Consider the following 72,089-nt stretch of genomic DNA (forward strand, 5'->3'; position numbering starts at 1 on the left):
CAAAATTGACCCTGTCTGCTTTGACTGTTCTTTCTTTCCTACCTCCCTCTCTCCTTTCTCTTTCTTTCCTCCCTTCCTTCTTTCCTCTGTCCTTTCCTTCCTTCCTCCCTTCATATTTTCCTTTCTCCCTCCCTCCTACCTTCCTTCTTTCCTCCCTCCCTCCCTCCCTCCTTCCTTCCTTCATTCCTCCATCCTTCCTCCCTCCTTCCTTCTTTCCTCTGTCCTTCTTTCCTTCCTCTTTTCCTTTCTCCCTCCCTCCCTCCTTCCTTTTTTTCCTCCCTCCCTGCCTACCTCCCTCCCTCCTTCCTTCCTTTTTTCCTCCCTCCCTCCTACCTTCCTTCCTTCCTTTCCTCCTTTCCTACCTTCCTTCTATCCTTCCTCCCTTCCTTCCTTCTTCCTCCCTTCCATCCTTCCTTCCTCCCTCCCTTCTTTCCTTCCTTCCTTCCTTTCCTTTCCTTCTTCCTCCCTTCCTTCCTCCCTCCCTTCCTCCCTTCTTCCTCCCTTCCTTCCTTGACTCGAGGACAACAGGAGGGTAAACTTACTTATCTTTTTTATCTTGACACCTGCAGCTAATAAAACATTGCACATGTTGTGGTTAACTATGAACTGAACTACCGGAGGAGTGAACACAGACTTCTCTTCATCCAATTCACACAAACCAATGATGCAATTATCACTTTCACGCGCCGATGATGAGGACAATCTGCCAACTGTGTGAGAAAGAAAAGAGGGGAAAAAAAGCAACCATGCAGTGACTCCAGTGGCTCCATTATGAAGTCTTCACTGGTTGCTGGTGTAAAGTCCATCTGACTAACAGCCTCAACAGGATGTCTACATGTAAATGACGCCTCTTATCAGCTAACATGTTGCGCAACACCGACACAGAGGATAAACTGTACTGTAAGTGTGAGAGAGAGAGAGAGAGAGAGAGACGAGGAAGAGCAGCATTTCCAAAAGTACATCTAATTATATGCAATTAGAAAGACATGATGTTTTTTTTAAAATAAGCAGACAAACAGCTCTTCTCCTTTTAACAACACCTAATCTGATGAGTAATGGCACAAACTCAACATTTCATCTGCAGAAATGGACGTTTAAACCACATTTTTGAGGCAGTCACCGCTCATATTTTCTGCATCATCACTGTTTGATGCGTCAGCGAAATGCAGCCGACGAAAGAGAAAACTCCAGTTTGATATGAAAAGTGGATTTTACATTGTTAAAGATTCATATTTATGTATTTATGACTATAGCTACGACTTTAATTTAAGATGTCTCTACGCACATTCTTTCTATTTTCTTATTATTTGCTGCATCCATGCACAAATGGAAAATACAATACTATGTTTTACATGATATATAACCACTTTCATACATTTCAATTATGCTTTGGATGCTAAATAATGCACATTTTAACTTGTATGTGATATGCAAAACTAAATATGCATGACTCAGCATCAACGTTCACCATAAAAAACAAACTTTATAGATGGTAAATTATAGCTTATAGTAATATGTGACTCTCTAGGCTACAACAGTAACATGCTGCTCTAACACTGATGCTTCACTATTAATAATCTAATGATGTCATAATAATAATATATCAGTCAGAGGACCAAACCACTACTTTTACTGTAATACTGCATACTACATCTCTCATAATACTGCAGTACTTTTACTGCAATACTTTAACTACATCAGTCATAATACTGCAGTACTTTTACTGTAATACTGCATACTACATCACTCATAATACTGCAGTACTTTCACTGTAATACTGCATACTACATCACTCATAATACTGCAGTACTTTTACTGTAATACTGCATACTACATCGCTCACAATACTGCAGTACTTTTACTGTAATACTGCATACTACATCTCTCATAATACTGCAGTACTTTTACTGTAATACTGCATACTACATCACTCATAATACTGCAGTACTTTTACTGTAATACTGCATACTACATCACTCATAATACTGCAGTACTTTTACTGCAATACTTTAACTACATCAGTCATAATACTGCAGTACTTTTACTGTAATACTGCATACTACATCACTCATAATACTGCAGTACTTCCACTGTAATACTGCATACTACATCGCTCATAATACTGCAGTACTTTTACTGTAATACTGCATACTACATCGCTCATAATACTGCAGTACTTTTACTGTAATACTGCATACTACATCACTCACAATACTGCAGTACTTTTACTGTAATACTGCATACTACATCGCTCATAATACTGCAGTACTTTTACTGTAATACTGCATACTACATCACTCACAATACTGCAGTACTTTTACTGTAATACTGCATACTACATCGCTCATAATACTGCAGTACTTTTACTGTGATACTGCATACTACATCACTCATAATACTGCAGTACTTTTACTGTAATACTGCATACTACATCACTCATAATACTGCAGTACTTTGACTGTAATACTGCATACTACATCGCTCATAATACTGCAGTACTTTTACTGTAATACTGCATACTACATCACTCATAATACTGCAGTACTTTTACTGCAATACTTGTGTGCATTTACTGTAATACTTTAACTACATCAAGCTCATAATCCTGCAGTACTTTTGCTGCAATACTTGTGTACTTTTAATACTTGTGCACATTACATGTACTGTAATACAACTCACAATACTACATAATACTTTTACTTAAGTAGGGGTTTTTCATGCAGGACTTTTATTTGTAATGGAGTATTTTTAAATAACTTAGGTAAAGGATCTGAAAACGTCTTCCACCAATGGAAATACTACTCAAGTAAAGTACAAGTACCTCAAAATTCCTACTTGTGTACTTAGTTACATTGCACCACTGGTATATAACCCCAATCTGAAGGCAACAGCTCCTTAAAATGTCTCTTCCCACCACCTCCACACATCCCCCCTTTATGCAACCATCACTTCTTACTCACCGGCGATGTCCCACAGCTGCAGCCTCACCACCGTCGTTTGATCCCAGTTGATGACTTTGAGGGCGAAGTCCACTCCGATAGTGGCCCGGTAGTGCTGGGAGAACACCTGGTGGACGCATCTCTTTATGATGGACGTTTTCCCGACTCCCAGGTCGCCGATCACCAACACTTTCAGCAAGCGCTCGTGCTGCATGACTGCTCCGTTTGAGAGCACACACACACACGCGCGCGCGTTAAACGGATGGCACAGTGAGGTCTCCAATTAGGGAGTTGCGCGTGAAAAAGAGACGATTGCAAAATGTGAAGGGTTTGGCCATTGAGAGGAACACAGATAGATCTGTTCTCGTGTATGTATGTATGCAAACACGTGAAACACCGACTATAAATGACACTTAACACTAAATAAACTATCCGTAAAAAGCGAGTTTTACCAAAATGCGCACATCCGATGAGCACTTGCAACAACACTGACTCTAAGTGCAACTGTGATGTAATCTGGATTTAAAACAAAGTCGCTATAAACTCACAGTTGAGTCCCGCAGATAGAAAACCACAAGAGGAGTCTGTTAAAGTGTCCCGGTGTCATCCTCACTCTACGCCGAAATTGCGATTATCTGTTTGTTTGTTTGTTGTCGTCGCAAAGTTTAAAAAAAAAAAAAAAAAAAAAAAAAAAAAAAAAAAAGAAGAACTTGCTTGGATGTTAAAACGCTGTCGTGGCCAAGTCAAGGAAGTGTGATAATGTGTTTAGCCTGCGGTGTGTGTGCGCGTCTCCTCCACCGGTTGGTCCGCTGACATTATGTCCTCAGAGAAGAGCTCAAAAACACACTGAGACTGAGAGATGATGAAAAAGCCTCTCAGCTGTTTGTGCTGCAGGACCACACCCCCTCCTGTGTGTGTGTGTGTGTGTGTGTGTGTGTGTGTGTGCGCGTGTGTGTGCATGTTTATCAGGTTCAGTTTGGGATAAGGGTTTGGTTTACGCATTTAGTTGAGATGATTAGAAAAAGGAGAATTTCTGCCAAAGAGTGTCCTCACAAGGATATAAAAACAAACTTGTGTGTATGTGTGTGCGTGTGTAATTGGAATAGGCTACTTTTGGGGACACAGTTTACACTAAGGAAGGGTTAATGTCCAACTGGGCAAAAGCTGATTTTTTAGGCCATTGTTTAAGGTTATAGTTATGTTAAAGTATTGGTGTTGCTATAGTTATGCAAGTAAAGTACTAATATTTCAATGTTATTCTACTTTACACTCAATAATAAACAATATCTGCTATTATTAAAGCAACCAGCATTGCTTTAATTGCCACAGTCTACAAGTTAGTCAAATTAATTTCTACAAGGAGAATGAGTTAAGTTGCAATAATGGAGCCACAAAGACAATTTACCCCCAACAACCTGCACAATTTCCTGATTTCAACCTAAAACAGAAAGTTTCACACATTCTGATTGAGCCACAACAATATACTCACTTCTCTGCTGAGACTCAAACACGTCATTTTCTTTATATGTGCATTATTTTTCCTTTAAAATACCAACTCACATTCTCTAATCTTAATTTTACCCATAAAAGCTTATTGAGGACAGGAGAAAATGTCCTCATGTCCTTATCTTTGGTACAATATCAACACACACACACATACAAACGCATGAGTTCATGCTGTATGTGTACAAAACTACATTTCCCAGCAGCGTGTCCACTTCCGTGTCTGCGCACTTGCATTCCGGCGCAGTGAGTGTGCAGCTTCCCTCTTGTTGCGCTTGTCTCCAAAATAAAAAAATATCCAACACAAAATATATTTACATGTATTTTTAAAAAGTCATACTATTTTTCTTGAGTGTCTGTGCTACTCCATTGTAATTTTTATATTAGTTTATATAGTAGTTATTAATTTATCTACTATCCCTACATGATTATAGTTCTCTGGATATTGTATGCAGTCGTCTCGTCCTCTTAAAATTAAACATGTGTATTATATTTGTGTGTCACCATCCATATTTTCTTTAGATATTTACTTCCTCAGCCTCCCATTACACTGTGATATTTCTTCATCACGTCTATAAAACGCAGGGCTATTCAAGCTTTACTACCACAGGCTGCTTGTTTTCCCACTCAGCGTTGCGCCTCTACACGGTCCTTTACGGTAGTGGTACTGATGCGGGATGAGTCAGGCTATATGATGCTGCTGCTACCCGCTGCCATTTCATCAGCAACGAAAACCTACAAACACACACTAAACACACAAATGATACGGTGGGATTCCCCTCTGCTGCCCTCATAACAACCTCTCGGCATCGAAACAGTGCAGAGAGGCTTGTTCGTGGTTTATTCGTGGCTCCTGGGTGAAAGCGCAAGATCCTGTTTTTTCTCTTCTTCTTCTTCTTCTTTGCACCTGCTGTCTGTTTCTCTATCAGCTCTCGGGCCTGACATTAGTAAAAGGAAATCAGCCCTGACTCCAGGGCCCTGCGCCAGCCTCTGTCATCGGGCTGTGAGAGAAACATCGACCTCCAACACGGAGGTTTAATTCTCGCTGTTTCGGTCATTACGCTGCGTCTTTACGGATCCATCCAGCCACGCTCGTCGGTGCCATGGAGCCAACATCAGCCTGGTCCTGAACAACGCAAACAACTATTCTGACTGGAAATAAGGCTTGCACTTCACTCTTGCTCCAAGTATGTCTTTTTAAGCATTACTCTTTACTGTCTTTATGTTTTCTGTTCTGCTATTAATCAGCTGAAAACCCTGTAAGTGAACACACAGGCCTAGTTTCTGTCATGTGTGGTCTAATAATAGCCTGTGTTGAAAACAATCTCTGCTAAAAAAAGACGTGTTTTATAGATAGGCCTACACACTCAGGCTGAAGTCAATCCTAGTTGACTCTATAATAGCTCATAAAAGACGCTTTACAGTTCACATGTGACCCGAAAAGTCGCAAATATATTTTAAAAAAATCAACGTAATACGTGTTGGAAAGTCTTCACAACAGCTGGAGTCGCTTTTTAGGAATGTTGATTAATTTTTTATATCTAATAGATTACACCATATGTCTTATAATAACCTCAGAATAGTAGGCTACAACCATAATGCGCAAAATCACCACTAACAGCTTCTGTAAAGGTGATGTGTAAGAGGTCGCCACGTGATTATCTCAAGATTTAGCCGATATATATATTTGGTTTTTTTTTTTTAATCTGACATGTTTCTGAGGCACATTCGCATCTGTAAATGTTGGTTATGTGATATGTCGTGTTCCGTGGTGGACCTCAAAATTGCATCCGGTGTGAGCCCTCGGTGTGAGGCTGCTATTCACCGGGGATTCAGCCACTAATGTTTGCATACCGACCGAGCTACGCAACCCGACTCTACAGAGACACGGAGGGGGTTGATGGGAGGCTGAGTCTCTGGCTCTCTGCCCGCCTGATGGCCTGGTCAGGGATGGCTGTGAGCTGTAGCAATAGCACAGGCCTACTGAAGAATAGAAAGTCCTTCTTTCGTTTGTATTCCTAAAATAACTGAATTTAAGGCCCATTTCCTCTTTTTCTTTGCATCAGATGATCACCTTCTTATAGCTTAAAGTTGGTCTACTTATCATGCATGTAAATTTAGCCTCAGTGTTAATATGAGTTTGAACCTGCTGAGTGATGTACCTGCAGATCCCAGAGGTGCTTTATTAGGCTAATTATTACAAGTTTTTGCGACTTTGTCAGTCAATTTGTTCCTGATGACTTTATATCATTTATAATCATTAAGTGCTTTTTTTAAAAATACCAATGTATTGAGGTTCAGGTCATTTTGAAAGCTTTGTGGAAAGATTGGAAAAGTAGCCTATACATTTTCATTTTACACAATATGCAGGTAAACTGAAACTGTAATAATCATTTTTCCAGATGACATTAATTAAATAATGTTTTTGAGAAGAAGCAAGTTAACATTTTGCTATGATGGTTGTTTCTAATATAGTAGTTTATTCTTAGGGTCGCCAGTCAATACTCCTTGTATGTTAAATATGTTCGTAGGATGAGAGTTAAATGATTTTTTAAAGAGTTATCTCAACACACGTTTTTCATTTTGCTTTTAAGACTCAACTTATTCCCCCCAAAAGATATTTCTTGTAGGAGTCATGTCAAGAAAATGCATATATTAGCAATAACAAGGCAACCATTTGACGATGAATTAGGCTATGTTACGCTAAGTTGTTACCAGTTTCTGCTTCTATGTTTACAACCACGCCATTAGTCTCTCTAGAACTGTAACTGAATAACACTGTATTGTGTTTAGTAGCAATATTGAATGAGAAAATGTTAGCGAAAAGGCATTAAACTCAGGGGTAACGTTAGCTGGTTAGCTAGCTAGTAGTGTAGTGTAGAGATATGCTATGAATGGCAAATGCTAAAATATCAGATAATGTGATTTAGTATTGTATTGTTTGTTTCAATTGATAAATGTGGTACAATGTATAACAGTAAAAACATGATGTGTGTCATAAGGAGAGGAATGCACCCAAGACATGTGAAAAGCATGGGAGCCAGTGTCACACGGAGGTGTGATTGAAAGCGGGTGACTGTATTAGCATAGCCCTGAGCCTCCATCTGTTGGTCACACATAGAGGAAGATTTAGCAAGTAGTATGGCTCAGATTCCAACAGTAGCTACTGTTTTTTTACTTTAACTATTTCGCTTTTAATTCTTTAATTTAGCTGCTAATAATAGCACAGGACAACAAGCTAACACTAATGTTAATTACTTGTTGGTTGTAGTTAAAACCAGTGACGTTAAAATCACTTTTAATTCAGTCTGTGTTATGGCGGGAGATGAAATTGGTTATTAATACGTAGGGCTGGGAAATATATGGATATCGTGATATGAGACTAGATATCGTCTTAGAATTTGGACATCGTAATATCGTGATATAGCATAGGTGTTTTTTTCTGGTGTTCTAGTTGTTCTTTTATTTGCCTTTTACACACTTTGGCTAATTTGGCATATTGTAATAACATGATATGGCAGAAGTGTCTTTTCCTAGTTTTAAAGGCAGCGTTACAGTAACATTATGTCATTTTTTGAACTTACCAGATTGTTCTAGCTGTTCTATTATTTGCCTTTTACTCACTTTATCATTATATCCACATTTCTGATGATTATCAAAAATCTCATTGTGTAAATATTTTGTGAAACCACGAACAGTCATCCCTACAATATCGTGGCGATATCGATATCGAGGTATTTGGTAAAAAATATCTTGATATTTGATTTTATCCATATCGCCCAGCCCTATTAATACGTCACACAGTGGTTGGTTAGCGTTTTAGCTAGCTAGAAGAAACCAAGTGTTTATATACTATATTATTAGCTTACTTTAAAACAAACAGAAGACTTCTAAAGCCACCTAATCCCAAATATTTAAGGACATGTGCCCCCTCTAACTGAATGGGAATGATGGTTATAAGGGTTCAGAAGCCAAAACCTTTATAAAAAAAAAAAGTGCTGTTAGACTGTATGGCCAATAATCCAGAGAGGAGGCTTATTAAAAATTGACGCTCCATCAAGTGAAGTGAAAAGCATGTTCTAAGCGGCTTTTCTCTTACATCTCGTGGTTTTTAATTGAATCACGCACAGAATACAATGAGGCACAGTGAGCCAGTTATGCCACAGGAGGGAGGGAGGGGGAGGGGGGGGGCGTGTGCCAGAGGGCAATTAGCCAATTATAGGTTACATTTCAGTATTGAATCAAATGATGTTGCATATTGTTTTAATGTTTATGTGTCTTTTGCTAATGAGTTGAATACTTTAGCAATAGAGTCCATGTAGAAATAGAGAGAAAAAGAGATTAATGATAGATGTTTTTATAGAGAATACTACAAATATCCACAAGATTTACTCATTATTAAGCATCTAGGCATTGGAGAAGTCTGCGTGGAGATGGAAAAAGAATAATAAAATACTTTATAAAGTTATTATTGAACGTCCTATAGCCTACTACCAATCCCATAGGAATATTATATAGGGAATAATTCAGTAAAAAAGGACATCTATAGACATCTCTGACACGTGAATTAATAATAATAATAATGCATTTAATTTGAACTGACTGCACTTTTTATTTGCAGTGAATCTAAAAGTGTACAAAAAACTGGATTGGTATAAATATTGCAAATTAGTGCGATAATAGTAAAGCAATATCCTAATGTTGCTCTCTCTCTCTCTCTTTCTTTCTTTCCCAAACATGCACGCACTCATGCACGCGCAGTTTCAGACACACAAACGCCCACGCACACCCCCACACACACATACACATACTAACATATCCTACACGACAGACCGGCGCAGAGAGACAGACAGGCAAGCCAAGTCATGGAGGCGATATGGCTCTATCAGTTCCGGCTGATCGTCATCGGAGACTCCACGGTGGGCAAGTCGTGTCTGATCCGGCGGTTCACCGAGGGCCGCTTCGCCCAGGTGTCGGATCCCACCGTCGGCGTGGACTTCTTCTCCCGGCTGGTGGAGATCGAGCCGGGCAAGAGGATCAAGCTACAGATCTGGGACACCGCGGGTCAGGAGCGCTTCAGGTGAGAAACAGCTGGGCGCGTGGAGCTCATAAAACAAGCTCATAGGTTTGGTTTAAACTTTGGACTTGTTTTGGTCTTTATTATCTTTGGACGGTGTCATATAATTGTGTGTGTGTGTGTGTGTGTGTGTGTGTGTGTGTGTGTGTGTGTGTGTGTGTGTGTGTGTGTGTGTGTGCACTTGTTCCCTGTCAGACCTTTCTCTTTCATAGTCACATGTGCTCACACTGATAAAGAGCCTGACTCTGCACAATGTAACTGAAGCTACTGATGATTATGCATTTCCTCACTTGCCTTCAAACTTGACTTATATCATCCTGTTTTTTTCCTGATTTTTAAGTTTTATTTAATTTAAAGACTACTTAACTATTAATGCCTGAGAAAAAATAACATATAGATTGTGCTCCTCTATAGCTGCTGTAAGGTTTTCAAGCCTCACCAGAGATGTACTCATATGCTCATATACATTATAATAAAACTGGTCCTTTGCATTTGACCCATCCTATACACACAAAGAACCTGGGCCAACCTTATAAAGTACATGCCTATGATAATTTCATTGAGGAAATCCTGTCAGCAGCTGCCTGAGCAACACAAAGACACACAGTGACGCTCAAACCTATCCTTAAATCATCTCAAAAACTTCTATTTGTACTACTTTTCATTCAGTTCCTGCTAGATCTGTAACTATGACGTCAGAGCTCACCTAAGAGGCCCGCAGCAGGACAAGCTATGACTAATTTAGCTTATAAATAATGTTCTCATATGCAGCAATGACTAAGCTCTTGATCCACTCATAGAAGTAGTAAATATTTCTCCCACTAATATCAAAGATTAATGGTTGGATTGATTACAGAACGTTATTATTATTAACTGAGCTCAACTGTTACAGACACTTTGGTTCTTCTTTAAAACCGACCGGATGTCTTAATTTGCTTTCGGGAGGTATTTCTCACCAACAGTAATGAAGTTGTTCAATTAAACGGCACATCTGAGCATCAATCACAAGTTATCTAACACTATGTAACGCCTGGAATTAAATATAATATCAAATGATCGTAGTTTTGTCCATTGAACAGTCAATTACAGTATCTACAGCTCGAGGTTGAGGGTTGCCAGATCATCAGGTCGAGTATCCCCAATATCTCTTTCAATCTTTATCATAATAGCACTTTTTTTTCAGAAAACACACAAACCTGGCAACTCTACAAAGATCTTATTTTAAACATAACGTAGAGTTAAAAGGGCTTGGTTGGGACAATCCAGCAACATCTTGACACTGGTAAGGACATATCCGAACTGTCCATACCCAAATCCATGCCCATATAAGTGAATTTGCCATTGCAATCTGTAGTCTTTTATCTTTTGCTGTATTATGAGGAATATTATGATTATACTGAGTCATTATAGTGAGTTTTATCTCATGAAAGGCCCATAAAATATCATCAGTGACCACAGTGTGTCCTTGGTGCTTAATTGTGAGGTGATTTATGGAATCTGATCATTCGCCAACGACTCATTAGTCTGTAGCATACTTATAATATTCCTACAATAACCTCTAATGGCAGCATAACTCTTACTCTGTCGATCATGTTCTCAATTCATCGTTCAGTTTATTAAATGCTGGGACGTTTCTAGACTTGGACGGTGCCTTCAAATGTCTTGTTTTGTCCAAGAATACCAATCATAACAGGCGCAGAGCGGAAAAAGCACCGAAAAATAGCTTTCAGTTTGAGTTAAGTGACTTTTTTGTTCAACCAACAGTCCAAAATCCAAATATACCAAATTTCCAATGATGTAAAACTGAAAAAAAGCAGTAAATCCACACATTGAAGTAGCTGGAACCAGGGGATGTTCTCAAAAATTGACTTGAACATTACATCGATTACCAAAATAGTCGCAATTTAGTCTAATTATTTCGGCTTCTAGGGTGCTACAGCATCTTCAAATTGCTTCTGGGCATAAAGGACCGTAAAACAACTCAATAGTGTCTTTGTTAGAGCTTCACCATCTGCTCTTTGGAAACATCTGCTGTCCTCCCCCAGTTTAAAAAAATCAATGCTGTGCAGTAGGAAGTAACGCTGTGCATGTTCAGGAGAAGTGGTTAGTTTGGATTTAATACAAGAAGAAGAACTGGGCGGTAAACAAAATCAGCTGGCCGGTAAAAGAGAAACTAAAGAAGGTAAAAGCAGGTAGTTCACAGTGTGATTAAATGCTGTTTGACTGACAATCAATGATGGGAAATGTCCCCAACGTGGACGAAAAAAAGGAAGTTAAGGTTCAAAACTTTCATTCTGATTTATTTGGGAACTGAAAAAGTCAACTAAGGGTGAAATGTTTCAGATATTTTGATAAAAAAATAAGCAGAACTGAGAGATGGTCACACCTCGTTTAGCAGGAAGATCTGCAGCTGACCTCTGACCTCTGACCAGAAGGTGAACAATTGAATTCTCTAACATAGATCAATCAAGTGTCACATTATACAAGAATAGAAAGACAGGACTTCGGATTAACAGCTGACACCTGACGAAGAATTTAATTTAACTAAACTTTCGTATATCAAAATGTAAAGGATATATAGTGTACTTTTTTGTCCTTTAAAGGCAAAGTAAGTAATATCTTTAAAGACAGTGTCCACATCTCAACATCCAAATACCCCAAACTCAGAGTCTAAAGTGTATTTGCTAAGAAAATAGTTAATATTCGGTAATACTGGTTACGTGCACAGCCTCGAGGTCTCCAAACTTGAATAACTACCTGAAACTAATTAGTTTGCTTGGGCAGGAGAGAGAGAGAGAGAGAGAGAGAGAGAGAGAGAGAGAGAGAGAGAGAGAGAGAGAGAGAGAGAGAGAGAGAGAGAGATGTTATTCAAATGAGCGTTTGAGGTGATAAAAAGCAGAGCACACGACCAGAGGAGCTGTTTGTGACAAGTAAACAGCTGGAAGCGCTTCCCAGTATTTACATTTTTTTTTCTTACAATGTTTAAAAGGGGAAAAACTCTGAACATGGTTTGTTTTCACTCTGTCATTTCAAATTATGAGAAAAGTCGGAACACTGCAGCTCCCAATGCAGGTATTTATTTGGATATCACCAGCGTGACGTTTCGAGCACAATGTTCTTCGTCAGACTAAAGAATGACTAGAACATCGCCATCTTAAATACACAAATACACTTTTTTTTCTTGTGTTTGTAAGTACTCAAAACATGACGCCGGTGATATCCAACTAAATACCTGCATTGGGAGCTGCAGTGTGCCGACTTTTCTCTTGTTTTTAATTGGTTGTTTTGGTCTAGCACCTGCTTTACTCGTCTTTCTGGATGGGTGCGTCCACCATAAACGTTTTTGAAATTATGTTAATCAACCACATTTGGTGTCATAAACCAGCTTAACCCTTTGTAAGTCTGCTCAACTGTTTGGTTAGAGGTCACTTTGTGTCATGATATCTGGTCAAAAACTAAATCTATTGAACCCATTTAACTTTTTGGGCAATCTTTACCACTAGTATGAGGTATGTAATGCACAGACAGACCATCAGATTGTTCTATGGTTGTTATAGATACAGGTTGTGCTTTAGTGTATAAACAAAGAATAACACAAATCACTGCTGACATAAGAGACATTTTTGAAGTTGAGCATAATTCTTTCATCTTGTACACGAACAGAATGAGTCTCTAACATATTTGTTAAAGAGTTTTGAACAAATGAGGTCTGTAGAGGTCTGCAAAACATCCAACATCAAATTTAGGGTCAATGAGGGGGGAAAAAATCCATGTTTTATGTTGTCATGGCCTCAAAGAGGAAGGAAAAGCACAACAATTATGCCATATATATACAATAATAGACAGATAGGAACATTTGAATGTAACTGCTTCGATCAGTTCTTTCCTCTACAGTCTGTTTTCATTTAAAGTAACTCATTAAGTATGGGTACTTTTACATCATCCTCTTATGTAACACTTTATTCATGAGCCCAGTTTCATGCGTAAATGGGCTTTCTGGCGTTGCTTCGCCTTCTTTCTGTGTGCATGAAGCAGGGAAACAGTCTGAAGAGGTCAAAACTTCAGTAACATTAATATAAACAGCGACTTTATCACAGTAATTTGGTTGTAATTGTTGGGGGAAGCTTAAAGAGAAGCCCAATTTAAATCTGAGTAAATACTAATTCAGTATTCATTTATATTTGGAAGCTTTGTCTATAGACAAATTTCACATGTTTTGCACACCGAGCTGACCTGCTGTGCACAAGCTGAAAGACTTGCAGACTCTACATTAATTGGAATGAATTCATATGATGTGTACCAACTGAACACATCATTATTTTCCCCTATAATTGGTGCAAAATTACAGTTCTTTTAAAGGAAAATCATGCAGAAATGAAAAATGTTGTCTATTTTGTTTAAATTGGCCCATTTTTAAGCATATGCAGTTGTGATTCAGTACATTAAACTGTGTGGTGATAAATTATGTAGTTTCAAACGCTGCAGCAGCCGTAAAAAGAGACAAGTACTCCGGAGTAAGACAATTGAAAACTTAACGAATAAGCAAATTAAAAGTAAAGGAATAGTGAAGAAAGTGCTGAAATAAAATCATTTAATGTAAGAACGTTGCAGTCTGTAGATGATGAAGCTGAACTATGTCTTATAGTCTAAAAATGCATCTTCACACATGCACGCACGCACACTCACACCCACACAGAGCTCAAGTCATCATCTTGACAGAAGGGGACCGGTCTCACCTGTCAGCACGATTAGTGTCTCCATGGCAACTGTGGCACGTCCCTCGGAGACCGAAGGACGAACCTTTTCTTTCTCATCCAGAATGCAAACACCAAGAGGCCATTTTGAAGAGAGAGACGTGTTTCTCACGATGAGATTCGTGTTCCCGCTCCGTACCGTAGGATATGAGTTCAAGAGTTTTAGAGGACCTTAACCTTTGTTTCATTTATCTTTGAAGATCTCTGATAAATGAGACATAAAGCATCTGAAAAAAGGTGGTTTCTGTGGTGGTATGTCACAGTTATATAACACAAAACCTTTATATTGCTTTAAAATCCGAAGAAGAAACGTTAAGCTCATTCTGTTTCTTCAAGTCTGAACTATCTGTTTAATATAAGTGCACTGAACAGACTTACTGTGTCTTCTTTCAACACCATAACACTTATTTACACTTACAGTTCCTCAAGGTGAGAAAACAGCACTGTGAGAGTGTAAGTGGGATCACACCATCTCATTAGCAGAAATCTTTCTTTTTGCCAACAAAAAAAAAGGTGAAAGGTGGCTAAATATAAAGAGAATATCACTGCAACTACTCTGATTAGTCATTTTTCGAGCAAACATTTCAAGCATTTGCTGATTCAAAGCACGTAAATGTGGAGATTTGTTGATTTCGTTGGTCTTACGTTACTGTTCATGGTATATTTTGGGCTTTTGGACTGTTGCTTGGACAAAATACGACATCAGCTTAGACTTCAGGATGATGTGATGGCTGCTTTTCTAAGTGTTTCTAGGTAAATAATACTAAGTTGCAGCTGTAGACTATACAGTCATACATGCAGGATTTGATATGAATACATACATTTTCCCCAAAGGTCAAGAATAAGCTCCTATGCTCAGATTGATTAAACATTTTTGTAGTAGAGTATTTAAGAGTATTATTATGTTAAATGCAGTAAGAACAGGAGACACTGATTGATTTGAAGCTTTAAATTTAGCTGTAATTAGCTGTTGGTTGTTGCTCTTGTGTTTCTATTAATATTGAATGTTGTACTGCTATCTGTTGCAGAAAATGTCAGGATCATCAAGTAATTACATGAAAAGAGCAAAACCTACAATTAACTGGTCTGACTACCAAGTATTGGTTTGTATCTAATGCTACATGTGCTGCAGAGCGCCATTGTTATCCCAAAACTATTAAAAACACATGCATGAGCCACACGGTTGCATTAGGTGACACATTCCCTCCCTACAATCAACATGAAGACTGAAGATTATTTTGAGTCAATCTCAAATAAGCCTTTCTGCTGCTGAAAATATGTGTATGTGTATTCATCCGCCGCTGAAAATAGTCCCGAACAAATGAGGCATTTACTCCTGTTTGGGTAAAGTTTAACCTTCATGTCGTCCTCCCGGGTCAAATTGACCCCGTCTGTTTTGACTGTTCCTTCCTTCCTTCCTCCCTCCTTCCTTCTTTCCTTCCTCCCTCCCTTCCTTCTTTCCTCCCCCCTACCTTCCTCCCTTCCTTCTTTCCTCTGTCCTTCTTTCCTTCCTTCCTCCCTTCCCCTTTCCCTCCCTCCCTCCCTCCTTCCTTCCTTCCTTCTTTCCTCTGTCCTTCCCTACTTCCTTTCCTTCTTCCCTCCCTCCCTCCTTCCTTCCCTCTTTCCTTCCTCCCTCCTTTCCTTCCTTCTTCCATCCTTCCTCCCTTCCTTCCTCCCTCCCTCCCTTCCCTCCTTCCTTCCTCTGTCCTTCCCTCCTTCCTCCCTTCCTTCTTTCCTCCCCCTACCTTCCTCCCTTCCTTCTTTCCTTCCTTCCTCCCTTCCCCTTTCCCTCCCTCCCTCCTTCCTTCCTTCCTTCCTTCCTTCTTTCTTCTGTCCTTCCCTACTTCCTTTCCTTCCTCCCTCCCTCTTTCCTTCCTCCCTCCTTTCCTTCCTTCTCCCTCCCTTCCCTCCTTCCTTCCTCCTTCCTTTCCTTCCTTCATACCTTGACTTGAGGACAACAGGAGGGTTAATAAAAACTACAGTGCCAAGCTACTTCATGAAATGAGTTAGGCTTAGTTATGAGACATGAATGAGTTTGGGACTGAGTGCCACAGACAGGCTCAGGTAGTATTAAGAGATGGACTAACATGTTGTTGGTTTTTGATCTTTTAATGGGATATATTGACAATAAGAGAGATGCAGAATAACTTAAGCCTCATTATTTATCTTTATACCCACATCCTGTTATTCATCAAGTGTTTCTATCACTATGCAGCTTGGTATTGATTTAGTAACACACCAATTTGTCAGATAAATTTCCTTTTTGAGTCTTTATAAAGTTGCCATTTTGACTGAAGAAGCCATTTTGGGAAATAATTCAAGATGTTTTATTTTTCACAAACATATGCTGTGACACTGCAGTTGATTTTTAAAAAAAATTGTTATACTTCATGCAATGCCTAATAGGATCTGCGTATTAAAGTCTCTCCTCTGATTTTTGTCCACCTCATCTTCTTCTTGGCGACGCAGCTTTCGTCTTAGTCACTGCTGTTTCATCCGCGTGGTCCTTCTTTCCACAAATATGTATATATGTGTGTGTGTGTGTGTCGAATCAAGTGAATCACCCGCTGGTTATGAATTTTTGCCACCTTCTTACTGTATTCTCTCCATCGACTAATCCTCCCCTCTTCCTCTTTCATGATGTGGCTCTCTCTCTCTCTCTCTCTCTCTCTCTTTCCGTCTCTAGCTAAAGCCTGTAATTTTCCTTCTCGTTATATTTCTGTTGACGTTCTCTCTGTGAGGATACTGTGGGAAGATAAGACGTGATCATAGCGGGGGTTGGTATGTTGGTATGTGTGTGTGTGTTTGTGTGCACCCAGGGTGTCACATCTCGTCAAAATCTACTCCTCCTCCCAGTCGGGCTGCAGTGGTTAGTTATATAAAATCAAACAACATGATTCGAGTTTCCACAGGAATTCAATTGATGAGTTTTTAATGGCTCAGAGTTACTTGTTTGTGTGATAAGTGGAAAAAAATGTTATGTTTGCAGTGCTGATATATTATACCATCTCATTTTCAATTTAGATGAATTTAAGTGAATTTTCAATAAATGTGTTTTTTTGGTCAAAGTTTGCTCGTGTTTATGTCACTTGGCTGCTTGAGCATCACTATGTAACACAATCTGAGTTTAAGGCAGAAGGAATAACTAACTTGAGGCCAATTGTGTCAACCAGTATGCAAGTGGAAGTGAGATGTGGATACTCGAAGCCTCCAGTGCACAAAAACTGAAAATGGACTTCATAGTGAAGTAGAAGACTTCTTGTATCCAGCAGATACATTTTTATAATAAACCGTAATTGCATTTTCATTCATTATGGATTTTTAATTAGGCAGAAGGCATAGATGTCATTCTGACAATCTCTAATTGACCTTTCTTACTGAAAAACCACATCAGACACAAATTATTATTCAAAGCCGATTGTTTTTATGCGTCTTTAAACAAGTCTGCAGGGCGTTTTTTTAAATTAACGACCGGTTAACCAAAGTAATGGTTAAAAACAAAGTGAAAGTGGTTATTTGGAGCAAATTATTGACTGACCAGTAATGACGAAATTGAGCAATTTCTATCCAATCTTTTGCCCCTGTTATTTCAGAGTTTAGTGGTATATTGAGTTGTTTTGCCTTCCAAGGGCCATTTGTAGACTAACACTTTTCTAGCTCAATCTTCCGTTAAAGCATTCATTCATTCATTCATACGTGAAATCAAACAACTTTCCAAAAAAATCCAAATTGCCGAAACAGACAAGATTGTTGAGCTGGCCAAATGATTACAGCTATCGCCATCTAATTTGTTATCGACTTCTCAGCGACTCAACTTAACACCTCTCTCATCTTTTTATCTTTCTTTCTCTGACACCTCGTCATCCATTTCAACATCTGATTTAGTTTCCTTCTGACTTTATCTTTCTTTTTTGTCTCTTCACTAAATGTCTCCTTATCTCAGATGCAGATAACAGTCTTGTGTGTTGGTATAATCAACCACAATTTCCTTTCACTGTGTAATTTGTCTCTCTTCCTGTCACTCTCTGCATCAAGATTACTGAGACACACTTTCCAAATGAATAGCTTCTGGTTCTAACCTTTAATCTTTTTCTTTATTTTCTGGGCTCCACAGGTCCATCACCAGGGCTTACTACCGTAACTCAGTGGGCGGGCTCCTCCTGTTCGACATCACTAATCGTCGCTCTTTCCAGAACGTTCACGATTGGCTGGAAGAGGCTCGCAGTCACGTCCAGCCCCACAGCATCGTCTTCCTATTGGTGGGCCACAAGTGTGACCTGGAGGCACAGCGCCAGGTATGCACAACTGTAAAAGTGAACAGAAATTAGGCTGTAGTGTGTTAAAATGTGTTGCTAAGGAGAGCGACTCTTTCGACTGTTACATAATATACAATTTATCAAAGTCTTCAGCATTAAAAATATCCTTTTGTTCACATTTAGTACGTTTATTTTTAGCACGTTTAGTTCAGTGTTTATTTAATTCTCTTGGGGCGGCTGCCAGAGAGAAAGTAAAAATATCACCACTGAAATTTAGACATTACAGGATGACAATGCACAACAGCGTGTCTACACTTGTACAGTAAAATGCAAGCAGGATAAAAATCCAATAAACCAGGAAATTATGTAAGCTTTCCGATTTTAGCCACTTCATTGATCTTAATCTGTCCACTCTAATTAGTTAATGTAGAAGGCTAATTTACTTTCCACTTAGCTGACTACATCTCAAAACTGTCAGTGATGCGACTCAGTGCATGTGGTACGATGCTATTGTTCAGTCTGATTGGCCTCAGTAAGGTTGCCAGATGATCGTTATCTATTTCTGAGCTTGCAATCTGTCTTATGTCAGCAAAACTCAAAGCCTAACAATGCATTAATGCCCTTGTCTGATCAAAACAGTTGATGTCTTGTCACTTGTTAAAAGGCTTCTCTGCAGTAGTGCCCTAATAGAGCTGGATTTCTTTTATAGCAAGGTATTCACTGCTTACTCCATTTTCTCCTTGTTCAAATAATCTGACTAGCTGCCAAATTTAGGGGACCATGTTATAAATCTCCCAGCCATTGGCAAGGGTAGTGTTGTGTACTATATATGTACATAGCCTCAGTGCTGGATACAAACATCAACAAAAATACAAGTGAAAGGTACCTGCACTGTTAATCTGGCAGTGTTTCAGCTCCAATGATGGTCTGCCTCTGACAAAAATCCAAACAACCCGATCTGGTTCCATCAAGGAGAGCTAGGGAAGGACTGGCCATATGCAAACTGTGGATAAATGTACCAATACGTTATGTTCTCTGTTGTCTTGTCTAGTCTAAAATGAAAAATACGAGCTGCAGACTTAATTAAACTTAACAACAGTTGTTCTTTTGGCATTGTTGTTTAGCTATGTAGCCAGCAGGCAAAGCTAACATCATCTAAACCAGTGGTCTCCAACCCTACTACCCTGCATGTTTTAGGTATCTCCCCACTCTAACACACCTGATTCTAACTTTTAGCTCATTATCCAGCAGCTGAAGCTTGTCAAGGGCTTGATAACAAGTTGATTATTAGAATCAGGTGTGTTAAAGAGGGGAGAGATTATGATACCTAAAACATGAAGGGCAGTAGCTCTCAAGGAGCAGGGTTGGAGACCACTGATCTAAACACAGTCACATGTACCATTACCTAAGTTATTACGTCACTTTTAACAACAGCACAAATTTCCGCCATGTGTTCAGACGTCTGATAACCCTTTTCCACCATAAGAACATTTCCAATAACCTTTATTTTACCTGCATTACAGCTAGTGTCAAACTTAGGAGTAGTACTGCTTTTGGCCATAAAACAAGTCCTGTGTTTAGTTCTTTGGGTTTCTTAGTTCCTCGGACGATCCGGTCGACAGTGGTTCTAGGAGTGTGTTGTACATCTTCTAGTCCCAAATTCCCACATGTAAAAGTATCTTCCACTCTCATTTCATCTTCTAGGTGACCCGCCAGGAGGCAGAGAAGCTAGCAGGGGCATACGGGATGCGCTACGTTGAGACGTCGGCCCGTGACGCCATCAACGTGGAGCACGCCTTCACCGAGCTGACCAGGGACATCTTCGCCTTGGTGCGGTCTGGTGACATCACAATCCAGGAGGGCTGGGAGGGCGTTAAGAGCGGGTTCGTCCCCAACGTGGTTCACTCCTCGGAGGAAGTGACCAAGAGTGACCGCCGCTGTCTCTGTTGATCTGGGAAAAGCTGGAACGATGGGACTGGTGGAGAAAAGGGGAGGGGAACCAGGGAGGATTCAGAGGGGAGTGGCTGACGGACTGAGTGTCAGCCCTCTGACTGAAACTGTTGGTAACCCTCAGTTATTCTTTCTTCTGACTGGATACGGAGGAGGATTCAAGGATTTCAATGAAAAGGTCAGCTGAAGGCGAAAAAGAACACCTTAAACGTTGGTGGACAGCTGGAGGCTTGTGCCCATTTCTGTTCATATACGTTTATTTTAATGGAGAGGAAGGATCACAAATGCTCATTTACTTACGAGGGCTCCCATAATTCAGTTCTTTTAGTTTTGTTTTGGGCTTCTTGCCTGAAAATCCCTCCTTGATAGTCTTAGAAAGGCCTTAGAAAGAGGATCAACTTCCGTTCTTCACAAAATACACTCTTGACTTCTTTAACCCATTCTTTCTCACCTCTCCTCTCACTAATCTTAACCTCATCCTCTAAGTTGGTGTCCAACATGCTCTCAGCACATATCATTCCAAAGCATTGTAGTCAGCAACCTTAGATACAACCTCCATCATAGTTTCTCTCGTGCTGATATTTTGCTCCACATTCCACCATCAGAGCTCAATGGAGGAGTCCTGGAGGTCCCAAATTTAACAAGGGAAGACTGATTTAACGACTGGAGTTGTGATTTTCTTGGGATGACATTATTTCTCTTTGGAAGAATTTGGGCCTCCGGTGAGCTTAATGACATTGACTTCATGGTTGTATCCACCATAATTCTGCTAAGTACGGCACTATAACAAAACCCCATCACCAATTCCCAATGGACTCTGTAAACAGGAAGAGACTTATACAGCCTAACTGACCAAGGTGGATGAGCAACTCCTACCTGCCTTTACATGGGAACTCATTATGGTGGATTAATAGGAGTGTTGGAGCCAGGAAGCACCTTAATATCCAGTGTCCACCATAATATAACAGGAGCCTCATTTGGGGGCATTCGAAAGGTGATAATCAGTAAACTGGAGATCATTTATTTCTTGAAGGCATAGCAAAGCAAACAGAGAAAGACCAAACCATTCAGAGGGAAACTGAACGAATGGACTCCACAAGCAGCCACATTACCTACAATGCACGCATACGGACTGAGGTGTACCACAATTTAATCAAGCAAAGAAGGTCCAATAGGTAGGCATTAATTGAGTCCAACACAGATACAGGCATAAGGGTTTACATGATTTTTTTTTTTAAATTGTGTTCACATGTTCAATATCCTTTTTGTTTTTGGTTTAAAATGCTCCAATGCTACAGGTTGATCTAAGCGCCATAGTTACTTGGGAGGTTTCTTTATGCGTCTTGGGTAAATCAGATATCTATGCCTCAAAAAACTCAACTGTAAATGCAAACAGGATGCATTACAGAATATCAAAAAGGTTTTTTGACCACAGACATTTTGACTCGCTATGTCATGTCGTAGGAAAAATACAGTACAAATATCATTAAACCTACATTAAGGGGAGCTGAAACAAGTTGTGAACACAACACTGACATCACTTTTAAGTCAATATGTTGGACTTATTGGTAAACAGTTGCTTATTTCCACATATAGCAGTTATGGAGCCATATCATCATTCATTTGTAGTCTTGTTTTTGTCCACCTGGTGAATTTAAGTCCAATATTCACTCTCTTTTAGTTCTGTACCAACGCCTGAAGGAAATATCTGGCTCTTTAGGTGCTAAATGCTCCGTAACATTCACCAGCTAGTTGCTAACTGTGTCTGTTTGTGCAAACCAAAAGAGTAAAGTGTCACCTGGACAGCTAAACAATGAGCTGAAAGATGCTATAAAGCTGAGAGGAGCTGTTGAGTCAAAGATAATTTGACGTCCCATCCGAATCACATATTGCTTTGAAATCAACCACTGGACCAAATGTATGAATCTGTTGTTTTTTGCTAGCCACATCAACCTATCTGACTTTCTTTACCAAACTTAAATAAATTAGTGTCATTTAAACACTGACAAGGGACACAAAGACACTTGTAGCATTGCTATTTAATGGATTTCACAAGTACCTAGATCGCCTGGTGTAAATCTAGAAATCTTTTTGCAGGATCCTCACTTCAAACTTCTTTTATCATAATCCCAAGTAACTTCTTAATGTGAATCAATTTAGTTCTTTCCCTCCTGCGGTTAATTATTACACTCCTCTGTAGGTCAGTGTTGATAATGTAAGCGCATAATTTTCTCACATTGTTTGCCTTCTTTCATATATTTCCAAAGAGTACTGCTCATGTCATTTTATTTTAACATGAATGTATAAGCAGGGGAGGGGGGAGAAAAGGTGATTTTACACTGAGTTGTCATATAAGAAATGTGTGAATGAGAAACATTTGCAGTAAAAGTAACACACCCTTTTCCTTACAAAAGCTCTGACTAAAATGTTTCGAGACTTGAGTGGAAATTATTCAAATGATAGTCCGTTATTCCCTTGACTCTACATGTCATATTATTCCTTACTGAAGTGAGTGAAATGCTGCCAGAAAAAAGTCGATCTTTAAAAAACCCTCCCAGGAATAAAGGAGAAAAAAAAGAAAAAAAGAAGCAAATGTTCTCCCGGATGCTTTTTAAAAAAAAATCTGACAAGGTTTTTGCAAGGTCACAACCAGGGTATGTTAAATCCCACAACAGCTTTAAAAACAGTCTGTTTTCCTTCCTCTGCCTTGCTGTATCATCACATGCTTTCTACTCAAACACTTTTAAACATTCCCAAGTGGACATCACGGAGGAGACGGTTCAGAAGTGTTGAAGTCGGCGTGGGTGGGTGTGGATGTCGTCGTCTGTGTGTATGTGTGTGTGCGACTCCTCCTTATGGGATGCCAACATTTTTTCCCACCAGATGTCAGCCAGCTGGTAGATCGGCTCTGCCATACCGCACTCAGTTGGATATCTCAAAGATATGTATTGGCTCGCTTTCAGTCTGAAATATTGTCACTGGTCTCTGAAAGGTCATGTTTGCATCATGTGCTCCATTCATTTTCTTCTCGCTCTGAATCATGTTTCTAGCATTCCCTTGGTAAATCTGTGTTTTCCTTAATTCCTTTTGACTCATGTTTCTCTCGCACAACTCAGTGTAAAGTATCCTGTCATAATACAAAAAGTGATGCAAAGGAACATAAGACATTGTAAGGGAATGAAAAGGCATTATGGGGGAACACAAAAAAGTACCTTGAGGGAATGCAAAAGTGTTATCGAGGCTCTCTATCGTGAAAAGAAGCTTAATTGAGACACGTTTCAAATCGGCAGTTTTCATCCATCAGTGCTTAGTTACTTGTGTTTTGGACCAAATCTGAGCCTGTCAATGAAGCCTGTCACTTCTTAAAAGGTTTTTAAAATGTTGCCAAATTTAAGTTGAGCTTCAAAATGGTTCAGTGCTAAAAAGAGTGTGTCTTCTAATCAGATTTATATATTGATTCCCGGCAAATCAACACATCTTTTCACTGTAATACACAACCTTTTTATTCCTGATGCAGCCACGACTCTCTCTGTCAGCTGATTCCAGTAAAACACGATTCAATCAGTTTGTGAAATAAGCAGCCAGCCAATTAAACACTAAAGACATCCTACATTTGAGAGTCCTCTACTTTCCTAGAAGCCCAATCAGCTTGTAACAGTCTGGAAGAGGCTCTTAATGTTTTAGCCCTCACTTGACACTGCAGTCTGTGAGTAAAGCTACTTCCCTCCAAAGCTGAACCTTTCGAGAGTCACATGACAACACTGAACATGAAAGAGGCATTTTTGGCTGAGCCCTGCAGTCCATTCAGTCAAGTTTCTTCCCTTTTCCAAACCGTTTCAGTCTGCTTTTATTTGACTCGGTGAAAACAATGATATGGAAATTCTGAGATGCCGACAAAGTCAACCCCAAGACTCAAGGAGGGATTGAGAAAGGGCACTTCGAAGGGTGCCACTCGAATGATGGACAGCATTTTCATGTTTGACAACAAAGCAATCTCCTTCTTGGCTCGTTACCAGAGAAACGTACAGGGTGATTTACGGACACTCTGTGGCGGTCTCTGCCAGTAACCTTGGCAGGATTTAGTTTCACTAAGGCTGCTTTCGCACACAGAATACATGAATACTGATGGACTCACTTCAACTCTCAGTAAACAGGTTGCTAAGAAGGAAACTAAACCATCAGTGCTGAAAATGAGACTCTTTGTGAGAAATATCACCCTGTTGCCAAGAATTAGATGGAAGGTCAACACCAGCCTCATTTGTGTACAGTAAATATAAGTAAACAGCTGGTTAACTTAGGTTAGCATAAAGACTAAAAACTGTAGGAAATAGCTAACCTGCAATTATCATGACTTATGAGTTTTACACTTTGTTTTTGCACAAATTAAACAAACAAGATATAATGTGTGATAAGTGAGCTGTTGAGGTGCTGTTGAGCACATTGTATTACTTTTGGGCAGAGACAGGCTAGCATTTCTCCCATGTTTCCAGTCTTTATGCAAAGCTAAGCTAACCAGCTATTTGCTAAGCTAATCATATACACATGAGTCTGGTATCAAACTTTTCATCTTCCTCTCAGCAAGAAAGCAAATGAGCGTACTTTGCAAACTATTAATTTAAGCGTAATCATCCCCTTGCAACTTTTGCTAATAATATCCCTGTTTTTATGAAAATATATACTCAGTGGAGCCTCTTTAGTCTGAATATTTCAAATTGCACATGAGACTTTCCAGACTATACTTTTGACTTTGCACACACACACACACATTGTTTATATGGCTCTGACAAAACTACAGTGGGAAATAAACACCATGTACCAGTGGATTGTTGCTAACATGTCTAGAGCTGCAACTAATGACTGTTTTTATGTCATTGATTAATCAGCTGGTCTAATCATTAGAAAACTGTATAATAAATGGGTTTCTAGGTCCCAAAGTGATGCCATCATGTCGTGTTTTGTCAAACCAACAAAATTCAAAAATACTCAATTCACTGTAACAATTTGAGAAGTTCGATCAATCAAATGTTGTTTTATTTCCACTTGAAAAGGTACCAGCATGATTAATAACTTATCAGATTAATTGTAGATTAACTTTACGTTCATTGACAAATCTTTGCAGCTCTAAACATGTCATTAATGCGTCGGCTTCGCATTCAAACACGTCTATCTGGTGGGTGACGACAGCAATTCCCTGCCCTCAAAACCTTCTCACAGGAGACACGGTATGATAAAAATGATCTTTCACCTTTGGTTTGAACCCTCTGAGCTGTACAGACAATAGTGTATATCACTGTCCCCCTAACCCTGCTGGGGTAAAAGCGGACAGTGTCTCTTCCTCTGCTCTAGTTATCTATCAACAAACTGAAATGTACTAAAAATAAAAATGTGACTGGAAAAATAAACATGTTCTCACTGCTATTTTTTTTTACACCAGGTTGTTGCTTTTTTCCCCCTTTCCCAGTCTTAGGCCTTTCATGTTGTGAACTACTGGAAAGGCAGGATGTTGGAGAAACTAAGAATATTGTAACATTTATTCACATGCTTTTAAAAAAAAATGCTGCCAGTTTTGGGGATATTTGAAAGTAGTTTGAAACTGTGAAAAGTTGGAAATAGACTCTCATGGGACCCAAAGTCCCAGTTTTTTCTTTTCTTACCAATTTATTGGGGAATTTGCACCACTTAAATACAATATCAACTAAAGCAAGTCATGAATTATAACCTTTTAGTTTATATTGGACTCACATGGTGCATATTCCTAAAGGATAGGTTTTAAATCAAATAACTGGTTGTTAATATAATAAAGCTGCCATGTGTAGTCAATAGTTCACAATATACTGAACTAGATACACAATGTACAGAGAATAGTAGATGGAAAGGGGTTTAAGCCATATCTGATATGCAATAATTAAAGGCCCTTTCCAATCAAAAATGTGTTGTTCCTAAATTTGGATGTTTGAATGATGTGTGCAGAGTTTAACACCAGAAGATTGTTTTCACATTCATCTGCTTAAAGTGAAAAAGTTTCCTTGCCCTCTTAAAAAAAATCTGAGTTTAAGACGTGTACTTACGAGCAGGATTTGTGACATCACAATTAGTTTGGTTGAAATCTCCAGTGCACAAACGTGGAGCAAGGACTGTATAGCAATGCAGGAGACATCTTGTGACCAGCTGTTTTTGCATATTGATAGATTCAAAAAATTTTAGTGGAGGAGGAGGAAGACATGCCATTTTAAGAATGTACAACTTGTTAATTTAACTTATTTTTGATGGAAAAACCACATCAGACAAAAATTATTAGTCAAAGCAGTTTCTTATGCCTTAAAACAAGCCAGGAGGGGTGATTAGATCTTACACAAAAATCAGGTCTTTTATGTTTTGCCAAAAGTCTGATTTTGCCTTTTCTTTCCCAACATTATTTTCTCAAGTGTACGTGCAATGTGTGATCAAAGAAACACACACATTATGCCATTTGAGAGAAGTTAAATACACTAAAAAGATGCTGATCCTACTCATAAGATGTGGATTAGTTAGATTTAACAGATGAGAGAGAAACTAAAAGGGGGTTAAATGAGTTGATGGATATCTGCACCAGTTGTGCTGCAGTACTGCACATCACCACTGGGTGGAAGCACTGAGCGCTGACCAGCACAAGTTTGACAAACTGCAAACTATCAGCTGAAATGCTAAAAGAGCATTTTTGTGTAATATTAATTTGTTTCTCTCAGTCAGTGTCACCTCTACACACTGCTTACTTTGGCTTCCCTATTCTGAGTCTGAAACTGACAGAGGACATGATAAATGAAGAGGAAAATGGTTGCATTTTTGGGAAGAGGGGGGATAAAAAGCTCTGGGGGGGGGGGGGGGGGGGGGGGAGAAGAGGGATGAATTTAGAGTATAACAACAACATTACATCAGCAAGCAGTAAAGTTGAGGTTAACTTACTTTAAACTATATTGGCAAACATTATAACCTAGTTAAATGCTAGTTAATGCCAATAGATGTTTCACTGTATTAGATATATTGCTAATTTGGAGCTGACCCTTCATATTCATTTTAAAGAAAACCCCAGAAGATAACATGCAGGTACTTAACTCCAAATAAAATTAAATGTTAAATATGCTTCTTTTCTAACTTCCAAACAACCTGAATCAGAAACATAACACACAGAGAATCAGGTCAAGGTCTCATCTCTTTGCCCAATGTTCATTTACTTCATTCATTGTTTAATGAGTACAGTGAGAGACAAATAAATACAGACAGAACAGCGGTAAAAGGGGGATAGAGGAAGCATCGAAAGAGGAGAACCAGAGGAGAGGAAGAGCTGGCCGAGTGCGGAAAGTGAAGGGACGGAGGAAGAAGAGGAGTAGCAGGTTTGGAGCAGGACTACAAACTGGGAACAGAGTCGTTGAACCTTTCTGAACTCCTAAAAAAAAGTCCTGTAAGTAAGTGAAAACCAGAGCCTCAAGGCAAAATAGTTTTATTCTGTATTCTTCTTCTGTTGAGATCTTTGCCATCCTACAAAGCCTGACTCTACTGAGATATAATGGCAACTGTGCTTCAACAATAATCAACTCAAGTAAAAGTCCCACATGAGAATGTTGTTGCAGGTTGAGGAAAGAAACAAAAAATACAGATGTCAGGCCAGTAAGTCAGAAACATCATGGAGGAAAGACAATGCGAGAGAACCCTCACTTATAATCTGCCAAAAAAAGATAACCGGAACATACTTAACTCATTAAAAAGAATACAAAAGTTGCCTTGTTGCCTTTGTTTTTTGTTAGTTTTTACTTGAAAAAATACTTTAAAAAGTAACAAATCAACAGAAAAACAGTAGTGGTGGTAGGAAGAGCTACACACGATGAGAGGGCATGTTCGAAAGTGTGCTTGCTTTAACCAGCTTTTGTCGTCCAAACAGGAGTTCAATCAAGCACGCCACAACTTTAGGTGATATTTTAAACATGCCCCCTTATCTGGTGAGCTCTGGGGTGAACATACATATGATGTGTAGGGGGAGGGAGGAGGTGTAAGGGTGGGGGGGCAGGGTTTGTTTTATTCATTGACTAAAGGAGAAGATAGTTAGCAAGAGGGAGATGTGGAGGCCGTTCTGTCAATATTAAGACTTGTCTGCTGATTTGAGGAGGTTTTCTTTGCTCCTTCTCTTCACGTCCCAGTTGTAGACTCGTGCCATGTCTGAGGGGAGCGCTGAGTTAAGGAGCAACAGCAGCAGCAGAGTGATTATTAGTCAATAGTACAAACACAATATTCCACTTAGTATTGGACCTAGAGACATATACGGTAGCTATAGTTTCCTTTCTTTTGTCCCTGTTATGTTACAAGTGCAGGTAGGAGACTCAAAAACTAGAGAACTGTAAACCCCAGATTAACTGTCAGGCTGGTTGCAAAGGTCACCACCACTTAATCTACTAACGATTACTCAACAATAGATTACAAAAGGGTCAGTTCAACTAAATTATGAAGAAACATTTTGATAAAACTACCTTTAAAGTGGGTGAACTGGTCTTTTAAAATCTTTGACATACCTTTTCAGAAAAGCTAAAAGGTAGAAGTAAGGTAGAAACAGTTTCTCCATCATAGTTTGTCCACTAGAGAGCGCTAAAGTGTTACACTTAATAACATATACCAGTCATATCTTTGTAAAGAAAAAGTAAAAAGATGTAAGGGATTCTTTTTAAAAAGGTTCATGTGAAAAAAACAAAAGCAAACATCTTTTAAATCCTCAAGAAGTATCAATAATGGTCTCAGCCTGAAAAATTAGGTATACTTCATCAATTTAACAGAACTGCAATCCATCAACAGTGTGCAACTTTACCTTCTTGTGTTTTCTGTTATGCATTAAAAGGCGCAATGTGTTTTCCCTCCCATATGACACCAAACTGGATTTCACTCCTTGACTGGTACTGTATTGGCCGTTATGTACCTTTTACCTTGGGGGAACATCTGTAAACTATACATCTCATAGGTGCAACTTAATACAAGTATTTTTATCTCATACTCAAACTGATTAGATGAGACAAGCCTGGTGAGCTCCTGTTTGGTTGGAATGAAAACCTGCAGTCACATTATGGACCTTTATGGAATAGTTTGGACACCTCTGGACTATGTGCAATGACAATAAAAGGCACTTTTTCTATTCTATTCTATTCTATTAGACTGACTCCTAAAACATCCCGTTTTTATAAGAAATACAGTATTGGCCTGAATAAAAGGCGATGTTTAATTCTACATTTGGAAGAAGTGGAGATCATCTGGAATATAAAGACTAGAGTACAGAGATGCTTTTTTAATGGAGAGTCCGGCTGTAGCACCGGTTGCTACAGAGCACGTTGCATCAGGAGTTGTTTGTAGCCTTGATGCTGCGAGCCTAGCAAGTGTTTCCAACTCAGTTTATGGTGAGTCTATTAGAGTCAGACGGCACTACAAGTGTTTGGTTAGCTCAGTTTAACCTGCAGGAGTTTTTGAGGGCTAGTTTAAGATCCTTTTCAGCTAAAATGAGTCTGAAAAGATCTTTAATTTGAATTATGTTGACATAAAAGAACAGATTTGACTCAATATACATTTTTTTCTTCTGTGTTTTTTTCTCTTGTTTTTCTTACCTTACCTTTGTATGTTCTATGTTCAAATGGGGTATAACTGCAGAATAAACTTGGTAAAGTGATATATAAAAAGAAAAGGAAGAGCACCATTGGACTTTCTGTCCCTTTAAACCTGCATGGACTTCAGGTCCAGATGGAAGGATACTGACTTCGGTGGTGGTGAACTGGTCTCGCAGGAAATCCAGGTCATCCTCGAGTGTCTCTAGGTTACGAGATGCCGTGGACAGGTTCTTCTCTAGGAGAGCCTGGGCCTCGTCGATGTCGTACTCTAACATGACGTTAGCCTTTTAGGGGGAGACGTAGGGGAGGGGAGGAGTGAATGTTGATTATGATGAGGAGGAGGAAAGACTAGAAAGCTGGGAGGGTGCTTCATTTTGTAATGAGGTCAAGATTAAAACCTTTTTCTCCCGAGGATTCTCATTACTTCATGTTTTAAAGTAAAAGTAACTTAAACCTCCCTCCAAACATCACATGCTTATGTCTTCTGTGACTTATATTCGGTACCAATAAAGTTTGTCTGGTGATTAAAGGCTACATGAAAAAAATTAGAGCTCTACTCACCCCTAACCATAGGCAGACCTTGTCCGTGGGCGGCACTGAGGCCTTGCAGTAAACATTGTCAGCCAATAGGAAGTGTGTTTCCATGGGGTCTGTGGTCTCCTGTGTAAAAGAAAAGGACAAAAAATTTGGTTAAGCCTGATTGTCGTCCACTAATTGAAAGATCAATGGTTCGATCTCTGGCTCCTCCAGTCTGCAAGGTCAAAGAAGTGTGCTTAACCCAAAATTACTCCCTGAAGGCTACATCATTGGTGTATGGGTCATTAAAACTGAATAATCATTGGCGGGGACTAACTTCAACCTTTGTGCTTTTGTCGTTTTGTTTTTTTTTTATTGAAAAACTTGAATCAAGAGTTGAGCTGTGTAGTCTAGCATGAAGGGTTCATTAACAGCTACTTTCAGCCACTAGTAGGCGATCTAAGCTTCTGTAAACCTCCTCCACCTTACATGTATGTAGAAGAAGAACCTGACACGAGTTAATTTTTACTGCTGCCCTCGGCTACTTTGACTCAGTAGTAAGTTATCCTGCTAGCAGACTGGAGGGAACACGATGCAGACGAAGCCACACAAAAGTCCAGCGGGGAAACACTTGCAGAAAGTAAAGGATAATGTTGTCAGGTGTGAAATATGTGGAGCAGAGTTGAGCTATCGTGGTTTCACATGGACAAAAAGCTTCTGTCTGCTGTGACGGTTACTTAGGGAGACGGACCTGACGCTAATCACCAAACTAGTACGTCAACATTTGGAACAGCTCCTCGAAAGTGGGACAAAAGTCTTAGAGAGAAAACTAACGTTGCGTCTCTCATTGCTAACATTGTTGTTAATGACGGGGAGAAAAAAAAAACTATGCTGTTATATTTCTACGAGTCTGCAAGCCTGTAAGATTTTTTCTTCTAATGAATGTGTTTCTATAAAGAAATTAAAGATGATTATCATTTAAATAAGCACAAGATTGCGCAGTTAAAGCTCGTAGTTTGTTATGAATATTTAAAGCTATTTTTTTTAGGCATGATCTATTTAGCCCTTGTGAATGTCAGCATGCAGCGAATATTCAGTTATACCTACCATGAAAAAAATGGGCTCATGCACATCCCAAGTCATGCTAAAGCGCTTGGTCATCAGACTAGAAAGTCGCTATATAAATTCACTCTATTTACCATCTTCATTTCCTTTATTTTCTAACATGCAGCTATAATAGAAGAAGAGGTGAGCAGCAGTGTGTATTCCACAACATTTCAAAGTTGGTTGACAAAAACAAACCGTACCTTTTTCTTCTGCATGTGCCGTAGGATTTCTAGCGTCTGTGTGATTTGTGGGATCTGGTTTTTCAACCTGAGTACCGAAAGAAAGGAGAAAGTTTAGTCAGGAAAAAGACTAAAGCCTAGATAAAAGCCAACCACTGATATTGATAATAAATGTTAGTCTACTTGTAAACAACTAAAGGCCCCTTTACAATGTTTAATCTGTTTTACAGTGTTTAATATCCACCGACAACTGATTCAGAGCTTTGGCGACCAAAAACTGCCTGCATCAACATTACCGGAGTTTCTTCTGAGACAGGTTGAGCTCCATGTATTTGTATTTCTGGTACTGTTCGTCCAGTTTCCGCAGCGCTGAGTCTGCCGTCTCATTGCCCGGCTGCTTCATGAAAGAGTCGACATCCTCCTGCAAAGTCCGAAAGAGCAGAGAAGCAAACAGTGAGTCAAGACATGTAACTGAATTACTGTGGACAATAATGATTCATCAGTCTAAATACCAAAAATTAACATTTTGGATAAAGATCTCTTTTAATCAGCTTTTTTATGCTTGGTGAGATATACTGAGCAGTGGACACACATTATGTAATTATGTAAGCCTCTTGTGCACTTTGTCACATATCAGCTCACATACAAGCTGATATATATTTATATATATATAAATTCAACTTTATTAGGAACACCTGTCCAAACTAATGCATTTCACACAGCTCTGCCATGAATTTTACATTTATAAAAGCTTATACATTTTCAGTTTTGGGTGATAATTCTACTTTGTTTATTATTAAGGTCGTAGTCAGTGGTAGTGTACTGGAGGGCATTATATTGAATGGTATTCGTAATATTTTGTCCACTCCATTAACATACATAAGGAAGGCAAATTATTAGGAACATTTTTTTAATTTAAAAAGGACTTCAGGGTTCATAATTTTTTAAGTCTTAAACCAGCAGTCAGGTGTCCATATAAATAGTGAAAGGTGTTTACCTCTTTAATCGTTCCTCCTGTTCATACTGACTATTAAAAGATCTCCCTCAAATGTGCTTTCAAAGTAAAGTGATGGAGGACAAAATCCACAGTGTGTCCACACAGTCATTTAAAAGTAGATGTGGAGCTTCTATTCAGCTTCAGCAGTCTGAGTTAGTCATATCAAGTGATATCTGACATATTTACAGTCTTTTTAGCATCAAATTCCCTCTTAGTATCGATCAGACAGCCCCACTCAGATCAGAAGAGCAGATCACTACACCCCAGTTTTAAGGGTCTTTACACTGGCTTCCTGTCTGTCAAAGAACTGATTTCAAAATACGACTAAAACACTGAATGGTTTACGGCTAAAATACATTTCTATCCAGACCTCTCAGGTGGTCTGTGACACTTCTGCTTTCTGTTCCTGGAGTCAAAACTAAACCTGGAGATGCAGCGTTTAGATTTTATGCTCCACATATCTGGGACTTAATTTATAATATAGTGTGTAGGATCCATAATATCCATATTAACCGCAAGTGGTCAATACAAAAGCCGCCATGAGTGTTGATGTACACGTTGTTCTTAGAGTTGGGTATCATTTAAAAAATGACGATACCAGTACCAATCCAAGTACCCTTAAAGTGATACGGATACCAGTCTTTCATTAGATTCCCATTAACACATATAGGTCTCTGTCTTTTATCTGGTGTAACAGGCGTGTAGTGTTGACACACTTTAGATCGTTTAGGTGGCATCTTGGCTGCTGAACTGCTAAGCACGCTAACTCAAATTCACCACGACTTCACCACCACAGACGGGTTGTAGCTGCTGTGGCAGTGGGCCAATCACATGTTGCGTTAAGTCGAGCGCTTGAATTGATTGGCTGTGAACAAGTCCATACGAATAGTCATATTTTCTAGCTTTGAGTGATTACAGGATCGACTGCAGGTATCGTTTGACGGGAGACGTTTCAATACTACTTGGTATTGATTTATTTCGGTCGACACATTAAAGTTACAGAGTACTGATACCCAGCTCTAGTTGCAGCTGTCTTGATGCCTTTCATGTTTTAGATAGATAGATAGGTATACTTTATTGATCCCAAGCTGGGAAATTACAGTGTAGCAGCAGCATTACACGAACACATAGTGGCGATACATATACTACGATATACTAAATACGGTAACTATACATACTAAAATAGCAAAATATAAATATAAAGAATAGGCTATACATAGTGAAATAGCAAAAATAGCAATAGTAAATGAAATAAAATGTAATGTGTTAGGTAAAGCACTTTGAATTGCTTTATTATTGAAGTGTGCCACACAAACAAACCTATGCTGCTCATTCACCACCAACATTACACTTGTACATCACTAGGTCTGGGTGTCGGTTCTCGTCATCTTGTCATATTGTATGGACTTACTCACAGTCAATCAACGTTAGTGTTAAATATTAATAATTTGAAGACTTTCGAAATGCATTTGTGTGAAAATCAAATAGTTTACGATGTGGAGGATTGGCATTGTATGTAATTTAATGCTGCTAGTCACATGATTGGTACAGTGTCACTTTAAGGGTACTTGGATTGGTACTGGTATTCTTTAAACAATACTGTTGCTATTGTCTTTTACTTGCTTGTGTAATTAGATATTAATTATAGATCTTTATTCTTTCTATTGATATTTTTATTTTTAGTATCAACTTGCTGCTGCAATAATGTATATTTCCTCCCTTTGGGACTAATAAAAGTGTGGTAACAAAAAAGAGAAACGTCGGCACCAAAATTACTGAAACATTTAATGATATCTACTTAATTTGACTAATTTGGACGACTGGAGCTTTAGATAAACTTTTAAACACTGTGTATTTTGTCCTCCACACTTACATTGTAAAGTGCATAATGAAGGGATCTTTCTAAAAACCCTACAAACCTGCAACCCGGCAAAATGTGCATGATACATCCTCTTTACCAACTCTTCCTCTGCGATATATAACTTTAAGTGAGTGAATGGAGGAGAAATGACAGCAGCAGATTTACAGGGAAAGGCTAGACTGACTGGCATGCGTTATTTTAGCTTATTAAGAGCTAAAAATGTGAAGTGGAAACGAGGCACAGTGTGTTGTGTCCATAGATGGCAGTGAGCAACCGCCCCACTTGTGTTAGCTCTCTTAGCTTAGCTGACTGAGCATGACGAGCCCACAACACGCCGGCTACCAAACAAACGCGTGTATTTTAACCTTTGTTATATAAAGCGATATGTCAGGGAGGTTTACGCACCACAAACACCGCCTCAGGGATCCCGAGATGCTTCCTCTTCGTCGCCTGTACTGCATTGCTGTTGTCTATGGTGGCTGCCATGCTGGAGAGAGGCTACTCCTTTCTTCCTTACGTACAAGTCTCTCTCTGTGTGCGTCAATGCGTCACCGTGCGTCTTCTTTGTGCGTCAGTCTCAAAGAGGAGAATGAGGTTTGGCGCCATCTAGTGGCCAAAAGCTGCTTACTACAACTCAAGTGTAGAGACAAAGAGTCAAACTAGTTTTTCACTTCCTGACAGAGAGTTAACTTTAAAATTTATTTTTATTTTTAAATAATTATTATTTTGAAAATTAAAGATGAATAAATATATATTTCAAATGTATTGTAGCCTATACGATAAGAGTCCACCACTTTATCATCCATTAAAGAAATGACTGCTAAATAATGAATTAATGGACTTCACTGAATAAAACTATTTTCCCCGCTTCACCCCGAGCTTCTTCTCTTCTGTCTTATATGAAAGTAGCTGTGTATCTTTAAACTGGTCATGGTTAAGAAACTGCAGTCACTCAAAGTCAAAATGCAAAAGCTTTCCTTGTGATAATAATGAGAATTTATTAATTATCTATCGGGCTATATTAACACAATTATTTTCATATAAATTCAAAGTTAAGACTGTGTCCTCCTCAAACTCTCCAAATGGAGAAATTCAACACATCAAAATATCCTCACAAGTACAAACAAGGAGAGGAAAAGCTGAAATGTGGAATATGTGAATATTTGAGTTGAATTTATTCATAAAAGTTCTCATCAATCAAAGAATATTTATCTGTTAACTTTAAGTCTTTATGATCCAAACACTGTCATGTAAATGAAGAGTGTCTATTAAACGTGATGTTGTTGATCAAACATCTGATCCAACAAGGGGAAAGCTGAGTGTTTCTCATCATGTGCTGAGGTCTACTGTTCAGTTGAATCAGTTCAGAGTAAATAACTCCCCCTCATCATCTGTCTCAATCAGGAGCTTGATGTAACTTCCATCCTGGACTCCATCTGTATGATTGACACGAGACAACAGGAAGTGCAGATGAATAATTGGCAAACAAATACAAACACACTAAACTAAAATCTTCCATTAAAACAAACAGGAAAAAAGAGGACATACGTTCTAGTTGTTGGTGTCCTCAAACAAACGCTGCCAGAGGTCTCCGGTGAGCACATACAAGTCCAAAAGCTGCAGCTGCTGCTTCCTGTTCTGGACCTCCTGGTGGCTGTTTTACACCTGCATGAAGACACAACACCTGTGTTTTATATCTCTCCTACAGAGCGGTCCGACAGCGACACTCAGTTGGAAGTTCAGTGAAACTGCAGCTGCATATCTTTGAACGAAAACACTCACCGAAAGCAAATATCTCCTTACTTTTTATTTTATTTCATTTCATGCTTGCTTTGGGAATATAAACGTGTGTTTCCTGTTCAAATAAAACCAACAAAGCTCTTTTTGTATTGGACAGAATAAATAGAGATGATTTGTGTGCAAGATTGCGCACAAATCTCGCTTTTTGGCCTTTAGGTTCCAGTAGATTTCCTCTTTTCCACAGTATTTCTCCTTACTATAATGATGTATGTATATAATGGATAATACTCTGTCATTTTGTGCATTGTGTACATTGAACGGAATTGTTTCTCTTCCTGCTTCACAGAAACATTTAAACATAAAGATGAAGAGTTTTATTACTGATTTAAGTTTGCAGACATTCAGACTTACCTGTACGATGTTCAGATCAGCTGTTGGTTTCTGCTCGGTTGCGGTTAATAATGTTTAATTGATCTGATCGGAGGTTTTTTCTCTGCAGCTAACCAGATCTGACTGATTCTCCATCAAACCCCCCCGCTAGTCGGCGCTAGTGCCTCTCACAGAGCAGATCATCAGAGCATCAGGGTTCCTGGAGAAGGGGGGCGAAGTGAGGGGGTCAGAGCTCCAGAGTATCAAGTCCTCCAATCGCAATCGACTGACGACGTCCCGCTCTGCATACATCTTCCACAATGCATCTTGAATATTTATATTGTCCTCATTTTCATTTTCTCACTTTCACACGTAAATGTTTGTGATATAAAAGAGAATAATATTAGGATGTGTCTATTATCAGCATTATGAGCATTTATATGCAAAATCCAACCATCAAATAAATATCCATGACTAATAAGGCAAATAAAAATATACAGGAATACATATCATAGAATAGATAGATTTCATATCTGACTACAGAAAACTCAACACCAATTGACAGCATCAAATTGCAACTAATGAAAAGCCAACCATTATGAATGTGAAGGTCAAACAATGAAGAGTCTCATCAAGTAATGAAGACAGAGGTAGAATACTGCAGTCATTAAAAAAAAAAAAAGGAAAGGTCCTGGCTATATCTAGTTGTTGTAATATCCTTATTTGATGTTGACCTTCATCTATTGCTGCCACATTCATTGTTCAATGTGATTATTTGTTATTTGATGTGTGGTGTGTGGCTGACCTATCAATAAAGCCAGGCTCCACCCATGCCTACACAGCAGAAGTCCTGCAGAAGAGACTCTTAACAAACTGATTAAAATGAGGAAGTACTGTAGAGTCTCAGATCACGTATTTCACACCTGATTGACAGCAGATAACAGACTGAGGTGATAGGGAGCGCTCAAGATGCAAATTATCGAGTTTAATGTCAGCTTTTACCACGCTGACCCCTCTGACTTTCTGAGAAATGAGAACTGAGAAATGCATATTGACTGTCCACATAATTGTATTCAAAGAGTCATTTGACTTAACTTCTAGTACCTCACATAATATTTTTCACTTAATTTACTTTCTACTGCCTAAAAATTATGATTGTACATCCTTCACAGTATTAGAAACCTTTTCTGCTTATTAACACATTACATGTAGTGTGAATGTGTGAATTTATTGCAACATATCATTTGTGTTGACAAAGTTATGTAGACAGCAGGGCTGCATTAGTACCTCCAGGGGCCCCTCCAGGGTCCCTCAAATCACCTTTTATTTTTGTCTGATTGGATAACGCTGCTGTCGGGTGGAAACCTTGTAAATCCATATTTTGTTACTAGGTCACTGTCAGAAACTAGTTTTCCGACGGTGACCATAAATATCAACATTAAGAGAATGGGTCAAGCCTTGTGTTGTATTTCTGTAGAGCCCAACAAAAAAGAAAACCCACAAATGTTTTTCTGTCATTATTGAGAGCACCTTTCTGCTCAAGGCCCCTGTGCACTTGCCCAGATTGCCCGTATGGTAGATCTGGCCATGGTAAACGGGCAACAACACATACAATGGTGATGGTAAATTTGTTGGTTTTATGGTTTATGGGTGTGAAATAAATACTTATTGTTTCATATAACATTTTAATATAACATTTTCCAGACAAACCTTTGCACAAGAGATAAGTAAAGATATGGCAGTGGCCAGTGTTAAAGTTTAGGTCAAACTAACTGATATGGTCTTAGTGTTGCCTATAAGGGAAGGAAACATAAGCAGACTAAATTCAAAAGAAGAAGTTCGAGAAAAACTCTGATCTCATATTCAAATGAAATGTAACTTCTCCCTCTTTGCTGCATTTTTATTGAAGCAGAAGTAGAAACATTTCTCAGACTTGGAGCAGCTGAAAGACAGAGTGTCAGTGCTGGATGTGAGGATGAGGTCCACTTTGATCTGTGTGCTGGGATTATTCTGTAAGTACATTACTGACTTTGTTTGCATGACAAAGATTAAAGAACATGTTCCGGATTAATCAGATTTACAGAGTATGGCTGGTTTAACCAGTTTCAGGTTTTGGTAAAGTAAGGTATTGTTATGTATGTAGATTTTAAATTTCATGTTTGTTTGTTGTTGTTTTTAAAAGAATATTTAATTTTAAAGAGTTGTTTTACTTTTATTTGTTACTTCCTACTTACTGTATATACTACACACGACAGTTAGGTCCATAAATATTTGGACAGTGACACAGTTATCGTAATTTTAGCTCTGTAGACCACCACAATGGATTTGAAATGAAACAATCAAGATGTGATCAAAGTGCAGACTTTCAGCTTTAATTCAAGGGGTTGGACAAAGATGTGGTTTAAACATGTTAGGAATTGCAAGCATTTTTATATACAGTCCACTTATTTCAGGGGCTCAAAAGTAATTGGACAAACTTTAGTAATCATAAATAAAATGTTCATTTTTAAAACCTTGTCAAGAATCCTTTGCATTCAATAATTGCCTGAAGTTTGGAACGAATGAACATCACCAAACACTGGGTTTCCTTCTTGTGATGTTTTAGCAGGCCTTTACTGTAGCTGTCTTCAGTTGTTTGTGGGTCTATCTGCCCTACATTTTGTCTTTAGCAAGTGAAATCCATGCTCGATCAGTTTGAGATCAGGTGATTGACTCATCCACTTCTTTGCTTTATGAAACTCCTGGGTTGCTATCATAGTATGTTTTGGGTCATTGTCCATCTGTACTGTGAAGCGCCATCCAATCAACTTTGCTGAATTTCGGCAAACAGTAAATCCTTATACACCTCAGAATTCATTCAGCTGCTTCTGTGCTCTGTCACATCATCATTAAACACTAGTGACCTATTGCCATTAGAAGCCATGCATGCCCAACCACCACACTGCCTTCACCTTGTTTTACAGATGATGTGGTATGCTTTGAATCATGAGCCGTTCCACGCCTTGTCTACCCTTTTTTCTTCCTTTCATTCTGGTACAGGTTGATCAGAGTTACATATGTCCAACGAATGCTGCTCCTGAACTGTGATGCTTTTTAGATGTTTTTTGGCAAAGTCTAATCTGGCCTTTCTATGCTTGAGGTTTATGAATGATTTGCACATTGACGTGAACCCTCTGTATTTGCTCTCGTGAGGTCTTCTCTTTATGGTAGACTTGGATAATGATATGACTACCTCCTAGAGACTGTTCTTCACTTGGCTGAGTGAAAACTCAACACCAATTAACAATTACAAATTGCAACTAATGAAAAGCCAACCATTATGAATATGAAGGTCAAACAATGAAGAGTTTTATTAAATAATGAATACAGAGCTAGAATACTGCAGTGTTTCAAAAGAAGTAAAGGTCTTGGCTATATCTAGCTGTTGTTAACCTTCATCTATTGCTGCCACATTCATTGTTCAATGTGATGATTTATTATTTGATGTGTGGTGTGTGGCTGACCTATCAATAAAGCCAGGCTCCCCCCATGCCTACAAAGCAGAAGTCCTGCAGAAGAGACTCTTAATAAACTGATTAAAATGAGGAAATACTGCAGAGTCTTAGATTACGTATTTCACACCTGATTGACAGCAGATAGGAGACTGAGGTGATAGGGAGCATTCAAGATGTCAGATTGGATAATGATATGTCTACCTCCTGGAGAGTGTTCTTCACTTGGCTGGATGTTGTAAAGGGCTTTTTCTTAACCATGGAAAGAATCCTGCAATCATCCTCCGCTGCTGTCTTCTGTTGACATAAAGGGACATACAGGTCTTTTTGCGTAACTGAATTCAACAGTGCATTTTTTCCCCTCAGAACATACCAGACTTTTGATTTGGACACTACTAATATTCTTGAGATCTCTCTGATGGAATTTTTGTGGTTTTTGCAGCCTAAGGATGACCCGTTTTACTTGCATTGAGAGCTCTTTTGATTGCATGTTATGGTCCAGACCTTTTATCTGCTTAACTGATGATGAAATAACAAGAGAATTGTCGATGAAACAGCGTTTAAATAATTTGTCCAATTATTTATGGTCCCCTTCCTCCAATTTGGATGTGAATATCCTCAAATTAAAGCTGAGAATCTGCACTTCATAGCTGTAAGTTGAATGTTTTGGTAAATAGGTAAAATAATAAAACTGTCAGTGTCCAAAAATATATGGACCTAATTGTATATGTAGTTTTAAATGTCTTTATTATAATTTTTACATTTTTTTCAGTTGGATTATGTCTGATGAAGTTTCATTCTTTTTTTAGTGATGAATACACTCTTCTATGGACACTCTAAAGGTGACCCATTATTTTTTATTTATATATTATATTCACTGTACTGTATTACTCTTAAACACCCTTGTTGTGTTTATATTTTCACATATAAATGTATTATCATTTAACTTAATGCATCAATATATATTCTCAAAAGTGTAAAATGGTATTTTCCTCAATGCATGTTCATGTAGGGAGACCAGATGATATTTACCAAAGAGTTTGTTTACTGCATGAAGAGAATCTCCTTATCTTCAAGTTTGGCATTTTAAATATCACCATCTGATACACATGTCACATGTATTATCAACATGGTGAAAGTGTGACGATCCTCAGTTCAGCTCAGTTTATTACTTGACCAACTTTTCCCCCTGCTACAAATCATCTTTTCATACAGTGAATGTTTATAAGAAACATGGCTGTGACCACCCAGGTCATCTGTTTTTTTTATAAACTTTAAATCTGCTGAATAAAGGGTTTTGATTCATATTCATTTTAATCTCATTTAAATTTACAGTAATCAGCCTGCTTGGTAACCCAGACAGCAACGACACAACTGCAGGAGATTATTAAACTGTTCCAAAATGATTAATGTTGAACAATCAAGTCTCTCTGCACTGTGGGATAAATGAATCCTGTAAGAGTTTAGGTTTAGGTGTTTAGAGGACTGTTGTCTTCAGTAAAACCTCTTTATCTAACAAACAGATGTTATTACAAAGGTCTGTTCATACTACTTGATTATCTGTGTATTCATGCTTTTCATGCCTTGTAATTTTTTCTCTCTTAATTTTATATTGTTGTGTCCTAACTGATTATATTTGGTTTGAACAGCTTCCAACAAGGCTGTTGTGACTCTGCAACCCAACTGGCCTCTGATATACAGAAGAGAGACGATCATGTTTAGATGTGAGATCCACGACGGAGACACAGAGTGGGTGTATGAATGGAAGAGTCCACATGACACATTTCCAAATAACAGTGAATACAGGATTAGCAAAGCTTCTTCACACCACAGTGGAAACTACAGCTGTAGAGGCAAAATGAGAAATGCACAACACATTTCAACAGAGTGGAGTGCTAACATCACAGTGACAGTATCTTATTGTAAGTCTGATCCCATTCAATTTTACACTGAAAATATTAAATATTCAAGAAAATATATTTTTGTTAATACATATTTAGATAGTGTATAATTAAGATTACATCACATATTTACATGCAAAATAAAATATCTATAATAGATAAAATGATACCACTTTAGATCAGATATATTTGCTGTCTAGAGACTAAAGTTTTATCATAACATGTTTTCATTCTGAGAAAATCACTTTCCAACAGATCGACCTGCAGCTGTCTTCACTGTGTCTCCATCATGGCTGAGTCCTGGAGACTCAGTGACTCTGAGCTGTGAGGTTGAACATCCATCTGCAGGATGGAGGTTTTACTGGTATAAGGCTGTTCCCAAAGTATATAGGCACCTTTATTACATCTATGAGCTGCTACCTGGTAGCATCAAAGGGACTGAAAAGGATTCCTACATCATTCATGGGCCGACACACACAGCAGGATATACGTGTAGAGCTGGAAGAGGAGACCCAGTGTATTACACTAGATACAGCAAACATGGGTTTGTTTGGTCTGGAGGTGAGTTTGTTTGTTTTTGTCTCCTTCTGTCAAGACACACTTGTGATGTAATTATCCGGTTATTGATTGTGGTGAACCTATGACATTTCTCCATCAAGTCTAGATTTCAATTCAACACACTCACCAAACATAATGTTGATGTTGAAATATTTTACATACTGGACTGAGTTGGATTTCCTTCTTTTTATCTTCAGTTGATCTGAAAGCATTAAAGCACCAAAAACTGACATATTAGTATTTTACTTGTTGAAACCAAACTCTCCTCTTTGCAATGAACACTTTGGATATCTGAGATCATCTTACAGACAATACTGATTACTTTTACTGACACAGCAGTTGGACGGGTGTGGTTAAATGAGACTATCTGTTCATCAGGCAACTTATAGACAAACAAAACAGTCAAAATCTAATAATTAAAAACCAGAAAAGTCAGCAGGCAACAAAGCAGGTAAATGGACAAAATGCAGAAACAACTAGAAACCTGAGAAAACTCAGGCAGATGAGAAAAAATAGTCAAAACATCCGTAAAACAGCTCAAACCACTCTGTAGCACACTTCCTGTCTCCACTGTCAGTCCATATGCTCTGTATGTTCTTAACACTCAGTTTCACCTAAACACAGCACCTGATGCACCGTTTATATGATTCAGATGTTTTCATTCTCACGATAAATAGTGTTAAAAGTACAAAAAAGAGAATTATTTCCATTGTGATATTTTTTTATTTAGTATCTCTGTTTTTCTTTACATGTTTTTCAGATGTTCATTCAGCAATGACTCTCAAAGTGAGTCCTGACAGAGTTCAGCATTTCCATTCTGACTCTGTCTCACTGAGCTGTGAAGGAAGCTTTACTGAGTGGAGAGTGAGGACCTTTCCTGAGGACCGCTACTTGTTATACAGGTCAGACTGTTATGACTGGAGGTCCATGACTGGATCCACATGCAGAATCTACAGATCACGGCAGAGACATGCAGTGTACTGGTGTGAGTCTGGATCAGGAGAGTTCAGCAATGCAGTCAACATCACTAGACAGTGTATGTTTTCATTACATATATTTTATTTTCATCTTGTATTTAAATTATTTTCAACATGGTGTCACTAAGTACACTTCCTGTGTAGACCAAAAAGTTATATACTTTACCCTTTTGATAGAAAAAATATGTTGTATTGTTTTTTTTAACATAAACTAAAAGCCTGTTAAATTATTATTGCTTAAGATTGTAGTAATTTTTACAAAAAACAGTCCATTCAATATCATTTAAATTAGTAAAGGGCTTGCCTCTCAACAAAAAACTCAGCCATGAAACAAATTAAAGTTTCTTCATATTTAGATAAAAATTCTAAATCAATATTTAATAGATTCAAATGGGCTTGGTTAACAGCTGTTTTGGTGTGCAACAAGACCTTTCTTTATTCTTGATGATTAAATTAAAACACTGATTTAGTTTGAGGTGTTTTTTTGACAATAGCCATCCACTGTTTCTTTCATGTGTACCTGCTCCAGAGCGAACTAGCTATAGCTATATTTACAGTTACAAGACACGTGTGTAATAAAGCTCAAATGTTGGGTCTTTGTTCAGCTACACTGATTCTTTGAGATATATTAGTTGGAGAAAATTAAATGTATATGTGTGATCTCTTCTTATAGTTTTATATAATCTTGTTCTAAAGGTCATCAGCTGATCTCTGATTTTAACTTCTTATTCTTTGACTGTTTTACAGATGTGGATATTATCCTGGTGAGCCCTGTGCATCCTGTGGCTGAGGGAGATTCTGTTATTCTTGGCTGCAAACTGAGCACAGGAGAACTACTTTACAACGTGTCTTACTATCAAAATGACAAACTTATCCAAAATGATACCAGAGGAGAGCTGAATATCTCAGCAGTGTCAAAGTCAGACGAAGGCTTCTACAAGTGTAAATACTCAGGAGATGAATCACCGCAGAGTTGGATGTCAGTTCAGGGTGAGTAGGAAATGTGGTCAATCAGAAATGAAAGTTTATAGGTTGCGTTTCAGCTGATTTAACATATTGGACTAACTTGTCTTACACTGTACATCAGGACCCTTTCAATAATGATCCATCTTAATACAAATGTAAATGAAATATAATACTGCTTAACCCTCCTGTTGTCCTCAGGTCAAAGAAGGACAGGAGGAAGGAAGGAAGGAAGGAAGGAAGGAAGGAATGAGGAAGGAAAGGAGTAAGGAGGTAGGGAGGAAGGAAAGGAGGAAGGAAGGTAGGAAGGAAGGAAGTGAGGAAAGAAGGTAGGGAGGAAAGAAGGAAGGAAGGAAGGAAAGGAGGAAGGATGGAAGGAAGGAAGTAAAGTAGGAAAGAAGGAAGGAAGGAATAAAGAAGGAAGGAAGGAAGGAAGGAAGGAAGGAAAGGAGTAAGGAGGGAAGGAAGGAAGGAAGGAAGGAAGGAAGGAAGGAAGGAAGGAAGGAAGGAAGTATGGAAGGGAGAGGGAGCAAAGAAAGTGGGAAGGAGGGGAAGAACGAAGGAAAAATTAAAGAAAGAGGGAGGAAGGAAGGAAAGAAGGAAGGAAGGAAGGAAAGAAGGAACAGTCAAAAGAGATGGGGTCAATTTGACCCGGGAGGACAACAGGAGGGTTAAAGACTTTGTCAATTCAGTTTAAGAAAAGTGTTATACAAGTGAATTAAACGTATAACTAGTTGTCATTTATTATCTATTATAGCAGTGCCAGTGTCCAGGCCTGAAGACTCTTCATCTCTTATACCATTAATTGTTGGGCCGGTTTGTGGAGTTGTATTTATTATTGTTTTGCTCCTGTTGTATTTCTACAGTCGATCCAAAGGTGAGACCTTTTCCTTCTGAATTTAAGTGTTTTATGATTTAATTATTCAAATACAAAGCTGTATTCTGATGTCATGATGTGGAATAACTAAAAAGTAATTTAAAAAACAAAACCATGTAAAAAACAAATATCCTTTTCACAGATTCACACTCTATCAGGTTCGTACAAAACTCTCCTCTCTGTTTTGAATGTAACAGCAGTACCTTCAATGTAACATCTTAAATTCATTGTATTTGTTAAAATATTTTAGGCCAATCCAGTCTGAGAGAACCAATCAGGACTCTGCCGCACATAACATGGTCAACCTGAATGAAACTCCAGATCATGTATACTCCTCTCTTCTCCATGGTCAGTCTACTACATTTCTATTACTCCTTTTCTAGATTCAGGTCAATTGGTTTGAATGAATATTAACCTTCGTGTCGTCCTCCCGGGTCAAATTGACCCCGTCTGTTCCTTCTTTCCGTCCTTCCGTCTGTCCTTCCTCCCTCCTTCTTTCTTTCCTTCATCTCTCTTTCCTCCCTTCCTTCCTTCCTTCCTTCCTTCCTCCATCCCCCCTTTCTTCCTTCCTTCTGTCCTTCCTTCCTCCCTCCCTCCTTCTTTACTTTCCTCATTCCTTCCTTCCTTCCTTCCTTCCTTTCCTTCCTTTCCATCCTTCCCATCCTTCCTCCCTTCCTTCTTTCCTCCCTCTCTCCTTCTCTCTTTCTTTCCTCCCCTACGTTCCTCCCTTCCTTCTTTCATCTGTCCTTCTTTCCTTCCTTCCTCCCTTCCTGTTTTCCTTTCTCCCTCCCTCCCTCCTTCCTTCTTCCCTCCCTCCCTCACCTTCCTTCCTTCCTCCTTCCTTCCTTCCTTCCTTCCTTCCTTCCTTCCTTCCTTCCTTCCTTCCTCCCTCCCTCCCTCCCTCCCTCCCTCCTTTCCTTCCTCCCTCCCTCCCTTCCTCCCTTCTTTCCTTCCTTCTTCCTTCCTCCCTCCCTTCCTCCCTTCCATCCTCCCGTCCTTCCTTGACTCGAAGACAACAGGAGGGTTAACCAAAAGTCAATGAGAGACTTAATAGGCTTGTATCAGTAACGTGTCCACACAAGTCCATACTGAGGTTCAGATGAAGTTTAATACTGTTTATTGATTGAAAAACAACAAAAAAGACTGACAAGCAGTTGTTGCATTATAATTATTAAACAATACCTGATGTGATACGATGTGATAATGTAGTGACGACGATGACAGTCAACAGAAAATATCAGAGCCCTTCTAACACCCTTTGTTTAACTCACGCCACCACCCAAATGAACTCGTAAAACAAAAGGAAACCACACCCATGTGTCAGTCAACGTATGTGACAGAACGTGTGCAGCCAAAGCAAATACATAAACACATTCAAATATACATTTTCGCTCTTACAGTAACAATACATAAGACAGCAACCTGTTGTTGATCTCAGTAAATAAACCAATGGATCAGTTTGAGGAACAGTCTCAAAGATTTGTCACATAACCTGTTTCTTCTACCACATGCACAAAAGATCAGACTAGAACATGGTTTTAAATTGTTGTTATTGACCCAAAACTATTAGACTTTTGACTAGATTCCAAAAATATTATCACCATTATGGTGTTAGGACTTTGTAGTCTTGGTCGTGATTTATTAAGCATCAATGTCTACTAAGAAACTAAAGACTCCAAAACATCTAAGATTCCCTGTTGTTACACTTATCCACACCATTAAAATTAAATTTAAAAAAAATAAGAAAAGAAACATGAGGATATTTGTTATAAAAGTGATGTTTGATTGGTATCATGCAATTAAAAATGATTCATTTGATTCTCACCAGTCTTTTACTCACAGGTGATGTTTGTGTCTATGAATCAATCAGAGGCTCTGAAGACCCTGAAAACGGTAGAGTATACACCTTAACATGGAGCAGTCTGAAACGCAACAATTGCATCATTTAAGTGAAAATAATTCACAAAACAAAACCAACAAATATCCTTTTCACAGTTTCACGCTTCATTATTTTGGTTGCAAAACTGTCTTTATTAATAATGTGTAAAAGGATTTCTAAATATGGATATGTGTGAATGTGTGCATTAATCCACAAATGTGTATTCAGATTTACAAGAGTATCAATACTTGAGAATGTGTTGACAAATTTGTAAATATGTACACTCGGGCTGGGTGATATCTCAGACTGGTTTCATACATTCAAATTCTTGGTTTTGGTCAGTGTTTAAAATGTATAAATCATAAAAGTTATTTGATCAGGCTGTTAACATTAGCAGAGTCATGACAGTCCTGCACCACATGCACACCTACCACAGGATAGATGTCTCTGAATATCTCATAGTGAATTTAACAGTTATATCTATGAGACAGACAGACTGTAAATAACTCTGCATACTGATCTGTGCTCTTGGTTTGTTTTTAGATGTTTATGTCAACTCTGGAGCACAAAGTCAGAATCTGAAACGAACCAATCGGCAACGTTGAGAGCTGAAAGGTGGGACTTCTATGTGAGACTTTAAGTGAGACAAGTGAATCATAATCGTACCTTTCCAGCGTCTATCTGCACATCTTTTGAACAGAAGGTTATCAATTCAAACCTCCGCCTGGGGCAAGGATGTTTAACTGCAGTACAGTGTGGGCTCTTTGTAAATTATGTAGTAATGGAGAATAGTAAAACCTCTCAGTAAATATGTATATACTGTACATTTTTGTATTCCATATAATACACATATAGATAGAAGAAACTGTAGCTGTTAAACTGAAAATAGAACAAAGAAACATATGTGTATGAACCAGGCGCGGAGTTCCGGTCCTCTGAAATGAGGCCAACGCCGAAGTAACTTAAAACTGCATTCTATCAAAAGGCCACCAGGGGGCGACCGTTTTGGTGTCAAAAGGACTTCCGCCTCTATACAAGTCAATGGAGAATTCACCAACTTCTCACTTGATTTATAACCTCAGTAAACGTTTTCAAAATGTGTTTATGGTCTCAATCGCTACTTTAAAGCCTTCTTCAATGCAGTATGATGTTCATTTGGGACATTTTGGCCTCCCTGATTTTATATGTGACGATAAAGCAGGGTATGCATTAGGGCGTGGCTACGTCGTGATTGACAGGTTGATTGGTTCACAGGTTCAGGAGGGCGCCTCTTGCTCCTCCTGATGCCCATATAAATAGAATCCGTGTTTTTATTTTACCCGGCATGTTCAAGATGGCTCTGCCCTGATCCGAAACTTTTCGCTTCCAAGCAGCAGTCCACAAACCAATGGGTGACATCACGGATGTTACGTCAACCATTTTATATACAGTCTATGGTATGAACCCAATAAGATAGTATTGCATTCATTTTGTGCCATTATATAAATGTTTTCCTTCTTCAGAAGCCGAAATAGATCATGATGTTATTGCATGAAGTAGAAACCAGTGTTATGAAAGTTAACAACAGTTGTTCAATGCAGTAAATTGAAGGAAAATAATATTGGACCTCATGTTGTTGCCACAACAATAAGCAAGGACACTTCAGGGAATTGAACCCTGAAAAACATGAGTTCCATTACCAGCGATCTGTAGGCTACATGGAAGAGAAAGCAAAATCTGTATTAGCAGAATATTATTTGAAGCTATTGTTGTTGTGACATACTTTTACTTCATGTTGTTTATCAAATGTATGTTCATAGTGCAGCTTCATATTTAACCTATGAGTAACTGAAATGTTGAGAATACATGTTACAGTTATACATGCTTTTGTAATGCAGGAAAAAGAAAACAGTGTTAATTATTAGATTCATTAAGCACAATAAATGATTTCAGAAAAGTTAGTTTATACTGTTTTTCATGTGTAATGTCTGTTATTTTTCTTTTTGGAATTCTCTCACAATCTCATGTGCCAAACAAATGTGAACATGTGACTGAAACCTATATTTCCTACATGATGAGAAACATTCAGCTTTCCCTTCGTTGGATCAGATGTTTGACCAACAACATCACTTTTAATAGAAACTCTTCATTTAGATGTCAGTGTTTGGATCATAAAGACATAAAGTTAACAGATAAATGTTCTTTGATGAGAACTTTTATGAATAAATTCAACATTTGTAGCTTTTCTTCTCCTTGTTTGTACTTGTGAAGATATTTTAATGTGTTGAATTTATTTACTCACTTGTTTGACTGCACTTCAGCCTGAAAACTGTTCGTCCTGAGACTCTGAGACCTCAACACCCTCATTTACATATCAGGGTAAGCCAATCACAGGCAGAGTAGGGCGGGTCTTGGCCCTGCATGGTCAAAAGAATGAATTAAGGCAGGCTTGTTAAAGAGACTGTTCATATTTGGGAAAAATGCAGAATTAACACTGAAGCAGTAAATTCTGTTGTGAATGAGTTTAACAGATCTGTCAAAACAGATTTTAGCCACATATTAATGAGAGCTCTTCAGGATTAAACGATGAACAAGAGAACTTCAAGCTCTGGACTTTCTTCAGTCTCATCAGGGAATGAAACAAACAGCAATGGTAAGACTTCATATGGACATTTTACAAACCATCATCAGGGGAAGAACTGTTCATATCCTTACATTTACTTAAGTAAAAGTACCAGTACATCAATGTACACAATTCTCCGTTACAAGTTAAAGTCTTGTGGGAAATATCTCATGTTAATGTTACTCTACTTTCCACCACTGTGCATCATTATAGCCTGAGGACAGAAACAACTCACATTTTAAACACTTTTTTAACTATAATCGAATCAAACTTTGGGTGAAATAAAACGTATAGCCTACTATTTTGTTATGTATTGTACACTAAACTGAGATCGTAAACTGGATTGGACCCGGTCTGTGAACGTGTCCAGGATTAAAATGAAAGCAGACAGATGAGTGTAACTTTATGAGTCATGTCGGTATTTGTTATAACATATCGAGTTCTTCCGATGATGGAAACTCAAGAAGGGTGTACCATAAAATGAGTAATGATTATTCACAGTTGAGCAATTACATTTCCTGCAACGGTTTTCTTTTTTTTTTTTTGTATTTTCGGTTAACATCACGGCGGTAATGCTCACGTCGTGCCTTTTGAATGTCGCCGCGTCTGGTTTCAGAATGAATTATTGAGAACACCCATATCACGCCATATGTAGTTGTGACTTTACATTAAACATATTAACACTTCTACATGCCCTTTTACGGCCTGGGGCGTAATTTCCACTGGGGACGGGGACTCTCCCCCATGCAGGAACCTCGTCTGCCCACTCTCAAAACAGCCAATTCTAATACATCTTTAGAAGCTGCTGTCATTCAGTATAGCTGCAATGATGACGGGAAATTTAAGGGAACCTGATCTTACATTGTTGAGGGACTGATCCTCCTGTTTTTCCACTTCTTACTGTTATGATAGCGTTATAGTCATGAAGTAGAGCTGTACTATAATATAGCATTATGACCAACTTAATTATTTCCTGGATTTTGTATCACCATAGTCCCTAAAGATTCAAACCGAAAACATTTTTCTGGCAGAGGACCCCCCAGACCCCTCGTTTTTATGCAAAATACAAGAAAAATTGTAGAAGAACAGCAGCACTAATCACTGTGTATCAGATAACGTCTGTGGTGATTTACAACATATTTATTTTAATGTATGTCTGTAAACACATCTATCTATATCTCCAACACACTACAATATGTATCCAGAAAGTTTTGTGATAATTAAATCAGTTTCTTTTGGTTTTACATTATCATTCACTTATTTGTGTTTTTATTATTTTCTCATTGTATGATTTCCTTTGTGTCTTTGTGTTTCTGTCAGCTTCACCTGCAAATCTTTTGTTAACAATAGAGGTAGAAAACAGCATTGTATGTTATTTTATTTAATATATATTTACAGTCCTCAATAAAACATTTTATGTATTACTATGTTATGTTTTGCATTTTATTCTAACATCCAGATGCAATAGATATATATTCATGAGACAAAAATACTTGACTGCATTTGTGAAAACTGAAGATTTTTAAATGCTGAATGTATTCAGGGATAAAATTCTTTACAATAGAAATGACTAATGTGTAGTTGTAGTCCACATTGTTTCTGACATGAGAATCAAGGTTTGATGTTGTAGATTTTCCTTCTCACACCTGTGATGACTGAACTTTGACCTCATGTGTTCATGACTCCTCTCCTCTGTCTCCTCTCACAGGGAGAAGATGATCTGCAGGATCCTTCTGCTCATCAGCCTGACCTCCTGTGTCTCTGGTTAGTTTACATCCTCACTTCATCATCCAAAAAGAGAAAAGTCAAAAGATTTGATGACTTTAGTTGTAAAATATATCAGTGAAAACATCAACAGAACTATTAAAGCCAGTAGAAACTCTTCATCACAGCTGAGAAGATGATTTATATTCAATTATTGCTTAGATTGTATTTATTATTGGTATCAAGCATGACCTTTTTACTGGTGTATTTTTAAACAGTTTCCCTCTCTGTCTCCTCAACAGGAACATTTGAAGTGAAAGTGACACAGACCTCCTATCAGGCAGAGGAGAACCACAACATCACACTGGAATGGATGTTTACAACCAAACCTGACAGTTCCTCCACCTCACTGAATATCTACTGTGAAATGTTCATTGATCACAATGACCCAGTCCTGTATCATGTACATGAGGGTGATGAGGTCCCAGAGTCTCAGGATGAACAGTTTGCAGGACGAATTCAGAGTGACAAAGACGCTCTCAGAGAAGGACGAATCAGACTTCATGTGTCCAGACTCAGGACGGATGACTCGGGTCTGTACACGTGTGATGTGAAAACAGATTATGGTGTGAGCTCTGACAGATGCCTCCTCAATGTCACTGGTAAGATGATTAATTAAAACTCAGAAAGCCTTTTTAATGCATGTTATCAGTGATGTACAGACTGGACTGCTAAACTTAATGAGTGTGGTTGCACTCAGCAGTCACTGTGTTGTTAAAAATATGCTGTATGTGGACACAAACATCACCAGGTTCAAACCCAAACAGTCCAGAGTTTAATTTTGGACATGAACAGTGTGAAGTGTAACACTGTAGTAGGAGAGTTGAATGTTGGGATAACTTAATTTGTGGAATACAAGTACAATTATTCTTCTTCTTCTGTCCTTTACAGCAGCTGTTGATCAGCCAGAACCTCAGAAACCTACTGAGAGACCACAACCAGAGAGTCAGGGAAGGATCGGCCTCTACGTTGGACTGACAGCAGCTGGACTCGCCGTCTGTGCTGGACTCTGCTTGGCCTTCAGACTTTGTTTAACTAAATATTCTGATAAGACAGGACTTAGTTTTAGATCACGTTCCTACTCAGCTAATTCAAGTAAAAATGAACAGACCACAATGACTATGGTGTTGTGACAGTTACATTTCTCATCACTGATTTTCTCTGCACATCCAACCTGACTTCTGATGTTTTGAGCCTGAGAAACACGATGAGAGTGTGAGAGAGGAGATCAACATCCATTTACACCCATCAGGACTAACAGGACTCTGTCTGAAGTATCACCCTTTTCTATCAAAGTGGATGTAAATAATAAGGGTAAATAATGCTTCAGTATCAGTGATAGTTCTTTATGTTTGGCACAAAATAGTAACATAATTTATTTAATTTGTAAAATATCAAATCTAATTTAATAATGAAATGTCTTTCCTGATGTACAGTTTATAATGTTTACATATTGTAAATGAATTAGTTTTTTATGAGAGAAGTTGTTATGTCTCTTTTGTGTCTTTTTGTCCATCTTGTTGGCAAGGTTACGATTTCTTTTGAATTGTAACCATGTTATTAAACTGTAAGTGTATTTGTTGTTCAAACTGAATTGTTTTAGCTTTCAACAAGATGTGAAACACTTCAGTTTATTAAACCACTACGTTCAGACATATTAATAACTATAAAACAAAAGACTTGTATGTTTCTGTTTTTAAGTCTTACCAGCAGTTTGCATCTTGTGCCGAACCCTCTGAAGTTCTGGTCATGAAGTCTTCTCTTGATCACTGATGAGGAAATGTACACATCTTTATTCTTGACTCACTGCACGGTCATAAAGGCTCCTCAATTTGAGACAGCTAGGACAAAGTATGTTTGAATGAACTGGTTAAGTAAATAGCTTGAACCCAGAAAGCAAGCTGAAACCCAGACACCTGAGGACAGTGAACAGAGTTGAACTGTCTGTGCAAACGAACATTGGACTGTGTACGTGACCAGATGCAGGATCCTTTCGTCATCAATCTACTATTGAAGTCGGAGATTTCTACTCAACAGTGTCCAGTCTTCTCATGAGTCTTGAGACTGTGAGAGCTGCACCCTACTTCGGCCGAGTAGTCTGTCTGTATTGCATGAAAGCTGTTTTGGGTTGTATGCATAATTTGATTCTGATATTCTGTAATAAATTCCTTAAATCTGAGATTGCTCTCAGTGTTATTAGTGAGTTTGTACATTTCTTGTCCTTTCACCACACAGAGCAGAGCTTTTGCCTCTACACAATTATTACTGTTAAATCATCTATGTTGTTATATAGGGTATATATTTTATATATAAATATATTTTTTTAATTTTATGTAAAGCATATTGAGTTGCCCCTGTGTTTGAAATGCACTATATAAATAAAGCTGCTTTGCCCTGATTACGCTTCATACTGACAGACAACTTCACCTGTGAGCTCTTATGTGCTGATCTAACATTGAAATGACACCCAAGAAAGTGTCCATTTACTTTTGAACCCTTAAACTTTTAGTACCATGTGTGTAAATACTGAAATATCCCACACATCTCTTTCAATATTAATGTAAACCTACTCAAATTAAAACTGAGACTCTGCACTTTAATGTAGTATCTAGAGCCTGAAGAACAAACGTGTGACTGTCCAAATACTTCCTGTCTGAACTGAACATCGCAGCTGTGCAGCTGTAGAATCAAAGTGTATTTCAACAAGTTCAGGTCTCAAAAGCTAAAAACTTTCATTTCATTTCACTAAGAGGATATTTTATACAGACTTAATGAGGGAGTTAGTCTTCCAGGATTATTGCACTGTGCTATAGTCAGTTTATAAGTGTGACGGTGAGGGAGAAGAAACTGCTCCTGTGTCTGCTGGTTTTAGTGAACAGGGCTCTGAAGCGACACCTAGTGGGGAGAAGTTGGAACAGGTTGAGTTGAGAGTTTGAAAGGTCCACAATGATTTTCTCTGCCTGCTTTCTGACTCTGAAGGTGTACAGGTAATAAAAGGCGGGCAGGTCAGCACCGAGGACCTTTGATCACTGATGAACGTCTAGATATCACCTGTGAATGTAGTTAGACTGTGAGTGATGTTGCTATAAAAATTAAACTTTATCACACATTTCAAAAATGAAAACAAAATATTTAAAAGCAGCTTTGAGTGTTGTGTTGTGTTGTGATGTTTCAGCAAAAGTGAAATCTGCAGTTAATCATTTAACAAGCTTCAGTGTCAAATGACAGATTCCCACTGAAATGTCTTAATGTCACATGTTCTGCCTCCTCTGATCTTTAACAGTCACCTGTTAGCAGGGACAGATCCTGGCTCATTTCTCACAATCTGAATCCAAATGGCTGAAATGAAAAAAAGATAATTCATGTGAAGACAGACTCACAGATGTTAATCACTGTAAGTTATCTTCTTCTCTGCTCAGGTGTGGATGACTTCATCCTCACAGTCACAGCTTTTATCAGAGAAGTGTCTGTTTGGTGTGTCAGGAGACACCAAATGGTTACAGTGTGAGTTCTCCTCATCAGTGTGTTCTCCTACCTCTCACTGATTTCAATATTTGAATGACTTTTTTATTCTTTACGATTAAAAAACTGTAAATTACATGAACACACCTTTTGTCCAGATCTTTTTATATTCTTGTCATCGATGCAGCTTGTAAAGAACTCTGTAACTATTTTGAGTATCAATAAAGTTTATTATCATTATTTTGTTGTTGCTGAAAGTTGTTCTTGAGAACTTTGGTGATTCTGATATCAAAAGACGCACAGAAGAGTCACAACAACTTCTCTCATATAAATAGATTTATTTACAATACGTACACATAATAATAACAATGATACAGTTTCCTTATAATTCTGATGGATTCTCTGTCAGACTGATGATTGATAACAGTTGAAACAAGTCTTAATGTTTGGTAATACTGTTGTTAATGATTAATGCTGCATAGCTTATTTCATTATTTAAATATGAAACAATAAATAAAACTGACTTCTTTTCTGCTGCATCAATGTTTTCAATCTTTCAATCCTCTTAAATAAAGAGAATCCTCCAGACACACCTTGTTAGTCTTGATGAGTCTGATTAGATGTTGATCTCCTCTCTCACTCTCTCATTCTGCTGGGTTCTCTCAGCTGAAAAGGTCAGAGGTTGGGTTGGATGTGCAGAGAAAAATCAGCAACTGACTGCAACCACAGACACATTAGTCTAAACTATTGTAGTTTAGATTATCTCTGAATACATGTAACGTTTTTTAAAATGTTTCTCAAGAGCAGTTATCTATCTCCGTCACAAGATTGCGCCAAATACCTCTTTTCAACGATGAAAGTGAAACAAATCCATACAATAAACCACTTATAATTTGGCCAGAGCAGAAGTTCCCCTGTACACCAAATGTCAAATGTTTGTGGTTTGCCAGTTCTGTTTCTCTGCTTTTTTGATCTGCTGTCAATGAGGTCATCCTTCACCATTTTCCCATTTCGGTCTTTTAAAGAATCTAAGAAGAATGCATATGCTCACATGTAAAACCAGGTCTCTAAAATCTACTACACTGATTACAGAGACTCAGATGTTACTGAGTGATAATAAGTCTCAAAGTTGTTGCATCTGTAGAAACTAGTCATGATGCAGAATGACTCGTTTCAGAGTGAATTTTAATACACCGGTCAAAGTGGTGATCAAGAACAGACTGTTTAGTTTAGTTCACCTTGTTGGTTTATAAATAACAGGATTGAATTATAAATATAAAACACACACTCATTACCTTTAATGTCTTCATTCTAAATCAATTACAGATTCAGAAGACAGCAGCTCTGAGTTGATGAGCTGCAGATAAAGAAGAGAGGTAAGGTAAGTGTCACAGTGCACGAGAGGACAGAAATGAACTGTCATAACAAAAGTGTCAGAGCTGCTGAAGTGGAAATTGTGAGACGTGTTAAGAATAAACAGAGAAGTGGTTGAAAATCACATTGCAGAAACACTGTGGTTTTTTGCAGAGATATGAAACCTACATCAGTTCCCTTTTGTTATGATATCACATTATATGAGCAGCTGCATCCGCCCACTCCTTCCATATTGTAGCTGTTGTTTTATTATAATAATAATAATAATAATAATAATAATTATTATTATTATTATTATTATTGTTATTATTATTATTATTATTATTATTATTATTATTATTATTATTATTATTATTATTATTAGGAGTCTCAGCGGCTTTCCAGCTTCAGCTGCTGCAGACCTCAGTACAGTGAGTTTATAACTTTGAAAGGCTCAAATGAGAAAGTTGACGTGCAGCTCCAGAAAAAACTCACTGCCCTCCACTAACCTTTTGCAAATTAAACATTAAGCAGAAAATCGACCCAAAAAATGAAATAAACCAGTGCCAGTGAAGTTCCAACACGAAAGTAACATTAAATCCTTCCACAGCGACATCGTAGTCTTTTTGAATCATATGCGGACATTGATAGGTTCATACAGTAGGTTTATATACCAATGTGTGTGGTTGGTCAATTGCACTCTTTGCCAAGCAGAGCAAAGAGTTTCTTCTCAAAACACATTTAATTAAAGTGCTGTGTGTGTTTGTGTTGATGCATCTCTGTTTCCTCTCAAAGAGTGTTAAAGTGATGGAGAAGAAGCTGCTCCTGTGTCTGCTGGTTTTGGTGAACAGCGTTCTGAAGCGTCTCTCAGTTGGGCAAAGTTGCAACAGGTTGAGTTCAGGGTGTGAAAGGTCTGCAGAGATTTTCTCTGCCTGTTTTCTGACTCTGGAGATGAACAGTTCCTAAAAGACAGGCAGGTCAGCACCGATGACCTTTGATCACTGATGAACATATAAATATCACCAGTGGTATAGTCTGTGGTTAGACTGTGAGTGATGTTGCTATAAAAAGTGAAACTTTATCACACATCTCCAAAATGAAAACAAAATATTTAAAAGCAGCTTTGAGTGTTTAAACATGTGACCCCCATCCAAACTGCTCCAGATGTGAATGAACATCTGGCAGCAGGGACAGATTTTCAGATCCTGGTTCATTTCTTACAATCTGAATCCAACAAGATAATTCATGTGAAGACAGACTCACAGATGTTAGTTACTGTCAGTTATCTTCTTCTCTGCTCAGGTGTGGTTGACTTCATCCTCACAGTCGCAGCTTTGATCAGAGAAGTGTCTGTTTGGTGTGTCAGGAGACACCAAATGGTTATAGTTTGAGTTCTCCTCATGAGTGTGTTCTCCTACCTCTCACCGATTTTACAGCTTGAAGACACTTGAAACTTGTCATAGACGAGTCATCAATAAGAGAGATCAACAAGATACTGTAAAGTTATAGTCTAAATAAATATCTGCAGTATGTGTGTGTAGTTTTTGCCTCCTGAGTTTGATGTTTGTGCTGTTCAGCAGCCGACTCTGAAGTCCAGAGTGTTGAAGCTTGAAAAGTTGAAAATTATAATACAAATAAACATTAAACAAACTATTCGGCTTGTTTCCACAAATAAGTTACATGTTTCTGCACTTTTAGTCACAAACTTGATCTCCAACTCTTCTGTATGTTTTAGTCAAGTTACAACAAATCACACTTTACTTTATTATTATTTTCAGTATGCTGGAGTGGTATATACAGTAATAGATTTACATATTGAATCATATTTATTTAATACATTAGACACAAGATATGTTAATGAAGGGATGGACATGAGGATATTTTTCTTACAAAGAGTCAAGAGCTGAATATTGAAAAAACAGCGGCTACATATTTGTGAGCTTTCTTTACTTCATGTAATCAACAGCTAACCAGCTAATGTTAGCACTGAGTTTAAAGACTTTTCACTATTTTCTTGTTTAACATTGATATTAATAATTAAAGCAGATAATTACTGGTAACAACATGAACACACCACCACACACCTGTAAGTAAAGGATGTGAATACTTGATCCACCTCTGACTACAGCTGAGTTTTGTGGCCTCATTGCATGACTCTCTGGTCTCAGAGCTTCTTCTGTCATAAGAAACAAGTTCAATTAACAGCAGTGACTGTAACGTTTCTGACTCAGTCATTCATGAAAAACTTTATTCTTAAACTGACATGAGAACCTAAATATCTCTCTGAGTTCTTCTAATGTCAGCATTAGTTTCTGATTGCTGTTATTTTCAATGCTTTCAATATTTTAATGACTTTTTTATTCTTCATAATTAAAAAACTGATACAAAATACATGAACACACCTCTTGTCCAGATCTTTTTATATTCTTGTCATCGATGCAGCTTGTAAAGAACTCTGTAACTGTTTTGAGTATCAATAAAGTTTATTATCATTATTTTGTTGTTGCTGAACGTTGTTCTTGAGAACTTTGGTGATTCTGATATAAAAAGACGAAGAGTCACAACAACTTCTCTCATATGAATAGATTTATTTATAATATGTACACATAATAATAACAATGATGAGGTTTCCTTATAATTCTGATGGATTCTCTGTCAGACTGATGATTGATAACAGTTGAACCAACAAGTCTTAATGTTTAGTAATAATGATGTAAATGATTGATGCTGCAGTCCCTTATTTCACTATTTCAATATGAAACAATAAATAAAACTGACTTCTTTTCTGCTGCATCAATGTTTTCAATCTTATCAGGAGATTAATTAAAACATAGTCTGGGGTGACACATGATACAATAAATATATAATCTACAACATCAAACCTCAATTCTCATGTCAGAAACAATGTGGAATACAAGCACAGACACATTAGTCATTTCTATTGTAGTCATTTGCACTGTAAATTGTAGATTATCTCTGAATACATTTAACATTTTAAAAATATTTTGTTTCTGTACCAAACATCTCTTTTCAACAGTGAAAGTGAAAGTATTAAATGTACACAGATATGCACATTAAATCCAATATGAAGTTTGATCCCAAGGGAAGGAATTGTTTCTATAGGATACAACACACACACACACACACACACACACACACACACACACACACACACACACACACACACACACACACACACACACACACACACACACACACACACACACACACACACTACTTATGTCTTCATTCTTAATAACAGATTCAGAGGACAGCAGTTCAGATCTCTGAGTTGATACCTGCAGATAGATAAGAGATGTAAGGTAAGTATCACAGAGCACAAGAGGACAAAAAATATACTAAATATAACATAATTAAAATTGCAAGCTTTGTGCATCTGGACATGATACATATGCTATGTGTTTTATCTACACCAATCTTGTAGGTGGGGCTTAAATTATGACATTTTCAAGGTGGCGCTGTCGAGCCATTTTGCCACACCCAAGATAAAGACCTATATAGGATGTTATCTGTTGCCACTTGTGTGTCGAGTTTCGTGACTGTTCAAACATCTGTTGTCCCTCAAAAACAGCATTGTATTTTATGGTTAAGACTGTTGTCATGGCAGCGGTTTTTGATGCAGGGTCATGAGCTTCACATTGTAACTTCCTCAAGGTCTTACATCTTAGCTGAGACAATTTTAGGTGCATGAGCTTAACACACTAGGAGTAATTAGAAAACTAATGACACTTATTACTTCATGTTGCCAGTAGGTGACTGTCACTAAATATAGACCTGTATGTCTTCCATGCTTTGGTTTTGTATGTGTACCTAGAGAACAGGAAACATACACCACTTCCTGTTCTCTAGGTACACATACAACTTGTATGTGAAACTTTTCAGTGAAGTCCATTAATTCATAATTTACTGCAGTACATTTTAAATATTTATTCAGCTTTAATTTTCTGGGGACAAAATACAGAACTGGAGATTAAAATATTTCGAGCTGAAAATGGAAGAGCTTAGAGAAAAATAAAACAGATGTAATAGAGACGTGAAGCCGCAAGTGAGCTCTTTTCAAGAAGTAAAAACCCAGACTCACCCCCGATTAAAGTGACTAAACACACTTTCTGGAGTTAAACTCCACTCAGATGTTCAGTGTTGAAGATTTCTACAGAATGATTTGTATTACTTTTATTTTTAGTGAGTTTCTAACTTTGAAAGGCTCAAATGAGGAAGTTAACATGCAGCTCGAGAAAACCCCACTCCCCTCCTGTAATCTATTACATTTAAATTGTCAGCAGAAGAAGACGGAACGAAATCAACCCAAAGAGAGAAAAAAAGACCAGTACAATTATTCCAACAGGAAGGTAACATTAAATCCTTCCACCGCGCCGTCGTAATCTTCTTGAAACATATGCGGACATTGATCTGTGGTCAGTACCGCCCTCAATTGCGCTCCTGTCCAATCAGAGCAGCGGTGGAGAATCCCTCTCCCCCTTTAGCCAATTGGAAACACTTCACAGAAACAGAATAAAGCAGTTTAAACCCTGCTGATGTGTGCACTTTTGGCAATAAGGCTAAAATAGTTTGTTGTGTTGTGAACGACTCAAATAAATCTGTCAGTAGGCTGCATAGGCTGTTTGTCGCATATTAATGAGAGCTCTTCAGGATTTAAAGATGGACTAGAGAACTTTGAGTTTGGGACTTTCTTCACTCTCATCAAGGAATTAAACAAACAGCAAAGGTAAGACTTCATATGAACAGTTCATATTAATAACCCATCATCAGAGGTGGAAGAACAATTGATATCCTTACATTTACTTAAGTACAAGTACCAGTACATCAATGTAAAAATCTTGCACAAAAATGTTTATCTTAATGTACATCTTTACTTTCTACCACTGTCCATCATCATAGTCAGAAGTCACTGACAGGTTTCTGTATACTCTTTCTTATGAAATGAAATGATACATGTTCACAGTGCTATCTTATGCTCATTAAGATAGTATGTGTGGTTGTTTAGATGTTGGGAGAGCACATAGTCTTACACTTGAGTTATAGGAAGTCCAGCTCGGTCATATCGGGGATACAGTGGGCGGAAATTTGAGAGGAATATCATGTGACTGTTATACTTCAGAAACACCTCAATGTTGTGTGGTCTGGGTGAAATAGAGCTATAGTTAAGGGGGTATAATTTTTGTATCTGACATTTTCCTGTGTGAGTGGTTTTGTGTGATATAGAAAAATACTGTGGGTGTCTAATTGACCGTGCATCTAATTTTAGTCATGGTGCAACCATAGACTGTATGGGTACAACATGCCTTCTTCTATAATGGCAATATGTAAACTACTAGAAACATTGGTAAGTGAAGAAACAGTAATCACTGTGTATCAGATAACAATGTGGTGATTTACAACATATTTATTTTAACTTATGTCCGTAAACACATTGTCTCAAGACATGCTGGGAACTCAGCCCAACTATCCCCAACACGCTATGTATTCAGAAAGGTTTGTGATCATTTAATCAGTTTCTTTTGGTTTTGAATTATCATTCCTTTCTTACCATTATGTTTTATTATTTTCTCCTTGTATGATTACCTTTTCTTTGATTCCTCTCAAAACATGTTTAATTAAAGCGCTGTAAGCTTGATGCATCTCCGTTTCTCAGTTCAGGATCCTGCAGACCATCATTCTGACTTTCTCTGTCTGTGGGTAGTTTCCGCCTTCAGTTCCTTAATCATATAGGGAGGTTTTTTATCTGACTCCATATTGTTCACTAGTTGGATGACAGCAAAGATGTAAATACCAATAGAATGAACGTCACAGAATAATTATTTTTGATTTATGATTACTGTCCTTGTTAATCAATTTAGTGTATCATTATGTAATGTCTTATTCTTTATTCTAACATTCAGATACAATTATTTCCCCTGTCATTGAAGTATACAAATCACACTGCAACGCACCTTTCTGTTAGATTTCAACTGAACATGTTTTAAGAAGAGAAGTAGGTGTTTATATGCATAAAACACAGCTGTTTAGTGAAAGGAGTTACTTCAGAGTTGAGTTTTCAAAATATGAACAAGACTCAGAAAAGATCTTAGGAGTTTGATGTGATTCTAGCTTTCTATTCAGAAGTTGATCTCATGACTCATGTATTGCTCTCTCGTACACACAATCTTGAAGATAACCTACTCTGTTGACCCACATAAAGGTTATTTCATTGTTATTAGCATAAGTACACGAAGCATTATTAAAATGCTCAAAGTTTGAAGTAAACATATTATATTCCTTGTGCTGGAAGTGTGAGACCTCATGTCATATTGGGTTTAATCTGCATATTTGTAAATACTTGTTAGTTTCACTTTAATGTTTAGCTGCTGTGACAGATTTTTACTGTTGAAAAAGGAGATTCTTGATGCCATCTTAAGACAGAAATACAAAAAGATTTACAATACAAATGACCAATGTGTCTGTAGTTGTATTCCACATTGTTTTCTGACATGAGAATCGAGGTTTGATGTTGTAGATTTTCCTTCTCACACCTGTGATGACTGAACTTTGACCTCATGTGTTCATGACTCCTCTCCTCTGTCTCCTCTCACAGGGAGAATATGATCTGCAGGATCCTTCTGCTCATCAGCCTGACCTCCTGTGTCTCTGGTTAGTTTACATCCTCACTTCATCATCCAAAAAGAGAAAAGTCAAAAGATTTGATGACTTTAGTTATAAAATATATCAATGAAAACATAAACAGAAAACTCTTCATCACAGTTGGGAAGATGATCTATATTAAATTATTGTTTAGATTGTATTTATTATTGGTATCAAGCATGACCTTTTTACTGGTGTATTTTAAACACTTTCCCTCTCTGTCTCTTCAACAGGAGCATTTGTAGTGAAAGTGACTCAGACCTCCTATCAGGCAGAGGAGAACCACAACATCACACTGGAATGGATGTTTACAACCAAACCTAACAGTTCCTCCACCTCACTGATCATCTACTGTTACATGGTGACTGGTAATAACGGTGCCTCAGTCCTGTATCATGTACATGAGGGTGTTGAGGTCCCAGAGTCTCAGGTTGGACATTTTGCAGGACGAGTTCAGTGTGACAAAGACGCTCTCAGAGAAGGACGAATCAGACTTCATGTGTCCAGACTCAGGACTGATGACTCGGGTCTGTACATATGTGAAGTTAAAACAAATGACGGTGTTAGCTCTGACAGATGCCACCTCAATATCACTGGTAAGATGATTCAGTAAAACTCAGAAAGCATTTTTAATGCATGTTATCAGTGATGTACAGACTGGACTGCTAAACTTTATGAGTGTAGTTGCACTCAGCAGCCACTGTGTTGTTAATAATATGCTGTATGTGGACACAAACATCACCCAGTTCAAACCCAAACAGTCCACATGTTAATTTTGGACATGAACAGTTTGAAGTGTAACAAGTAGGAGAGTTGAATGTTGGGATAACAGAATTTGTGGAATACAAGTACAATTATTATTTTTCTGTCCTTTACAGCAGCTGTTGATCAGCCAGAACCTCAGAAACCTACTGAGAGACCACAACCAGAGAGTCGGGGAAGGATCGGCCTCTATGTTGGACTGATAGCAGCTGGACTCGCTGTCTGTGCTGGACTCTACTTTACCTTCAGACTTTTTAACTGTTTAACTTAATGTCCTGATAAGACTTAGTTTTAGATCACGTTTCCTACTCGACTAATTCAAATGAAAGTGAACAGACCCCAATGTAGTAGTATGACCGTTACCTTTCTCATCACCGAAATGGAAAAATGGTGAATGATGACCTGATTGACAGCAGATCAACAAAGTACAGTAACTAGAACTGACTCACCACAAACATTTGATATTCGGTGTACAGGGGAACATCTGCTCTGAGAAAAAGTATGAGTGGTTATTTGTATGGATGTGTTTCCCTTTCATTGTTGAAGAGATATTTGGCGCCATCTTGTGACGGAAATAGACAACTGCACTTGAGAAACATTTATTAAAACGTTAAATGTATTCAGAGATAATCTAAGCTACAATAGACATGACTAATGTGTCTGTGGTTGCAGTCAGTTGCTGATTTTCTCTGCACATCCAACCTGACCTCTGATGTTTTGAGCCTGAGAGAACAAAACACGATGAAAGTGTGAGAGAGGAGATCAACATCCATTTACACCCATCAGGACTAACAGGACTCTGTCTGAAGTATCACCCTTTTCTATCAAAGTGGATGTAAATAATAAGTGTAAATAATGCTTCAGTGTCAATAATGAAATGTATTTCCTGATGTACAGTTATTAATGTTTACTTATTGTAAATGAATTGTTGTTTCTATGAGAAGTTGTTATGACTCTTTTGTGCCTTGATCTTGTTGGCAAGGGTCCGATTTCTTTTGAATTGTAACCACGTTATTAACCTGTAAGTGTAGCTGTTGTTCAAACAGAATTGTTTTACCTTTCAACAAGAAGTGAACAACAAACACTTCAGTCCATTAAATCACTGTGTTCAGACATATTAATAACTATAAAACAAAAGACTTGTATGTTTCTGTTTTTAAGTCTTATCAGCATTTTGCATCTTGTGCCGAACCCTCTGAAGTTCTGGTCATGAAGTCTTCTCTTGATCACTGAAGAGGAAATTTACATATCTTTATTCTTGACTCACTGCACGGTCATAAAGGCTCCTCAGTCCATCAGCTCTTTTGTCATTTTCTAGTTTTACAGGAAGGACCTTTTTTTTCTTTTCTTTTTTTTCTTCTTTTTTAGAATGAGCCCAAATGTTGATTTTAGCCAAACCCGCTACTTCTGATATCTAATAGATGTGATTATTATCTTTTTCACAGTCTCCTGTTTACTCTTCTCTTGGGTTCTTTTTTTTAATTGTATGTTTTCATGTTTCCAATTTTTACTGTTCAATTGTACTTTTTTCTTTTTATTATAATTGGGTTTTATTTTTATTTGTTTGAATTGTATGTTTTTATGCTTCTTACTGTTAAATCATCTATTTTGTTATAAAGGGTATATATTTTATATATATCTCATCTCATCTCATCATGACATGAGGACATAAAAAAAAAATCAAGAGCTGAATAGTGTCAGTAAAAACAGCAGCTACATGTTTGTTAGCTTTCTTTACTTCATGTAATCAACAGCTAACCAGCTAATGCTAGCACTGAGTTTAAAGTCTTTTCACTATTTTCTTGTTTAACATTGCTGTTAATAATTAAAGCAGATAAATACTGTGAGTAAAGGATGTGAATACTTGATCCACCTCTGACTACAGCTGAGTTTTGTGCCTCATTGCATGACTCTCTGGTCTCAGAGCTGCTTCTGTCATAAGAAACAAGTTCAATTAACAGCAGTGACTGTAACGTTTCTGACTCAGTCATTCATGAAAAACGTCCTTCTTAAACTGACATGAGAACCTAAATATCTCTCTGAGTTATTCTAATGTCAGTCATTAGTTCATGATTGGTGTTAATTTCAATGCATTTAATATTTGAATGACTTTTATATCTAAGTGTAGTAAATACATGAACACACGTCTTTTTCCAGATCTTTTTATATTCTTGTCATTGATGCAACTTGTAAAGAACTGTTTTGAGTATCAATAAAGTTTCTCATCATTATTTTGTTGTTGCTGAACGTTGTTCTTGAGAACTTTGGTGATTCTGATATTAAGAAACACACAGAAGAGTCACAACAACTTCTCTCATATAAATAGATTTATTTACAATATGTACACATAATAATAACAATGATGTCAGACTGATGATTGATAACAGTTGAAATGACTCTTAATGTTTGGTAATACTGTTGTTAATGATTAGTGCTGCAATAGCTTATTTCATTATTTAAATATGAAACAATAAATACAACTCTAATGACCCTCTTAGATAAAGAGGATCCTCTAGACAGACCTTGTTAGTCTTGATGGGTCTGATTAGATGTTGATCTCCTCTCTCACACTCTCATCCTGCTGGGTTCTCTCAGCTGAAAAGGTCAGAGGTCGGGTTGCTGACTGCAACCACAGACACATTAGTCTAAATTATAGTAGCTTTTAATAAATGTTTCTCAAGTACAGTATATTTCCGTCACAAGATGGCACCAAATATCTCTTCAACAATGAAAGGGAAACACATCCATACAAATAAACCACTCATAGTTTTTGTCAGAGCAGATGTTCCCCTGTACACCGGATGTCAAATGTTTGTGGTGTTTCAGTTCTAGTTTCAATCAGGTCATCATTCACCATTTTTCCATTTCGGTCTTTTAAAGAATCAAAGAAGAATGAATATGCTCACATGTAAAACCAGGTCTCTAAAATCTACTACACTGATAGAGAGACTCAGATGTTACAGAGTGATAATAAGTCTCAAAGTTGTTGCATCTGTAGAAACTAGTCATGATGCAGAATGACACTTTTTGAATTTGTACATGATTAAAAATGAAAGCAGACAGATTTGCGAGTGTAACTCTATGTGCATGGTGGGTATTTGTTATAATAATATATCGAGTTCTTCCGATTATGCAAATTCAAAAAGGGTTTGCACAACTGTATCATAAAATGAGCTATGGAAATAGTCATTTTCAGTTGAATGTTTGCAATTAATGCAACGTGGTTAAATTCTACTACTGGTTTACATTACAGCTTGTTAGTCAACGCTGGCAAATAAACATAATGCTCAAACAGCCGTGCAATATTTAAATGTTAGAGCTGACATGTTCCTCTTAAGTCTTCATCAGCCGATAAGTTAGAGAGGAAGTGACACCTCGCACACTCTTCCGCTGGTATGGGTGGGTGATGCCTGTAAATGGTTGTTGGCACTACAACAACTTTATATTTTAACTTATGTCTGTAAACACATTGTACCCAACTATCCCCAACACACTACAATATGTATTCAGAAAGTTTTGTGATAATTAAATCAGTTTCTTTTGGTTTTACATTATCATTCCTTTCTTATCATTATGTACGTTGTACGTATGTACGTTGATCAGCCCAAACCTCAGAAACCTACTGAGAGACCACAACCAGAGAGTACTGTACCACTACTTTGTCTTCAGACTTTGTTCTAATCATGATGGGAGAGATCAGGCTGAGGAACATGAGACAGAAAACATGGATACAGCAGTGTAGAAGTATATAAGTCACTGTATCTTTTTACTTTCTGTGTCCAAGAAACAGATTTTTGTTTGCACATCCAACCTGACCTGATTGTGCTTAAATTATTTTATACACGTTCATATTACTGTGGTTTTGTGTTAAATCACTGCAGTAATCACTGTAATAACTAGTCTCTCAGATAAGCCACATATAATGTAAAAAATAGCATAAATAATCATGGTTTTGGGAAAACAAATTTTAAAATTACCTTGAGCTTTTATACAAAGACAAGACATCAAACAGTCTCCTTCTGAGCAGTGTGGCTGCCTTGATTTCTTGTCACGTGACTCGTCCTGTTGCTTCGTTAAACGTTGCATTAACCAGCTTTATCTGAGTGAAAACCTCCCCTGTGTGATAGTCTCAGATTCAGCTGTTTGTGTCTTATTGAGAGCTTTGAGAGACCACTGAGCTCCATGCTGCCAGCTGACCTGCATGATGAAGTTCAGTCTGAGCTGTTGAAGACTGTTTCCAGACAACACAACCGTCTGACAGTCACTCATGACTCATGAGGACTGTCCCTGCTGCTATATGTTAGTGAACAGCTCCAAATCCTGTTAGACATAATATGTCTCATCTATTTAAGGTGAAATGTTACCAAGATCTAATTTATGCTATGAATTGTCTTTCCTCATGTACAGTAAATAAATGGTTATTTATATTAGAGAAGTTTTTATGACTCTTTTGTGTGTTTTTGTCCATCTTGGAAGGAGTTGAAAAGGTTACAATTTCTTTTTCATGCTAACATGTAAGTGTAGCTGTTGTTCAAACAGAACTGTTTTACCTTTCAACATAATGTGAGCAACAAACACTTCAGTTCATTAAACCAATGCGTTCAGACATATTATTAACTATAAAACAAAATACTTGTATGTTTCTGATTTTAAGTCTTACCAGCATGTTGCATCTTGAGCCAAACCCTCTGATGTTCTGGTATTGAAGTCTTCTCTTGATCATTGAAGAGGAAACTTGCACACCTTTATTCTTGACTCACTACATGGTCATAAAAGCTCAGTCCAACAGCTCATTTGTCATTTTCTAGTTTTACAGTTAGCACCTGCTTTAAAGAATGAGCCCAAATGTTGATTTTGCCAAACCAGATATCTCTGATATCTAATAGATATTTGCTTTTTTTGGGCCTCATTATTATTATTATTATGTACAGTCCCCTGTTCACTCTCCATATTGACAGACGACTTCACCTGTGAGCTCTTGTGTGCTGATCATACATCGAAATTACACCCAAGAAAGTTTCCATTTACTTTTGAACCCTTAAACTTTTGTTACCATGTATGAAAAGGGAGGGAGCTGTGTGGGAGATTTTGCCACAGTCATTTCATAAGTGTGACGGTGAGGGAGAAGAAACTGCTCCTGTGTCTGCTGGTTTTGGCGAACAGGGCTCTGAAGCACCACCTAGTGGGGAGAAGTTGGAACAGGTTGAGTTGAGGTTATGAAGGGTCCACAGTGATTTTTCTCTGCCTGTTTTCTGACTCTGAAGGTGTACAGGTGATAAAAGACGAGCAGGTCAGCACCAATAATCTTTGATCACTGATGAACGTCTAAATATCACCAGTGAATGTGATTAAACTGTGAGTGATGTTGTTATAAAAGTGAAACTTTCTCCAAAATGAAAACAAAATATTTAAAAGCAGCTTTAAGTGTTTAAACATGTTTCAGCAAAAGTGAAATCTGCAGTTAATCATTTAACAAGCTTCAGTGTCAAATGACAAATTCCCACTGAAATGTCTTAAAGTCACATGTTCTGCCTCGGTCTTTGAAGCCTTAAACCTGCAAACAGCCGACCTCGACGACAAGGAAGTAATGTCAGAACTGTCTCATCACTAAATATGCAACAATAAAATCATATTATAATCAAACATTAAACAAATTATTCAACTAGTTTCCTGTGATACACACCACAAATAAGTTACATGTTTCTGCAGTTTTAATCACAACTTGAGCTCCAACTCTTCTGTATGTTTTAGCCAAGTTATTACAAATCACACTTTACTGTTTATTATTATTTTCAGTATGCTGGAGTGGTATAAACAGTATTAGATTTACATATTGAATCATATTTATTTAATACATTAGACACAAGATATGTTAATGAAGGGATGGACATGAGGATATTTTTTTCTTTTTTTTTTTACAAAGAGTCAAGAGCTGAATAGTGTCAGTAAAAACAGCGGCTACATGTTTGTGAGCTTTCTTTACTTCATGTAATCAACAGCTAACCAGCTAATGTTAGCACTGAGTTTAAAGACTTTTCACTATTTTCTTGTTTAACATTGATATTAATAATTAAAGCAGATAATTACTGGTAACAACATGAACACACCAACACACACCTGTAAGTAAAGGATGTGCATACTTGATCCACCTCTGACTACAGCTGAGTTTTGTGCCTCATTGCATGACTCTCTGGTCTCAGAGATGCTTCTGTCATAAGAAACAAGTTCAATTAACAACAGTGACTCTAAAGTTTCTGACTCAGTCATTCATGAAAAACTTTATTCTTAAACTGACATGAGAACCTAAATATCTCTCTGAGTTCTTCTAATGTCAGTCATTAGTTTATGATGGCTGTTATTTTCAATGCTTTTAATATTTGAATGACTTTCATTCTAAGTAAAAACATAAATACACCTCTTGTCCAGATCTTTCTATATTCTTGTCATCGATGCAGCTTGTAAAGAACTCTGTAACTGTTTTAAGTATCAATGAAGTTTATTTTTATTATGTTATTGTTGCTGAACGTTGTTCTTGAGAACTTTGGTGATTCTTATATTAAAAGACGCACAGAAGAATCACAACAACTTCTCTCATATGAATATATTTATTTATAATATGTACACATAATAATAACAATAATGCAGTTTTCTTATAATTCTGATGGATTCTCTGTCACACTGATGATTGATAACAGTTGAACCAACTCAGCAAAGTCTTCATGTTTGGTAATACTGTTGTCAATGATTAATGCTGCAATAGCTTATTTCACTATTTCAATATGAAACAATAAATACAACTCTAATGACCCTCTTAGATAAAGGCGATCCTCTAGACAGACCTTGTTAGTCTGATTAGATGTTGATCTCCTCTCTCTCCCTCGCATCCTGCTGGGTTCTCTCAGTTGAAAAGGTCAGAGGTCAGGTTGGATGTGCAGAGAAAAATCAGCTTCATGGACACAGAAAGTAAAAAGATGCAGTTACAGAAGTCTGCTCTCTGAGAAACACAACTTCTATACTGCTGCATCCATGTTTTCTGTCTCATCAGGAGATTTAGTTAAACAAAGTCTGCAGTATGGAAAAGGCCATGCATGATACAATTATGAATAAAAAAATAGCAAGAATTAAATATAAAATCTACAACACTAAACCTTAATTCTGATGTCAGAAACAATGTGGACTGCAACCACAGACACATTAGTCATTTCTATTGTATATATTTAACCTTTTAAAAAAATGTTTCTCAAGTGCAGTTTTTATTTCCGTCACAAGATGGCGCCAACTATCTCTTTTCAATGGTGAAAGAGAAACTAACAAATCCATACAAATAAACCACTCATAGTTTTTGTCAGAGCATAAGTTCCCCTGTACACCGAATGTCAAATGTTTGTGGTTTGTCAGTTCTAGTTTCTGTAATTTGTTGATCTGCTGTCAATCAGGTCATCCTTCACCATTTTCACATTTCGATCTTTTAAAGAATCAAAGAAGAATGCATATGCTCAAATGTAAAACCAGGTCTCTAAAATCTACTACACTGATAGAGAGACTCAGATGTTACTGAGTGATAATATTGTATTGTTGTGTCTGTAGAAACAAGTCATGATGCAGAATGACTTATTTCAGAGTGAATTTGAATTAACAGGTCGAGGTGGTGATCAAGAACACGCTGTTTAGTTTAGTTCACGTTGTTGGTTTATAGATAACAGGATTGAATTATAAATATAAAACACACACTCATTACCTTTAATGTCTTAATTCTTAATCAATTACAGATTCAGAAGACAGCAGCTCTGAGTTGATGAGCTGCAGATAAAGAAGAGAGGTAAGTGTCAGTGCACCAGAGGACAGAAGTCAACTGTCATAACAAAAGTGTCAGACCTGCTGAAGCGGAAAATGTGAGACATATTAGGAATAAACAGAGTGGTTGAACATCACGTTGCAGTAAAGGTGCAGATAACACTGTGGTTTTTTGCATAGACAG

The 72,089-nt window shown here is 37.8% G+C and overlaps 4 protein-coding genes across 5 annotated transcripts; 3 read left to right on the forward strand and 1 right to left on the reverse strand.

Moving 5' to 3' along the window:
* Positions 1-9,095: 9,095 nt before the first annotated feature.
* On the forward strand, positions 9,096-26,362 carry LOC134005762 (ras-related protein Rab-39B). Its single transcript, XM_062444752.1, has 3 exons — positions 9,096-9,522; positions 18,388-18,568; positions 20,234-26,362. Exons 1-3 carry the CDS (start codon positions 9,308-9,310, stop codon positions 20,477-20,479), a joined length of 642 nt encoding a protein of 213 aa, XP_062300736.1. The 5' UTR covers positions 9,096-9,307; the 3' UTR covers positions 20,480-26,362.
* A 982-nt stretch (positions 26,363-27,344) lies between these two features.
* vbp1 (von Hippel-Lindau binding protein 1) lies at positions 27,345-35,261 on the reverse strand. Its single transcript, XM_062444840.1, has 6 exons — positions 35,159-35,261; positions 32,192-32,316; positions 31,917-31,983; positions 30,655-30,753; positions 30,239-30,377; positions 27,345-28,669 (listed from the first exon to the last, which is right to left on the reverse strand). The coding sequence occupies exons 1-6, from the start codon at positions 35,237-35,239 to the stop codon at positions 28,593-28,595; spliced, it is 588 nt and encodes a 195-aa protein (XP_062300824.1). The 5' UTR covers positions 35,240-35,261; the 3' UTR covers positions 27,345-28,592.
* An 8,325-nt stretch (positions 35,262-43,586) lies between these two features.
* LOC134006316 (low affinity immunoglobulin gamma Fc region receptor II-a-like) lies at positions 43,587-48,113 on the forward strand. The gene is made up of 6 exons (XM_062445402.1): positions 43,587-43,848; positions 44,537-44,779; positions 45,510-45,629; positions 45,772-45,787; positions 45,880-45,977; positions 48,052-48,113. Exons 1-6 carry the CDS (start codon positions 43,587-43,589, stop codon positions 48,111-48,113), a joined length of 801 nt encoding a protein of 266 aa, XP_062301386.1.
* Positions 48,114-49,963: 1,850 nt separating this feature from the next.
* Positions 49,964-53,493, forward strand: LOC134005935 (butyrophilin-like protein 8). 2 transcript variants are annotated; one of them, XM_062444976.1, is made up of 4 exons: positions 49,964-50,140; positions 51,819-51,874; positions 52,117-52,476; positions 52,766-53,493. In XM_062444976.1, exons 2-4 carry the CDS (start codon positions 51,826-51,828, stop codon positions 53,005-53,007), a joined length of 651 nt encoding a protein of 216 aa, XP_062300960.1. In that variant the 5' UTR covers positions 49,964-50,140; positions 51,819-51,825; the 3' UTR covers positions 53,008-53,493. The 2 variants fall into 2 exon arrangements, with proteins under 2 accessions (XP_062300960.1, XP_062300961.1); XM_062444977.1 differs by having other exon boundaries at positions 52,769-53,493.
* Positions 53,494-72,089: the final 18,596 nt, after the last annotated feature.

The sequence above is a fragment of the Scomber scombrus genome, chromosome 23 (genome assembly GCF_963691925.1).
Source record: "Scomber scombrus chromosome 23, fScoSco1.1, whole genome shotgun sequence".
Taxonomy (NCBI): domain Eukaryota; kingdom Metazoa; phylum Chordata; class Actinopteri; order Scombriformes; family Scombridae; genus Scomber; species Scomber scombrus.

Coding starts and splice junctions, on each gene's coding strand:
- LOC134005762 (XM_062444752.1), top strand. CDS start 9,308: ATGGAGGCGATATGGCTCTATCAGTTCCGGCTGATCGTCATCGGAGAC. Junction 9,523..18,387: donor GCGGGTCAGGAGCGCTTCAG/GTGAGAAACAGC, acceptor TGGGCTCCACAG/GTCCATCACCAGGGCTTACT. Junction 18,569..20,233: donor ACCTGGAGGCACAGCGCCAG/GTATGCACAACT, acceptor TTCATCTTCTAG/GTGACCCGCCAGGAGGCAGA.
- vbp1 (XM_062444840.1), bottom strand. CDS start 35,239: ATGGCAGCCACCATAGACAACAGCAATGCAGTACAGGCGACGAAGAGG. Junction 32,317..35,158: donor TCCCTGAGGCGGTGTTTGTG/GTGCGTAAACCT, acceptor CGGACTTTGCAG/GAGGATGTCGACTCTTTCAT. Junction 28,670..30,238: donor GTTCACCACCACCGAAGTCA/GTATCCTTCCAT, acceptor CGCTCCCCTCAG/ACATGGCACGAGTCTACAAC.
- LOC134006316 (XM_062445402.1), top strand. CDS start 43,587: ATGACTCTCAAAGTGAGTCCTGACAGAGTTCAGCATTTCCATTCTGAC. Junction 44,780..45,509: donor GAGTTGGATGTCAGTTCAGG/GTGAGTAGGAAA, acceptor TATCTATTATAG/CAGTGCCAGTGTCCAGGCCT. Junction 45,978..48,051: donor ATACTCCTCTCTTCTCCATG/GTCAGTCTACTA, acceptor GTTTGTTTTTAG/ATGTTTATGTCAACTCTGGA.
- LOC134005935 (XM_062444976.1), top strand. CDS start 51,826: ATGATCTGCAGGATCCTTCTGCTCATCAGCCTGACCTCCTGTGTCTCT. Junction 51,875..52,116: donor CCTGACCTCCTGTGTCTCTG/GTTAGTTTACAT, acceptor TCTCCTCAACAG/GAACATTTGAAGTGAAAGTG. Junction 52,477..52,765: donor ATGCCTCCTCAATGTCACTG/GTAAGATGATTA, acceptor TGTCCTTTACAG/CAGCTGTTGATCAGCCAGAA.